The sequence below is a fragment of the Mobula birostris genome, chromosome 11, assembly GCF_030028105.1.
Source record: "Mobula birostris isolate sMobBir1 chromosome 11, sMobBir1.hap1, whole genome shotgun sequence".
In the NCBI taxonomy this organism is placed as follows: domain Eukaryota; kingdom Metazoa; phylum Chordata; class Chondrichthyes; order Myliobatiformes; family Myliobatidae; genus Mobula; species Mobula birostris.
In genome coordinates, this window is record NC_092380.1 from 9,172,384 (window position 1) to 9,244,472 (window position 72,089).

Here is a 72,089-nt window from a genome sequence, read left to right on the forward strand (position 1 = left end):
TTTCTGCTCTCTTTCTGCACAACTTGTAAAGATAATATTTTTTCTTCAAGAGGACCATAACCCTGTGGTAGGGTTTAGGTGCTTGCATGCCTCAATGACCCGGAGAGCGATGTTGGCTGGAGTCAGGGCTTTATGCTTTGGCCCTTGGTAGGGTCACCCATGCCAAACAGGTCAAAGGGTAGAAGCCAGACTAAGAGTGGTCCACTGGTTGCCCAGGTTTGGGAGTTCAGCTCAGGGCTAACAACCCTGACTGGTAAAACAGAACTGCTACAGAGGCAGCAATGAAGAATCCTTCTACATCTGTGTGTGATGGTATGAACATACAGAGGTAGTAGCCCTTCACTACTGCCCTAAACGCCAACGGCGTAACAGGTAGTAAGTAAGCAAGCATATAAATATTTATTTATTATTGTAATTTATAGCATTTTTATACCGCTGCCACAAAACAACAAGTTTCATGACATACGTCAGAGCTATTAAACCTGATTGTGATCCTGACCTGTATGCCACAGGATTTTTTTACATTCATTCAAGAGAGCAGACAAGTCCTTAGTTTAAGGACACATCCCAAACCTCTGACAATGTATGAGTATTGGACTCATCTATGGCTTCATGGATCTGCTCATTTCTCCTGAGTGACAATCAAGCCCATGAGCTTGGACTCAGAGACAATTTACACAAAAAAATCTATAACAGAGTGTTTGAAACCGGGTATGGACGTAATTTTTGCACTTTCACAAAGGCAAAAGGAAGATAAGGTGCTCATAAAAGCTGCCCAGATATTTTTTTGAGAAGGTTGAGCTAGAAGAAAAGCTGTTACCTGACAGCTCCTGTGTCCCAGGTTCAAACTTGTCTTGTGTGGAGTTGGCATATTCTCCCCATGATTATGCGGGGTTTTCCCTGGGCGAAAGCTTTCCTCCTGCGGGTCTTCCTCCTCCCACAACCCGCTGTGGTGCAGGATGGTAGATTAATTTGCCACTGAGTACAAGTGAATGGTGGAGTGTTGTGGGGTGTTGGTGGGAATATGAGATTAAAATGCTGTTCATCTAAATGGATGGTTGATGGCAGACACAGACTCAGTTGGTCAAAAATTAGTATCCATACTGTATAACTCTTTATGACTTTAACTAGTTTGAATCAGAATCAGGTTTATTATCCCTGACATACATCATGCATTATGTTGCAATTTTAGCTGTCTTGCCCAAAAATACTATAAATAACAATAAGAAAGAAGCTGTTTCTAAAACGATGGTAGTAATAAGAAGAGGACATGTCCTGGGTGATGGGAGTCTTTAATGATTGATGCTGCCTTTTTGAGGCATTACCTTTTAAGGATATCCTCAGTGCTGGGGAGGCTAGTGCCGATGATGCACCTGGCTCAGTATACAACCTTCTGCAGCTTTTACTCCATCCTGTGAACTGTCCTGTCCCCTCCAGACCAGACGGTGATGCAACCAGTTAGTTTGTATTAACACCTTGCCCAGCAACCTTGCTCTGTCATCCACGGTGTGCTGCAAATATCAAGCTTTAAGTTGGATCTCCTAAAGCTTCCTTCAAACAATCTTACGTTTCAGGAAGCAGGAATGAAGACTATTCTGTGATTGCATCAAGCCTTGAGGATCCAAGAGCTCTAGGATACACAAGGACCAGGGGCACTAGTCCAATGGATGAATTCATAAATACAAGAGATTCTGCAGATGCTGGAAGTCCTGGGTAACACACACACAAAATGCTGGAGGACCTTTCAGGTAAGGGCGTATCTATGGAAAAGGAAATAGTGGATGTTTCGGGCGAAACCTTTCATCGCGTTAATTCAAATCCAATTGGCAGGCTCACCTGTTGACTTTATAGTTCTAAAACTGAAAGAAAGCATTCTTTCTAAGTTTCAAAATATCAAAGTCGCCAAGGAATGCATAATATACTGTGGATATTTATCTATGTCTCTCTTTTTCTCTCTAAATCTCAAAGCTTCCTTAAAATCTTTTCTGATAATTTCGCTAATTCCTCCAGGTCACCGCCTTTCACGGGAGGAGTCAGAACTAGACCCCACCCGCTATGGGGGAAAGAAGCCAATGGGCGTGTAGGTCTGGCAGCCACTTTAGCCAATGGCAATGAGAGATTGGGCCGTGGGGTTGAGCATTATATTTAAAGGAAGGGAGCCGAGAGCTCCAAAGTTTCTTTTGGTTAAATTTCACGTGTGTTTCGGAGAGCAGAGCAGATTTTTTTTTCTCTCTCTCTTCGCTTGTTGTATGGTTGCGCAAACATCATAGGTCTGCAACTGTGCCGAGAGTTACTGCAGCAGGATCATTTGCTCGGCTTTTTTTTAAATTAAACAAAACCTTAAATAAGAGGTTCGATGTAAATCAGGGGGGAAAAAAACTTTTAAATAATCTAAGTTTTTTTTGTCGAAGACTCTGTGGATACGTTACGATCTAACTTTGACAAATCTTAACTTGCAAAAACAAGTTTGACAACTTCAGGAAAGAAAATCTTCTTTTCCCCCGCCCCCGTTCTCTGTGCCTGCAGACTTTTTTTGTGTGTGTGTGTGAACGTGGAAAAGCGAAAAAATCATTTTTTTTCTCTTGTTCGCCGTTAGTAATCACAAAATTCCGGGGTGTTTTTTTTTGAAAGGGGAAAAATTGGAAAAGAGAATGACGGATGATCGCAGTGTGTCAGACGTGGCCAGCCCGAGAGGGTCTGAGAGTGACTCGGTGCTGTCTCCCAGCTCGTCCTTTGCTGCCGATGGGGAAGAGAAATCTCAGTATCAGGCTGGCACCGAGGAAGGGAGTGGGAAGCGAGAGAGCGAGGAAGACAAGTTCCCCCTTTGCATCAGAGAGGCTGTGAGCCAGGTCTTGGAAGGCTACGACTGGACTCTGGTCCCCATGCCTGTTAGAGTCAACGGATCCTCCAAGAGCAAGCCCCATGTGAAGAGACCCATGAATGCCTTCATGGTATGGGCTCAGGCGGCACGGAGAAAGTTGGCAGACCAGTACCCACATCTGCACAACGCAGAACTCAGCAAAACACTAGGGAAACTGTGGAGGTGAGTCCTTGAGTGTGTATAAAGAAAACCCTCAGTTCCCCCCCCCCCGAGAATCTCAATGTACTTAACACACCTACCCACCTTCTTTAACAAACTCTCAACTAGAAACCATGCGCTGTTACGCACTGTTACAAGAATAAATAAATTTTCCTTCTGCTTAATCCTGAATTTAGCGTAAGATTTTCAGAAAGATGTTGTTAAGGCGAGTAAAATATGTGGGGTAAAGTATGACTGAAGGAGGGTAGAGGGTTAAATATTCTTCCTAGCTTTCTCCATAGATTCAGTCGGTCTCTACTGACTCCCGTCCGTTGATGTAGAAGTGGTAAAGGATGGAAATCTGAACCACAAAGAAATGTCTCCAGCATTTCCTGTTTTTTCCTTGCGTATCTGCGTGTGCTAATTCGTTTTTCGAGAGCTGCAGACCTGCTGTTTTAACGGTTTTGACTAATTGGTCGTCCGAAAAGTTACTTCATAATAAATAAATTGGACAAAATAGTTGCAAGTTAGTTTGAGCCACCGGGTGGTAACGTACTCGGCAGGTAAAACGTTCGGTCGAAAGGTTTGTCTTTTTCAACCCGTGAAAAGTCAACTCCTCCCCCCCCCACCACCCCACATTTTTCGTTGGGAGAACCGCGGTGGAATGGGGCTGAATGTCGGGGGGAAAGATCTGGCGAGATTGCTGGGTTCAACACTTGGATTTCTGTGGATTGGAGAGAAAGCGAGGGAAAGAGCAGGACGCTGAGGGGACGGATAAGGCGAGAAATGGGAGAGGATGTGTGGGAAGGAGAGGATCGGGACAGTGGGGAATCGAAAAGCAGAAGTTCAATAAACGGACAAAACGGATGCAAGCAATGTACGCAAGGCGAAATGGATGGCAGAATAAGGAGTTTAACGACAGGGACGCCGCGAAAGAAGACGAGAACAAGACAGAGGGGGGAAGAGCGGGTAATGAAGAAAAATAAGGCGGGGACAAATTAGTCAAAATGTTCAAATGAGTTGCAATGGGAGTATTAGATGAAGGTAAGAATTGGATGTAGAGAAAGAACCAATAAGGGGAAATCAGACTCCCTAACTACCACACTAGCAGAAGAAGGAAATAGAAGGAACATTGCCGGGCCTGGCGGAAATCACGCCTAGGGTCCATCGTGAATTACTGGTAAATTCACTGGCGATCTTGGAGGTGCAAACGCCAAATCGTCCGAATAATGTTCACCAGCAGCAGATGCTTGCGCACGGAGAAGATCCCAGCTCCGTGGGGCAGATAGAGGTTGTTTAGACACTGGGAACCTGCGGTGGGGTTCGGGCAGGTAGCCACAAACTCGGCTTGCTTGCTCTGGCTCTCTCGACCCAAGTGACATTGAAGGCCCTCGGAGGAGATGGCAGGCCTGTCAATGCGGAGACAGGCTCCCGATCTTCAATCGGAATGTTTCTGTGTGCTTACTGCTTTGTTTTCGCTATTCTAATAGCGAGGTGAACCAAACTTTAGTCATCAATTACTGTTCACTCTTTTCTCCATACACGTGCTGTTGTCTACAAGATGTCAGACAGGGCTTGTGAGCTAGTTCTCTTGGCGGATTTGTTTCAGCTTAAACCGCAAGATCCAGCTAGGCTGACTTTACCAATGTAGTACCGAGGGACTGCTGCATTGTTGGAGGTGGTGGCTTCTAGACCAGTAGTCCAGGTATCGCTTTCAGTAGAAGACTGTATGAATCAGAAGAAAAGGGATCGATACTGTTCTTGTCAATATTTGACCATCAAGCAGTCTTCCGAAAAGCACATTGCTGGCTTCTGTATACAAATTTGCCGTTGTTTCCAACATTACATCAATGCTGACACTTAGAAAGAACTTCGTTAGCTGTAAAGCTCTTTGGAGTTACGAAAACTTGCGTCACAAAATTCATAAGAGAGAAGGCACGCTTGTCCAGTGTGGGTGCTGGCTCCGTACTTGATCTAGAGCTTGTTTTTTTTCTGATCATGAGCAATCTCCAGTCAACAGTTCCAATGCACTCTCATCTGGCCTCCTAAATCCACCTCCATAAACCCTAAATTGCTCAAAATTGCTGCCCTTGCCCTAACTTGCACTGAATGGCGCCCACCTACTGCTTGGCAAGCTAGCCAACGTAAGGTTTTTCACCCTTGTCTTCATGTCTGACACTATCTTGTACCTCCTTCAGTCCTCTGAAATCCCCGCTAGAATTCCAGTCTCTTGATCGTTTTAAAATATAATCGATCTTTCATTGATGGCCACGCCTTCAACTGTCTGACCCCCAAGCTTTAGAAAACTCTCCCTAAATTCCTTGTGACTTCCCTTTAAGGCGGCCATCAACAACTAATTCTTTGATTAGGCTTTTGGTCTTTGCCTTTATCTCCTAATGCGTGTTGATTTTAGTTTTTAACTTTTGATGTCCCCTGGGAATAAATTACAACAGTAGATGCTATAAAAATGAAGGCTGTGTCACACAGTGGCCACTTTCAGTGTCACTGCAAATGTGGGGAGTCTAGGACCAGAGGGTGTAGCCTCAGAATAGAACGACATCCTTTTAGAACAGAGACAGAAGGATTTTTGTTTTAGCCAGAGGATAGTGAATCTGTGGAATTCATTGCTATAGACGGCAGTGGAGGCCATGCCATTGGGTACGTTTAAAGCTGAGGTTGATAAGTCCATGGTTAAGTTGTCAAAGGTTAAGGGGAGAAGGCCGGAGAGTGCAGTTGAGGGGGATGATAAATCGGAATGGTGGAGCTGACCTGCCGAACCGAATGGCCTAATTCTGCTTCTGTGTGTCATGGACACACTAGTGTGGTGGAACAACGCAACGTATTTGCACATCTTGCTATCACTGAATTGCCCGTGAGATGGCAAGTTGGAGGCAGTGATGTGTGAGGGGTGCAGAACTACATCCCTGAGAAAAGGAATGCAGTTAGAATTGACCCACTCTGACCAGCTTTCATTTCTCCTGCCACCTCCTTCCCTATCCTCCCTCTCCAATGAACCTCCTGGGTATAAGCAGGAGGTTGGCCTGCACTGAGGACCCAAGAGCAGGATGACCACCCAGCTTTCTGATCTGAGGGAGAAAACCACGGGAGGGGGATGTTAAAAAAAACTAGGGGATTTTGAGGTGGGATCCGATCTGCTCACCAGTGGAATTAAGCCTACCTTTTGAAAAATAAACTTGAATCTATTTATAATCGGGGAAAGTGTAACTGGCGTCTGGCAGTGAGCTGGAGACAGAAATCCGATCCCTGGCTCGTGCTGACAATTCCTGAAACCTCTCGCGGTTGATGATGTCGTCAGGGATTGAATTGCTGCCTTGTGCTTCTTGGCGGGACGGGGCCAAGTACATGTGGCGAGATGGGTGTGGCCAGGAAAGGTACACAGGAAGGGGGAGGGTGCTGGGGCAAAGAAGGAGTCCAACTGCACTAATGCAGATGTCATATTTCTTCCCCCATCCTCTTTTCAGAGTTTTATTCTGGATTGGAGATGAGGATAAACCAAGCAGAACATAACTGAATGGGGAAGTGAGAGTAATTTTAGCCAGAGGGTGGTGAATCTGTGGTTATTGCCATAGACAGCTATGGAGGTCAAATCATTGGGTATATTTAAAGCCGAGGTTGATAGGTTCTTGATTAATGAGGGCATTAAAGGTTACAGAGAGAAGGCAGGAAAATGGAGTTGAGGGATAATAGATTAGTCATGGTAAAATGGCAGAGCTTGATGGGCCAAATTGCCTAATTCTGCTCCTATGTCTTATGGTTTACCAGACTGTGAAATTAAAAAGGCTGATAAATTCTCTCCAGCATCAATTTTGACAAGGATTCTTCATGTTATCTATAGGCAATGGAAGTTTAGCCATCAATGTAAAAGATTGACGAAGGGTCTCAGCCCGAAGTGTCGACTGTACCTCTTCCTAGAGATGCTACCTGGCCTGCTATGTTCACCAGCAACTTTGATGTGTGTTGCTTGAATGTCCAGCATCTGCAGAATTCCTCATGAATACAAAAGATTTATTCCCTCACCACTCAAATTCCCTCAGTTCCGAATGAATTAGAAGACCTCTGTTACTTTCAGATATGACTATTCCTAAACACTCCTGGCTGTCATCCCACATTCCAATCTCCATAAAATTAAACTCGTCCAAATCTGAGATCTTTGAGCTATTCAAATTCTTGATTCTCCCCAAACATTTCAATTGGTAGTTGTGTTTTCTGGTCTTAGAAGTTTTCCTTCACCTCTAATTTTTCTTCTTAAAAGCCAGCTCTCTGACCAAGCTTTTGTTGACACGCCTGATGTTAAGCAGTTTGGTGTCATTTTGTCTAAGAATGTTCCTGTAACTGTAAATGCATGCCTTTATTGTTGAGGTGTTGATGGGTGTTTGCAATGCACATGTACCCGTGAACCTGAAAAATTTTAATACCGCAGTCAGTGGTAAAACCTCCATGGACTCTCTGCTGGCTGTGTCCATGATATGGGTGGGTTCTGTTCTTTCCAGAGATCAAAAGAGCATCTGACAATTCAAACTTCTGCTATGCCCCACCTCCCCCTCATACCCCATCCGTTATTTATATACACACATTCTTTTTCTCTCTCTCCTTTTTCTCCCTCTGTCCCTCTGGGTTTTCCCCGCTCCCCCTTTTCTTTCTCCCTAGGCCTCCTGTCCCATGATCCTCTCATATCCCTTCTGCCAATCGACTGTCCAGCTCTTGGCTCCATTCCTCCCCCTCCTGTCTACTCCTATCATTTCGGATCTCCCCCTCCCCCTCCCACTCCCACTTTCAAATCTCTTACTAGCTCTTCCTTCAGTTAGCCCTGACAAAGGGTCTCGGCCCAAAACGTCGACTGTACCTCTTCCTAGAGATGCTGCCTGGCCTGCTGCATTCACCAGCAACTTTGATGTGTGTTATCTGACAACTTACCAGCAACTTTGATGTGTGTTATCTCACAACTTTGCAGGTTCAGTTTGGTACTGATTAGAGCAATTGGTCAGGTGGATTTGGTGGTGGGAGGTGAGATAGTTGTGGCACTCCAGAACAATAAATTTGCAGGTGTTGGCATGATGTAACATGGGGCTTTAAAAACACCTCTGCCTTTAATGGCTTCTAACAGTATGGCACAGGAGTGCTGCTTGAACACTGAATGAATCCTCCATTCTTAATCCACATTCCACATTCAAAGGATCCACAGTTTAACAGTTTATAACTTACTTTTCTTTATCTCATGGATGTAAACTACTCTGGCAAGGCCAGCATTCATTGTCCATCTTGGCTGTCCCTTAAGACTGATCAGCTACCTTGAGCTGCTTCAATCATATTGCATGGGTCTCCACAGGGTCCTAAATTGAAGCCAAGTGGTCATGATGTTTTATATTTTAATGAAATAATGTTGCTTTTATTTTAGATGTACTGCACGGTAACAGGTCCTTCCAGCTTAACGAGCCTGTGCTGCCCAATAACACCCGTGTGATCAATAAACCTGTTAACCTGCACGTCTTTGGAATGTGGGAGGAAACAGGACCACCCAGAGGAAACACACGCAGGTCATGGGGAGAGCGTACAAGCTCCTTACAGACAGTGGCAGAATTGAACCTGGGTCGCTGCCACTGTAAAAGCGGTGGGCTAACCGCCGGGTTACTGCGCCGCCCCGAAACTCAGGCCACTTCAGAAAGCAGCAGGTGCAGGGCTAGAGTCACATAAAGGCCCAAAGTGGAAAGCAATGAAGATGTCAGTAAATCAAAGGCAAAAATTTGAGTCACATTTTACTGATCCTTGTACTTACATATTCAAATTTAGTTGCCCCTACTGCTTAATTTTAACTGAGTCTGAGAGGAATCTTGAGATAGCCTGACTTTGACTTTCAGAAGGCAGGAAAGGGTTAAAGGTCAGTGCATAGTTTTTTTGGTCATATTCTCAAAGATTTGGGATATGTCATAAACTGGCTACTTTTTCTGAGATTCTTTTACGGAGAAAAGGAGTGTAGGAGTGATGGGGACAGGAATTCTCGGCTGCCTCTGGCACCAGTTCAGGGTCACAGACCTCCTTGCAGGAACATCATTCAAATGAAACTTCTTTCTTTTCTCCGTCAGACATCGTGAGTGGAATGGGTTAGTTCAAAGCAGAGCCCAGCAAAGTGAAGCAGCACCAGTTGTAATAAAATACACGCCATGCACGGTCGTGGTCTTGCTCACGGCCCTGCGGATACGCCCCTGTACGCCGGCTCTCACTCTCTATCGCATGCCTAATTGCTACATTGCTGTTAGCTTTGACCATATGGAGAGTGATTCCCTTGTGGGACTTCTCTTTAACATCATGGATTGTATTTGAATAGAGTACAGCATAAAGTAAAATGGCCAGGGAAAGGTCTCTGGAGGGGTAAAAAATGCTTTTCTTGCATGTGATTTGTTAACTTGTATGACCCAATTTAACAGCAACCTGTTGGATTACACTGGCTTCTTTGACTTAAAACCTTGAAATCCTTGCAGTCCTCTAAATCCAGCCTCTGATTTAAAACATTCCACCACTGACGACTGTGCCTTTTAGGTGGCTGAGCACTAATTTCTAAAATTCCCCTCAAAACCTCTCCAGCTGTCCCTCTTCCCCTTAGACATCCCAAAAGCAAGCTCTCAATTACATTTGTGTCACCTGTGCTTATGATCCCACTGAGTAACTTTAACTGTAACTTCTGGGACGGCCTTTGGGGCAGTTTACTGTGTTGGAAATAATGTAAGCAAGCTATTTCTATTTTCTATTTATGATTTATAATTTAAATTTTTAATATTTACTAATTTTTACTATTTTTAATATTTAATATTTGTAATCCAGGGAGTGGGAAGCGCAGAATCAAATATCGCTGTGATGATTGTATGTTCTAGTACCAATTGTTTGGTGACAATAAAGTATAAAGTATTAGGGTGAAGGATGTTCCTGACCAAGTGGACAAAAAATCCTAGGTGATCTCTGCAGTTGCTGTGAATTCCTGTTCTCTGGTGCCGTTCGGCATTAATGTAAATGAAGGCTATTTAAAATGACAAAAAAGATCAAAGTAATTTTATTATCAAAGTTCATATATGTTACCTTGTACTACTCTGAGATTCATTTTCTTGCAGGCATTCACAGTAGAACAAAGAAATACAATAGAATCAATGAAAAGCTACACATAAAGACTGGCAAACAACCAATGTGCTAAAGAAAGCAAACTGTGCAAATCCAAAAAGAAAAAACAAATTAATACATAATACTGAGAACATGAGTTGTAGAGTCCTTGAAAATGAGTCTATAGGTTGTGGAATCAAGTCAGTGTTGGGTGAGTGAAGTTATCCACACCAGATCAGGATCCTGATGGTTGAGAGGTAATAACTGTTCCTGAACCTGATGGTGTGAGGCCTAAGGTTCCTGTACCACCTTCTCAATAGCATTAGTGAGCAAAGGAAATGGTCTGGATGGTAGGTGTCCTTGATGATGAATGCTGCTTTCTTGTGGTAGAATGGCAGAGTAGCCACAGGCCTAAGATCATACAAGAATAACAGACGACCAAATGTAATATCTTCATTTACCTTTCACTGATCCTATCCAGTAAAGGGCATTTGGTCAATGGGTTAACATGAGGAATAACTGGGTTAACTGGACTCGCTGATGGTGGTGTCTAAGAAGAGGATGCTGTCCAAGTTGCATGCTATCTTGGACAATGTCTCCCGTCCACTACGTAATGGACTGGTTGGGCACAGGAGTACATTCAGCCAGAGACTCATTTCACCGAGATGCAACACAGAGCGTCATAGGAAGTCATTCCTGCCTGTGGCCATCAAACTTTACAACTCCTCCCCTGGAGGGTCAGACACCCTGAGCCAATAGGCTGGTCCTGGACTTATTTCCTGGCATAATTTACATATTATTATTTAATTATTTATGGTTTTATTACTATTTAATTAGTTATGGTGCAACTGTACGAAAACCAATTTCCCCTGGGATCAATAAAGTATGACTATGACTATGAGTATACTAGTTGACACATGACTATGATTTATCTCCCTTGCATGACCCTTTTTCCCTAGCTCCAAAGCATGAAAATTCTGTGATCTCCAGCACTGAGTGGGATAATTGCTTAGTCACCACCACTCCCCCCCCCCCCCCATATCCAGAGACATTAGTTAAATTCCTCCAATTACTCCTGTCTATAGTCCAAGCTGATTGTTTCAGGGCCTTTACTGATAGAGTTTGGGACTGTTAGATGCAGTATTAAATCAAGACCCCATTGACTCAGCAGCATATTTCTTATAGTAAATCTCCCTTGTGTCCTTGGCCAATATTTATGTAGCTATGATCATTGAAACAGATTGTCAATTTGCAGCTTATGGGATCTTGCTGTGTGCCTCAATCCTATTTCAGACATACTGGAAATGTAATTACACAACCTGACTGAAAGGTACTATAGTAATCTTTATTTTCCAAAGCATTCTAAGCACATTTATAAGTGAAAAGACTGTAAGACATAGTAACAGAATTAGCCTATTTGGCCCATCGTCTGCTCTGCCATTCTATTGTGGAAGTTTTGTTATCCCTCTTAATCCCATTCTCCTGCCTTCTCCCCATAACCTTTGATGCCCTGACTTATCACGAACCTATTAACCTCTGCCTTCAATATACCCTATGACTTGGCCTCCACAGCTATTCATGGCAATTAATTCAGCAGATTCACCACCCTCTGGCTAAAATTCCTCATCTCTGCTTTTAAGAGGCTGTGCTCTCTGGCCCTAGATTCCCCCACTATTGGAAACATTCTCTCCGTGTCCACTCTACCTAGTCCTTCAATATTCAAGAGGTTTCAAAGAGATTCACCCCTCATTCTTCTAAGCTTCAGCAAGTACAAGCCCCAGAGCCAGTTAGTTTTCTATTATATATGCAGCTACACTGCTGATTTTCATATCCTGCTACCCTCCTCTGTTCCGATGGACAGATCCTTCAGCTCACACTCTGCACCTTGTCTAATCCACAGTTCCTTAGAACTTCACAAACTTCTCCGTAACTTCCAATGTCTCTGCATGGTCACACCCATTAACCCTGTCCTTTGCTCACCTGAGTTGTATCCTTTTGTGAATCATCTCTGTATCCTTGCCATATTGATGTGAATGCACATTCAGATTAGCAATAATGTGACCCACACAATATCCATTTGCGGTATCAGTAAAGTTACAGTTTAACTTCCCCTGACCAACCCAAAGGTGGAGATGCAGTCTGGAAAAGCAGGGGGGGAAATAGGAAGGATGCAAACTGGTAGAAGGAGGCAACTTCCCTGAGAGATGGCTGTGATTGCACAGTTATTTCCATAAGAGACTAGTCGATATAAAGATTTCTTGGAGAAGGTAAAGGGAAATGCCACTGTCTACGTATTTCCCCGAGAAAGTGAAAGACACTATGGTAATCCCAAAAGAGCAAGAATGATCAGACATATCTCTGAGGAAGCTGTGGGAGGCACCATTCACTGTATCAGTATGTCTCTGAGGGAATGAGAATTGAGGAGCTCTAGTAATTAAGTCGGCATCTCCCTCGTGGAGAGGATCTGAGAGACTAAATGTGGAGGTCTCTCCTTTCTCTTGGACATACTGAGATAATTCAGTGAGTCCTAATGAAAGGTCTCGGCCCGACTCTTTATTCCTCTCCATCATGCTGCCTAACCTAAGTTCCTCCAGCATTTTACATGCGTTACTCTAGATTTCCAGCATCCGCAGACACTTTTGTGTTAACAATTTAGTGAAATTTCCCGAGTGAACATGGTCCATGACACATTCACCCATTTGGATAACAGAGAACCTCCCTGTGTCACTAACAGCTTATTTTGTCTGCCAGGCAACACTGGGCTGACCTGACCAAACCCTGTTTCAGGAAGTTGGTAACGTCACCACTGTTATAATACTTGACTCCAGTATTAAAGTGAATGAGATCACTTTAAGCAGCTCGCTGGCCGAGCTCCTGGTCTGAATTGGAGCCTACGGTTTTGGGTCCTGGGCCTAGCCTGAGTGTAGGTTTAAAAAGATAACTTCTGATAATAAACAGTGCAAGTTTTTTTTTGTGAACTGTAGTCAGATGCTCAGCAAGATCCCACAACAGCAATACCATGATGACTGGATAACCCCTTTTAGTAACACACAAAATGCTGAAGGAACTCAGCAGGTCAGGCAGCAACTACAGAAAGAAATAGTCTACGTTTCCGGCCAAGACACTTCATCTAACCCCCTTTAGTGCTGTTGGCCAGAGAATAGAAGTTGGCCAGGGTAGTGAGAACTGCCCTGCTGTTTAAAGGGCATTCTAGAATATTTAAAATCAAGCCAAACTAAGGTTTCATTTCGAGTCTCCTCAAGAAGACACCTCTGACAGTGCAGCAATCCCTCAATGCCATAGCAGAATGCTGCCGGCATAATATGCTCAAGTCTCTGGTGTGGGGATTAAACGTGCAACCTTGACCTTGGCGGGGAGGGGGGGAACCTCAGTACCCACTGAACCACAACTTATAGACCCACTGGCCTTGTATCCTAGTTAAAACCATATTCAATAATAACAATGGGATCTAGGAAAATTGTTTCTTGATTTCTGATGGTGATGAAATGAGTGTATCAGTCCCAGTGTTATTTTTTAATTGAGGCAGCTTTCTCACTGATTGTGGAAAGAGAACTGAGGCATGCCGTATGTGGGATCGCAGGAGATTACTGAGCCCATCAGCTCTCTTGATCGAGCGCTCCCCATTTTTTCCTTATTCATCACATCAATCCCATTCATGATTTTGACCCAAGTACCATAATATTATACTTGGAGTCCACTACTGTAATGTGAACAGCATTCTAACGGGCTCCATTGCATCTGGTATGGTGCAGCCACCGAACAGGATTGGAAAGAGCTGCAGAGAGTTGTAAATTCAGCCAGCTCCATCACAGGCACTAACCTCCCCAGCATTGAGGGCAGCTTCAAAAGGCAATGCCTCAAAGGGGCAGCATCCACCATTAGGGACTCCCATGACTTAAGACATGTCCTCCTCCTATCAACACCATTAGGGAGGAGGTACAGGAGCCTGAAGACACACACTTTTTTCCCTCTCTGCCATCAGACAGCTGAACGGACAACAAGCCAGCCCATGAACACCACCTCACTATTTTTGTTCTCTTCTTGCATTATTTATATTTTCATATTTCTTATTGTAATTTATAATTTATGCATTGCCTTGTACTGATGCTACAAAACAACAAATTTCAAGACACATGTCAGTGATACTAAATTTGATTCCGGATCTGTCCTGCTCCCAGTGAGAGATGGAGATCGATGAGAACTTTGTGTTAGCAGAAGGTGATGGTGTTACAAGCTAACTAGCTGAAAATCCAGTGGGAGAAAATGGAACAAAAGACTTGCATTTCTGCATCATGATCAACACATCTCAAATCACTTTACACCCAGTGAAGTCTGATCATTAGTATAACTATGGGCTAGGAATAAATATTGGCCCAAGAGCTGGTTGCGGAAAACTTGCTCCTTGTAAAGTAGCCATGGGATTTTAACAGCCATCTGAGAGGGTAGGCAAGGACTCAGTTTTAATATCTCACTTCCAACCATGCTCCCTCAACACTGCACTGGAATTATCAGCCTAGATTATATGTTTGAGTCTCAGGAGTGGGCTCAACCCCTGAATTTTCAAACTTGACCATTAACAAAAAAGCAATGTACTTGTTGTATTTTATTTTTATTTAGAGATACAGCACAGTAACAGGCATTACTAGTCCAATAAGCCAATGCCATCTAAATACACTTAAGTGACTAATTAACCTACTAACCTGTATTTCCTTGGAATGTGGTAGGAAACCGGAGCACCTGGAGGAAACCCGTGTGGTTACGGGGAGAACATACAAACTCCTTACAGACAGTGGTGGGAATTGAACCCAGGTCACTGGCACTGCAAAGTGTTATGCTAACCACCATGCTCCCATGCCGCCTATAATTTAAGCGTTGATAAGTTCTTGGAGGAGACACTCTCAATGCTAATGGAAAAGAACAGGAACAAATAGGAGAAATAGGACAACCCTATCATGTTGCTAGTACACAATGGGTTGAGTGGCATTCTCCAAAATGTATAAATTAATAAATAATAAATTCATTTTTCTTCAGTTGCATGAACTCAAATTGAAGAATTACAGAACTACTTTTCTTCCCTATTCACCGCAGGTTACTAAATGAGAATGACAAGAGGCCCTTTGTGGAAGAGGCTGAGAGACTGCGATCCCAGCACAAGAAGGACCACCCAGACTACAAGTACCAGCCCCGCCGACGGAAGAACATGAAGCCTGGTCAAGGTGATGCCGATGCACACCCGGAGGACGGCCACATCTCCTCTGTCCAGCCCCACTACAAGGCTGTGCCTCAGGATCGTGGGCGCACAACTGGGAGCTCTCCACTTGCAGAGGGTCATGGTGAGCACACAGGTGATGCATTTTCTGGCCATATCTCAATCTGACTCTTTCTACACTTGCAGCAGTCTTGAATGGGCAAAATTATTACCAGCAGGGAAGGTCTTGAGGGTAGGAACATCATTCCCCTCTTGGAGTTTCCGATCCTTTTCAACAATATGCATCTGACATTTAATTTCCTCTCATTGCTTTCCCAATCATGAAGGTTATCAGGCCATCCAACCTCCTAATATTTATGTCATCATGAATGGTGGTACTTCATTGGCAGCAGAGTTAAGAGAAGACTAATTTATCAACAAAATTATTTCCTTTATAAAATTAGTCAATGTTTGGGTTGTGTTGCTCTCCGAGTTTGGCAATTCATTTGCAAATGTTTTATTACCATACAAGGATACATCATCAGTGTGCTGTTAACTTGGGCTTGTGTCCTCCGAATGCTTGGCCTTCATATTCTTATCAATCAGCCGATTGGTCGTTATAATGGAAACTGAATTGTGATGTAGGGAGGGGATCTCATTGCATGGCAAACTCTATGTATTGTGGTCTGGAGTTTTGCCCACATCAACTCATAAAGGATTGAAGTCTACATATCTGTTTGCAGAATTGTTCACAGAAAACCACAGTTCTAAGAATTCTTTTGCATGCCATGAGTTTGCTTGCACCGTGACTTTCACTGATGACTAGTCGAATTTGTGCCTCTCTCGATCTTCATGGGTGAAGAAATGTTTGCAAATGAATCGGCAGGATCGGGGAATGACTCAACCCAACCATCAACTACCCGAGCTACACATTTTCCAAGTTATTTACAATTTAGTCAATCATACAAGTAGAGCATTCAGCTCATGGTGTTGTTTCTGAATCTCCATTTTCTACTTTATCCTGTACCCAATCACTTTCAACAAATTCCCTCTTTAAATGTGATAAGCTCTGCTGCAGACACTTCAAGTATGTGGATAAAGTTCACTTGCCAACAGCACTTTACATTAGAACATTAATTAATCTCTGTCACCCTTTTTTTATTTTCATCGAGTTTCCTCTCCTTGTTACTTTGCAGTCAGATCTTAAAATCTATTTGCTACTTCATAGACAACACAAAAAATGCTAAAGGAACTCAGCAGATCAGGCAGCCTTTCTGGAAAAGAGTGAACAGCCTCTGTTTTGGGCTGAGACCCTTCATCAGGACTGGAGAGAAAGTTGAGAAGTCAGAGTAAGTAGGTAGGAGGAGGGGAGGAAGAAGTTCAAGGTGGCAGGCAATAGGTGAAACCAGGAGAGGGGGAGGGGGTGAAGTAAAGAGCTGGGAAGTTCATCGGTGAGAGAGGTAAAGGGCTGGAGAAGGGGAAATCTGATAGCAGAGGATAGAAGCCCATGGAAGAAAGGGAATGGGAAGAGCACTAGAGAGAGTTGATCGGCAGGTAAGGAGATAATGTGAGACAAAAAAGCAAAAAATGGGGAATGATTAGGGTGGGGAGTCTCCTTCATCAGACGTTTGAGAAACTGATGTTCATGTCATCAGGTTGGAGGCTACCCAGATAGAATATAAGGTGTTGCTTAGTGTCACCTCATCATGGCACTAGAGGAATCCATTGGCTGACATGTCAGAACGGGAATGGGAAGCAAAGTTGCTACTTCATAGATGTTGCTTGGCCTGCTGAGTTCCTCCAGCATTTTGTGTGTTGCTTTGATTTTCCAGCATCCGAGGATTCTCGTGTTTACATATTTTTATAGTTTGAATCCAACTCGATGGCAATTTTTTATTTACTTATGGAATATAGGTATTGCTAGCTAGGTCATCATTTGTTACCCATTTCTAATTGCCCCTTGAAAAGTATTGCTGAGCCTTGTGCTGCTCCAGTTCAGAGTGCAGCTAGGTAGGGGGTTACCAGGATTTAGACCCAGTAATAATGATGTTCCAAGTCAGGATCAAAGTTCAAAGTAAATTTATTACCAAAGTATGTATATATCACCATATGCTATCTTGAGATTCATTTTCTTGCAGGCATTCACAGTAGAACAAACAAATACAATGGAATCAATGAAAAACTACACAAAGACTGATAAGTAACCAATGTGCAAAAAAGCAAGCTATGCAGCTAGAAATAATAATAATAAATAATACTGAAAACATGAGATACTGAGAATAACATTGAGATATGGGGTGTAACTCGGAGGGAGACCTGCAACTTTGCTGCTCTTGGCAGTACAAGTCAGTGTTTTGGGAGGTGTTGTTGGAGTATCTACCAGAATAGCTGCAGTTCGTTTTGTGGGTAGCCCACATTACATCATGGTGGAAGGTACAAATGATTAGGGAGGTAGGTGGGATAAAAATGAAGACTGAATTGTCTTGAATGGCACTAAGCTTCTTCAGTGTTTTTGGAGCTGCGCAGAACCAAGTGAATGGAGGGTACTGCATGTTCCTGGCTCTACTTTCTAACTTATGAAAAGATTTTGACAAGATGAGAGCCGTTATCACATAGTACCCTTCCTCGGAACTGAAATATAACCCAAATAGTTGAGGCCCCAATAACTGAACCTTGCCATTCTTAGTGAATCTAAACTACATGTTTTAAACTGTTTTGTTATTCCTGAATGAGATCATCATCATCATCATCATGTGCCATGTTGTATGACGTAAGTGATCGTGGTCTTTCCATAACTATGATTGCTCTTGGCAAAATTTTTCCACAGAAGTGGTTTGCCATTGCCTTCTTCTGGGCAGTGTCTTTATAAAGACAGGTGACCCTAGCCATTATCAATATTCTACAGAGATTGTCTGCCTGGCGTCGGTGGTCACATAATCAAGATTTGAGATACCCACCACCTGCTCCCATGACTTCACGTGACCCTGATCAGGGAGGCTAAGCAAGTGCTACACCTTGCCCAATGGTGACCTGCAGCTAGCAAAGGAGTACCTTACACCTCCTTTGCTAGAGACTGATCTCCACCCCACCACCCAGAATGGGTTGGCCATACTGCTGTTGTCAATAGCGACCTTTTGCCAGTGTGTTGGACATTGCTTTAATGCTTGTATCTATCAAAGCGAGACCTTTGCTCCTTAGATCTCTCTGATATATGAAATACCTATTACTAACTTTCTTTCCCAAGGATGCATTAAACTAGAATAGAATAGAATAGTACAGCACAGTACAGGCCCTTCGGCCCACAATGTTGTGCCGACACTCAAACCCTGCCTCCCATATAACCCACCCCCCACTTTAAATTCCTCCATATACCTGTCTAGTAGTCTCTAGGCTGTTAAAAAAATACCTACGCCCTTAAATATGTAGTTGGTGTTCCACATAAAAGGTGACATATGTAGATGGGAATGAACTACATTTGTGACACATTTACCTATTCTTCACACTTATGAAAAAGTTACTGAGCTGCATAACCTTGTTTTCTCATTCAATAAGATCAAGGCAGATCTGTGATTGCACCTCATGTACACACCTTCACCCTGTTTCCTTAATATATTTGGTTAAAAACAATGCCATTTAAAACTAACAATTTATCTAACACTGTGAGGGGGCACAGTAGCATTGTGGTTAGCACAACACTTTACAGTGCCGGTACTCAGGTTCATTTCCCGCCACTGCCTGTAAGGAGTTTGTACATTGTCCTCATCACCACATGGGTTTCCTCTAGGTCCTCCAGTTTCCTCCCAGAGTCCAAAGATGTACCAGTTGGTTGGTTAATTGGTCATTGTAAATTGACCCATGATTAGGCCATGGTTAATTTGATGGTTGTTGTCCACAGATGTACTGGTTGGTAGGTTAATTGGACGTTGTAAATTGTCCGCTAGGATCGGGGATTGCTGGGTGGCACATTCTAGAAGGGCCTATTCCATGCTGTATCTCAATAAATAAATAAATATCCTTCATGGAAGAGGTCCAAATTTGTTTTGATTAAAATTGTTTATTACTTTTTTTACTTCTTTATGTTCTAACTCCAATTGTCAGATTCTATAATCTTCATCGGTATCCTGTAATATCTGCAGGAGTTTGATCAAACCATTCATTAACCTTCCAAATTCCGGATAATACAATTCAAGATTTCTAACTTCTCTTTACAATTTAACATCTGGGATCCAAGTATCCTCCCCCCAGTTCTTCATAAGGACAGACTTCTTGTGCAATGAGAGCTTTGCACAGATGTAGTATGATTTCTTCCACTCTTCCTCAACATCCACCTTGGTTTTCCCTGTTCAACACACAAGATGGTGAAGAAGCTCAGTGGATCTGGTAGCATCTATAGAGGAAAATGGACAGTTGATGTCTTGGGCAGAGATCCTTCATCTTGACATTTGAAGGTTCTGAACCCAAAACATCGACTGTCCATTTCTCATAATATATTGTGCCTGACCCACTGAGTTCTTGTATGTCTGTCCAGACTCCAGTCATATGTATCCACCAGCAAACAGTCTGCTAAAGGAGTACAGCTCAAACAGCATCTGTGGGGGTTGGAAAGGAATTGCCAATGTTTTTTTTAGTTCAAACCCCTCCATCTGTACTTCGTTTTGCCTGTATTTTGTGCCGATGTTTCTCCTGTGAGAGGGTCTGAAGGTTTTTTTTGTTCATTTGCTTCTCTTCTCCAGGGCAGAGCCATGGCCCCCCAACTCCCCCCACCACCCCAAAGACAGAGATGCAGCCCGGAAAAGCGGAGGGGAAACGGGAAGGACGCCCACTGGTAGAAGGAGGGAAGCCGCACATCGATTTCAGCAACATGGACATCGGGGACCTCAGCCACGACGTTATGTCCAACATGGAGACCTTCGATGTCCATGAATTTGACCAGTACCTGCCGCCCAACGGGCATCCCAGCCACGGGCAAGCCCTGGGCGCCGGGGCCTACGGTGGAAACTACGGGCTCGGAGGGGCACTGGCCGGTGGACATTCCGCCTGGATCTCCAAGCAACACGCCAGCGGCTCCGCCCCGTCGGGCCCGGCCGCCGCCTCGGCCGAGTCCAAGACCCAGATCAAGACTGAGCAGTCGCACCCGGGCCACTACTCGGAGCAGCAGCACTCCTCGGCGCAGATCACTTACACCTCCCTCAGCCTCCCGCACTACGGCACGGCCTTCCCCAGCATCACCAGGTCCCAGTTCGACTACCCCGAGCACCAGGCCACCGGGCCTTACTACAGCCCGTCCGCCCAGACCTCCGGACTCTACACCGCCTTCTCTTACATGGGCGCCTCGCAGCGCCCGCTCTACACCTCCATCAGCGACCCGCAGTCGGTGCCCCAGTCCCGCAGCCCCACCCATTGGGAGCAGCCCGTCTACACGACGCTCACCCGCCCGTAATGACTACCCCCAACCCCCCTTTTTACCTCCTACCAATGGCCACCCGCCTTTTTTGTTTTCTTTGCACCTGACTGAAGGAGAAATAAAAATACGAAATACCACAGCTTTTTGAAAAAAAACAAACGATTAAAAACGTACGGTTCCGAAGATTGACCCCCTCCGGCTGACCAGCGGCTCGCAATATTCTCCGCGCGCCCGGACGGAGCCGCAGGGGTTTTCGCGCCTGTGGACAAGAGGGTTGACGCCAGGCCGGCGCCATGTGTGATCGCTGTCAGTTGAGGGGAGACGTTGGCTCATGGCGCCTCTGCCAATAGTCATCCTCTCTCCCGTTTTTTTTTTAAACAACTCCAAACCCTCCCCCTCCCAAAATAACCACCTCTCGGGCCATGATCGAAAGCGTGGAAGTTCCCCCCACACACCAACCGAGTGAGTGAGGTGTTGACCAAACTTGTGGACTTGCTCAAGATGTTGCCCCCACCTCCGCCTGAGTGAGGAACCGCGGGGAAGCCTTAAGCCTGCTTTGCTTCAACTTGCGAGTAAATGTCGTTTTAGTTTGTTTTAACCTGCTTAGCTCTCACACAGGCTGCTGTTTGGTTTAACTGGGGGGGGGGAGGGGGGACTTTTCACCATTGCTAACGTTGTGCAAGTGTGTGTGTGTGTGTGTGAGTGTGTGAATGTGTGATCGCCTTGGCGACCTGGTAGGGTGGAAAACTTGTACATACTCCAAAGACTTTAAGAGTCTTTCGGCCCCTTTTTTATAATTTCCAGAGGTGCGGCAAAAAAAATCCCCAGTGTAAAATGCATTGGGGCAAGATTCCTCCTGTTTTTTTTTTAAAGTCCCACCTGTTGTGGAGTGGGCAGAGTTTTGGCCCTGTCCACTTTCTCTGGACTGATGAGGAGCCGTTTTAATTCACCTCCTTGAAAGTTTACTCCATTGATGGAGTGTTGGCTATTTTAGGCTTGCGGGAGGCTAATCTAGGGTTTGGCAAGCCTTCCTGGTAAATCCAGGGACTAAAGATCCCAGGTGCTTTCAGCAGTTCTGGGAGAAGAATTACAGGGATGCTTAAACAGCAATATGGATATTTCTGTCCGGATGTGTCTTGTTAGTTGTAGTTGGAGAAAGGATGTGGAATGGAGGAGGAAGCCTCTTTGACATTCAAGAATCATTTGATCAGGATGAAGAGTTTTCCATTTGGGCCCAGGAATGTGCCACAAACACTATGGTATTGGACTGTTTGGGTCTCTTGAATCTCTTGTAGACCCAGTTTGCATTGTGATGACACAGGAGAAAGAAATGCAAAAGTTTGGAGTCCTTATCCAGTTGCAAACACTGGATCACAGATCTCCTTCAGCAGATAAGTACAGGGAGTATGTAGGACCATTAAAAGTTGAACAAAGTACTTAATTTATTAAACAGTCTTTTGTATACAGTATATAAAGTTGTAAAAGGTAGTGTGGTAATTTTGGATTAATGATCCAAAGACAGAGTTCAATCCTGCCATGACAGTTTTGGGAAACAGAAATACAATGTTTGTCTCAGTAATAGTGACCATGAACCAAAAACCACTTGTATCTTTTAGGACAGGAAATCTACTGGGCTTCCCTGATTTGGAAGATGGGTGACTCAATTTCTACACCAAATATTTATATGAAATTGTAGTTCTGGGAAAGCCATCATTGGGATGGGAAATAAACATCAGCCTTGGCAGAATTTTCTGCCTCCCATACAATGAGCTTCTCGCTCAAGGTTGCTTGGGCTATAATCTCACTGGTCAGTTTTCCAATTAGCCCTCCCAGAAGAGTTCTCCTCCTTAAATTCCCTTGAGGCTTATTAGAATTGGCCATGTATCCCTATTCCAAATGTCATAATGAGAAACCATCGCCAGCTCCTCAAAATAGGACCCTATCTTTCAAGAAGTGGGAGAAGTAAGATTAAACTTCACCCACTCCATAACTATACAAGTTTGAGACCAGATCACTATGGAGACTGTGTTGTTTGCCTCTATAGCCGAATGGTTGGAACTCTTACTGGATGTAGTAAGGGTGTAACATTAAAGGAACTTTGTTGCTTGTTTTGTTGAATATATTTAATAATCCTAATTTTAATGGCAGGATTCTCATTGCCCCCAATCCCTGTTCTTCAGCAGCCATTTTGAACCTGCAGCAGAGGTGGATATTGTGTTTTGCTGAAGGTCTACTGAGGAATTATTTTGTGAACTCTCCCTCACTGGGGTAGTTACCTGTGACGTTAGGGTTTATCATTGATAACCATCAACCAGACCAGAGCCTTTCCTCATCCTAGTTTTTTGCTCTGGCATTGAGTTGGGGGAATTCAATTAGGCACACATCCAAGCCCCTCAGCCCGATATCCAGAAGATCCTCAATCTACAGGGGAAGCCTATTCAGTGTATAAAGCCCTTTAAAAGAAGCCTTCAATTAGTCCCACAGGTTGGAGTGTGAATTTTTCATGAACATTCAAGTGTCTCCTTTTGCAAGTATCAATTCACTTTTGGAAGGCCTGATTGAAACTGATTTTTCAGACAGCCTATCTCAGGTTACAACTGGTTAGCACAACTCTTGACAGTACAGGTGACCCAGGTTCATTTCTCGTCGCTGCCTGTAAGGAGTTTATACGTTCTCCCCGTGACTGTATGGGTTTCCTCCCACAGTCCAAAGACCTACCAGTTGGTAGGTTAATTGGCCATTGTAAATTGTTCTATGATTAAGCTAGGGTTACATGGGGGGGTGGTGCTGGGGCCATGGCTCGAAGAGCCTATTTTGCACTGTATCTCAATGAATAATAAATAAATAAATAAACTTGTTGAACTGGAAGTGGAGAGAGGAAATTACCTTTAGTGATTCTACCAATCATCTTGAACTTGTGCCCTCTCATTCATGACATTCCTGCCAGTGGAGGAAACTCAATTCTGAGTGCCTCTTTCAAATCTCCTCTTAACCTTCTCTGCTCTGAGGTGAACAACCTTATTTTTCTCCTGGCTTCCCTCATAATCAAAGGCATGGAGTCATAACACAGCACAGAAACAGGCCCTTTGACCAATCTAATCCACGCTGAACTATTATTGTCCGTAGTCCTATCAACCTGGACCCGGACCATAGTCCTCCTTACCCCTCCTATCCATGTACTTATCCAAATTTCTCTTAAATGTTGAGATCGAACCCACATCCACCACTTCCGCTGGCAGCTTGTTCCACACTCTCACCACCCAGTGGTGAAGAGGAGCACCCCATCAGGCTCCCCTTAAAACATTTCACCTTTCATCTTTAACCCATGAAGTCTAGTTCTAGTCTCGCCTGACCTCAGTGGAAAAAGCCTGCTTGCATTTACCCCATCTATACCCATCATAATTTTGCATACCTCTGTCAAATCTCTCCAGACTCTCCCAGGGAATGAAATCCTAACCTATTCAGCCTTTTCCCTAGAAGTTCTGGCAACATCCTTGTAAATTTTCTCTGCACTCTTTCAATCTTACTGATATTTTTCCTGTAGGTAGGTGACCAGAATTGCACACAATACTCCAAAGTAGACCTTACCATGGCTTGTCCAACTTCAACATAACATTCTAACTCATGTACTCATGCTTTGATTTGTGAAATCTGCCATTGTGCAGAGGAGTTTTGTAATGGGTCTGGATCCCCTCACCTACAGAACTATATTTCGCACGGCTGCCCTGCTACTGCCGAACATAGAACACCTCAGCACAGTAGAGGCCCTTTGGCCCAAGCTTGTGCTGAGACTTTAACCTACCCTAAGATCAATCTAACAACTGTTTTCAGCCTCATCTTGTGTGAAAAGAATGCTGCTTTGGATGAGCTACCAAACAAGATCTGGCATGTTCAGGAAAAAAGAGGACAGGAGAAATGTCAGAATAGCTGTATATATTTCTTTATCCAAACTGGGGGGGGGGGGGGTGGATCTCGATGCAGGCAAGCCAAAATCTCTCAGCGATACCTTTTTAAACAGGCCTTGAGATCTTGTGTTGGTGTCTGCGTGTGTGTGTGTGTGTGTGTGTGTGTGTGTGTGTTGATTCTTTCAGACCTGAACTTCATTTTGAAAAGCCTGATTTTTTTTTAAAAGAGATTGGTTTTTGCCTTGCTCTTATCTGTCCCCTTTATTTTGATTTGCTTTTCCAAAAGATACCTACCGAAAGGGGGCTTCCTCCTGCATGGGATCCTGGTTCTGAGAGGGTAGGGGGATCTGCGAGCGGATCCTCAATAGTGGGGGGACGGGGGGAGGAGAGGAGGTCCATTTTGTCACAGGATTTCTAATGTTATTTATTACTGTTTCCACACCAATGGCGTCAGACTCGGGGGGGGGGGGGGGGGGGTTGGAGAAAGCTCCCCGTCAGGAGGTCCTTTCTGTTGGCTTGGCTGGAGGGATGATTTGTTAATATTTGTGGGTGGGCCGAATGGTTTGGGCAATCCTTAAGCCTGTCCTCCCACACAGTGCCCTCCATGGGAAGAGGTGACATGCAGTCTTCCCCTCAGAGTTCTCGTCTTCCGTATTCCTGGAATAACTGGAATTAAGATGCCATCCTTCCGTTTTCTCCAATGGTGCATGATCTGGGTGGGATGGTGAAGAGATTGGTGGGCCTGAGAGCTGAGAAAGTCCCAATCAGTTTGGCTGAAGGAGAGGCAAGTACTCTCCAAGTCCCTGGCATGTCCCAGGACACAACTCCTTGGAGAACAACAGTCAGTTCAAATTCATCCTCACTTCATGGTAATGATGTAAACTGGAGTATTTATACCCTGTTGGGCAGGTTTGAAATTGTATTATAGAATATTTACAATGTGTGAGTACCATAGCTTGTTTTTGTTATTACTAGGTTTATTATGTTGTAACTGCTTTCAAAAAATAAATGTGTAAAGATTGACAAGCCATTGGTTGTGCTACTTGGCCAAAACTTACTACCTGTTACGCCGCTAGCATTTCAAAAATAAATGATGGTCCTGCATCTCTCCTGTATAGAAGGATTCCTCATTGCTGTTTCCATAACAGTTTTGTTTCACCAGGCAGGGCTGTTAGCCCTGAGCTGAACCCCTGAATCTGGACCACTCTTAGTTTGGCCTCTACCCTTTGAACTATGTGGCATGGGTGACCCTACCAAAAGCCAAAGCATAAGGCCCTGAATCAAAACAGCTCTCTAGGTCATTGAGGGGCGCAAGCCTTGAAACCCTCCGACAAGCTTGTGGTCCTCTTGGAGGTTGGACTAGACACCACAGTCCTAAGTCATCTCTGACCTTCATACAGGCATCATTTGACACCAATTTTTGCAGGATAATTAGGAGCAGGATTGGAATTCAGCTCTGAACCTGCTCTATGATAAGATCATGAGTCGTTTCAAACATGCCTTTACTTTCGTCCTTCACATTCTCTGGTTACCTTATAGTCTGAAAACTCATCAGTAACGTTATCCAATGAAGGAAAAGGAGGATTACAGTGATAGCGTTGAGCAAAGAAAGTCCATGGAAAATCCAGTAGACTATAAACATCAGGGTGGTCTACTGGGCAAAATTGTTTGTAGCTTATATAGTCTTAGAACATAGAAATAGCCCACCATGTCCAACATAGCAAGTATACCTATCTATATAGAACTGGAAAAAGCATTTTGGTTCATGATGCCTGAGCCGAACATGATTCCAAATTAACCTAATCTTTGGCCTGTACGTGAGGCATTTCCCTCCATATTCATGTGCCTCTTGAGCATCGCTGTTATATCTGTTCCACCATCACCCTGGCAATGGGTTCCAGGCACCTACTACTTGCTGTGTAATAACAAAAATTTGTCTTGCACATTCCCTTTAAACTTCAGCCCCTCACCTTAAAGCTATGCCCTCTAGTATTCGATATTTCTGCACCTGTCCCATTTTCCCACATATCCTGTGTCTCAGGGTCAAATTCTTCCCTGATCTTCTGATTACCTTTGGTGTCCAAATATCTTTTAATCCTGGTATTGAATGTGCTAATCACTGAACATCCAAATGCTTCTGGGTAGAGAATTCTAAGGGCTTACAATTATTTGGAGGAAAGGGTTTTCTCCTCACCTCTACCCCTTAGATGAGACCATGGCATTAGTTTTAGGTCTTCCAGCCTGAGGAGACAATCCCTTTCAAAATGTGGTATATTTCATTTAGCATCCCTTCTTGTTCTTTCCAACTCCAATCAGTACTGGGCAGCCTTGCTCAATTTTTCCCTGAAAGATCGCTCCTCCCCACAAACATCCCACCTCTCCAGAAATCAAGTGATTTCGCACTGCACCACTTGCACAGTCAATGAGACCTACTTCAGAAACAATGACTGAAGCTCCATGAGGTACTCCAGGTGTAATATCATCAAACCCTGCTCAGCTGAGGCAAAAATCTTTCTTGTGCTTCAAGCTCCTTGCAGTGAAGGCCATTGTGACACCTACTTTCCTAAATGCTTCAAAGTCTCAAACTTAAAGGAGGCCTTTCCACTCAGTTGGCCATAAGTTTTTTTTTCTCTCTTTCAGCACTTACACTCCGACAATACCTGCCCAGCCTTTAACCCAGAGTCTTGTCAATCCCCTCTCCCCTCCACATCAATTTATTCAGTTTCCTGTTAGAGCTTTCATTGCTCCAGATCACAAGGTTCAAAGTTCAGTGTTCAAGGTACATTTATTATCAAAGTATGCATGCAGTATAAAACCTCGAAATTTGACTGATGCAGGGCTTTGCTGCAAAACAACAACTGGTTATTCCTTTCCATAGATGCTGCCTGACCTGCTGAGTTCCTACAATACTTTGTCCACTTTAATAGGCAGAATGTCCTTCTGTACAACCTTCTACAGCCCTTTGCCTCCTGCACCTATCACCTCCAGCTTCTCACTTCATCCTCCCTCCACCCACCTTCCCTCTCACCTTGTCTCTTCTATCACCTGCCAGCTTATGCTCCTTCCCCTCCCACCCCACCTGCTTATTCTGACTTCTGCCCCCTTCGTTTTCCATCCCGATGAAGTGCCTCAGCCCAAAACATTGACCATTTATTGCTCTCCATAGTTGCTCTCTAACTTGCTGAGTTCCTCCAGCATTTTGTGTATGTTGCTCAAAATAACATAGTTAATTGGGCCATCGGTTAATCAGGGCAGCCACTTATTTGGGACAACCCTTAAAAGAACAAAATCTAATCAAAAAAATTGCCAGGATTCCCTTCATTTATCTGGGACACTAATGCTTAATTGGGCAGGAGAACGTTGACGAAGTTTCTAACTAGCATAAGTTGTGCACACTTTTGTAACCATTAGACACTACACCATGCCTAGAGCAAGCAACTTTGAAATAGCATCAGTTTTTGTATTCAAAAAGCAGTGATTTTTTTTTTCATTGATAGTCGGCGAGAAATAGCAGTAAGACAATTCCAAACTGTTTTGCTCACTGCAGTTTAAAGCCTTCAAACTTGGAGATGCCAGAAACATCCGGGAGTGAAAATGAAATGATTTCACTACTTCAACAAGTTAGGAACTATGAAGAATTTGAAGGTATCGATCATCATCTTGAATGTTACAATGAGAATGAAGATTTGAAGGATACAAATCATCGATAGCATCGTATGAAGGCAGTCTATTATCTGCACTCGGTATCTGCACTGATTTGGTTCATTGCGTACACTGCATGAAAACCTCTGTCGATAACTATTAGAAACTAGTACATGCTCTTATAGTACTGAGTTCTATTGGTAGTGTTCTAATTTGTTCCGTATTTTATTTAAAAACATAATTTGTTACTCAGTTGGTCTTTTTTATACCTTTTTAACTATTTCCATGAAACTTCGGCAAATTGGGCAGCCACTTAATTGGGCCAAAATGTACTGGTTCAGATGTGTCCCAATTAACTGGAATCCACTCTATTATCATTTCCATCACTCTAAAACTTTGCTGTCTGGCTAACAACCCTTCCATGGCTGGAATCAATCTCTCCCCATTTACTCTTATGAGAACCCTTTGTAATTTTGAACAGCTCTGATATCAGCTCTGGACGACAGCCCCAGCTTCTCCAGTCACTGCAGGGCTGAATGCCTTGGGACTGTTCTGTAAATTTCCAAGGCCTTTTACATCCATCTGAGGAAAAGAAAACACTTGGGGCCCAGAATTGTGGCAACGCTCTAGCTAAGCCCTGACCACTGATTTATAAGTGTTGCACGTAAATTCCTTCCTCTAGTACAATGTTCTATTGGTTTCTCCTAACCCTTCCCAAAGCCTCGCGTTTATTTAGTCTGCAGCAGTCTGAAACAGGTCTAAGATGGGAGGGAAATCAATGTTGATCAAGACTATATTTTTGACTCAATGTTTATAATTAGCAATAAATTTCTTTACTTTTCACCTTCATCTTTTGGAGCCAAATTGTGTTTTGAAATCATTTTAATCCCATATTATTTCTCAATGTAACCAATGCAAAATAGGATAATCAAAAGATGGTATAAATACCTTTTTCAAATTATATTTTGTTGGCTCTTTTGGAACCTCAGGATGTTCTCAAGCACTTTAAAGCTATTGAAACTGTTTTTAAAGTAGAGTCTGACAGGAGAAGGCACAAAGGCAGGTCACCGGTGCCTCAGAACCTTTCGGGTAGATGGGGCTCATCAGCAACAGTTGGTAGCTCATTTAGAAGAAGGAAAATTCTGATCTCAAACCTCCACTGCCTTGTGGCTATACCCACTCATGGGGAAGGCTTTGGGAGTAAACCCTGAGGAAAAATCCAATGGTGGAGTCCTAAGGCAGTTTTGTGTTGAGTTCAACACTGACTGGCAACTCCTGTGACACATGGTGCCAAACTGCATCGGTGTCTGCTGTTCCTTTGGATTCATCAGCTGCATGGAGAGGGGGGAGTCTGCTATGAGCCCAAAACTTGCACTACATGTCATACTTCCCTGGTTTGCCTGTCACATAGAGAGCTGAGATGCAATATCCATGGGCGACCCTTACCAATGGAGGCCTCAAGATGAATTTGTAAATTGCTTTGACTGAAACAGAGCAGATGCTTTAAAAATGAAAATGAAAACTACTGGAAATACACAGCAGATCTTTGGAGAGAGAAACAGAGGTAGAACTTCAGGTAAAATTTGTTGAGTGTTTCCACCATTTTGTTTTTTTTAGTTCAGATTTTCTCCATCTGCAGTCTTTCAATTTTCAGGTGTTTTAGAAATGCAAGGCTGCCTTTCTGCAAAAATGCCAGCTTGGCAACTCAAATTTAAATTATCTTCACCAGTTTAAAAAAAAAACATGCTCCTGAGCACTTAAATCCAGTCCAGCAAGAGAAGGAGTCTACAGGAGCGGCAGGGAAACACATATTTGCATATTCCTTTGGGAATAAGGCCGGCAGGATGCACTGTGAAGACTCCAAACAAACAAAATATGGAGTATTTGAAGGCATCTGGCAAAGATACTGATGGGGTGGGAGAGATGAAAAGATTTCTTTTTTGTCCCAGTGAGTTGCTGAAATCTGGAACTTGCTGCCTTAACAGGGGATGTAGAGGTAGATTTAACAGGAACTTTCGAAAAGGATTGGATAAGTACTTGGATGGGAAATTAGAAGAGTTGCACAGAAAGAACAGAGGGGTTGGAAGTGTGTGGTAACACTATTAAAGTGTTGGCATAGATACAGTGGACGAAATGTCTGCATTCTGTGCTGTGAGACTCTATGCTCAGCAAATTGAGGTAAAAGTAATGGAATGCTTTCCATTGTCTGGTGATAAACAGGTATAAATACCTTATTACATAGATGAGAGAACTCGTGTTGTTCTATAGAATGTTCACCAACCAGGAAGTCCTTGACAGAGCCAACAGCACAAGCATTGAGGCAAGGATCCTCCAGGCCCAGCTACACTGGACTGCCCATGTAATCTGTATGAGTGAAACACGAATCCCCAGGCAGCTGCTCTACGGTGAGCTTGAGCATGGCAGTCGCAATCAAGGCCGCCCCAAAAAAAGATTCAAAGACAATCGGAAATCGTACATCAAATGGGCAGACCTCCAGCCTCGACAACCCGGGGAGCCCGACAGGGCTGCATGGCCCGCCCTGACCAGAAAAGCTGTATCTGACTTTGAGGATGACCGAAATCAGCGCCTTGCAGCGGCACGAGACCGACGCCACAAAGCTGTGTATGCACCTGTTCTAACAACCGCCATTCCATGTCCAACCTGCAACCGCGTGTGTGCTTGTTCCTTCGGCCTCCAAAGCCACATGCGTATCCACAGGTGACTGCACAATGTTCAGTCTTCCTCGGACCCTGAGGGACAACCACCTCTTCCATTAGATGTGGGTTAATATATCCTGAAACAGAGAGCGAAGCAAAGGCTGGAGGATTTTTGGGAAGCCCTTGCTTCCTGACAGAGATGTTTTCAGGAGCAACAAACCACCTTTGCAGCCAGAAAGAACACCATAGGTTTATTGTGTCTTGTTAGAACACAGCACATCTAAAATGGATTTTTCTGCTCGGGCAAGACCATAAGACCTAGGAGCAGAATTCAGGTCATCAAGTCTGCTCTGCCATTCCATCATGGCTGATTTATTATCCCTCTAAGCCCCATTCACCTCCTTCTCCTCGTAACTTTTGACACCCTTACTAATCAAGAACCTATTAGCTTCTGTTTTAAATATACCTAGTGACTTGGCTGTCTGTGACAGATTCACCATCCTCTGGCTAATGAAATTCCTCCTCATCTCTGTTGTGAAGATACGTCACTCTATTCTGAGGCTGTGCCTTCTGGTCCTAGTCTCCCCTACTACAGGAAACATCCTCTCTACCTCCACTCTACCTGAGCCTTTCAATATTTGGTAAGTTTCAATAAGATCCCCCCTCATTCTTCTAAACTCCAGAGAGTACAGGTCCGGAGGCATCAAATGCTCCTCACACATTAACCCTTTCATACCCGGAATTATTGTTGTGAACCGCCTCTGGACTCTCTCCAATGCCAGCACATGCTTTCTTAGATAAGGGTCCTAAAACCACTTGCAATACTTGTACTTTCAACTTCTTAATTCAGATAAAACTTCTAGTCACATAGGTGGGTAATGTACCATTCTTGAGTTTAAATATCTATCTGACCTACTTTAATCCCAGTCCCATTTTGCGTCACGACAGCTTCATTTTCTGCAGGTCCTAGAGTCCAGTCTCCTTTCTCTTGAGTGCTGCAAATGTCTGCCTAAAATTTGACTCTATTGAAATAATTTGAAAAAATTTGGAAGCAGAATACATTCAGTTGCTTCATGTGGCAGCAACTCAGTGCATAAAAGCAGGCAAACATGGTCAAGAGGTTTAGTTGTTGTTCAGACCAAACGTCAAAATGGGGAACAAATGTGAGCTAAATGATTTTGCTGGTGGAATGTTTTTTGGTTTTAGTATTTCAGAATTTGTTGATTTCCTGGGATTTTCATGCACAATTGTCTCTAGAGTTTACAGAGAATGGTGCGAGAAACAAAAAGCATCCAGTGAGCAGCAGTTCTGGGGGTGAAAATGCCTTGTTAATGAGAGGTCAGAGGAGAATGGCCAGAGTGGTTCAAGCTGACAGGAAGGCAACAGCAACTCAAATAACCACACATTACAACAGTGACGTGCAGAAGAGCATCTCTGAATGCACAACATGTTGAACCTTGAGGTGGATGGGCTACAGTAGTGGAAGACCACAAACATACACTTGGGGGCACTTTATTAAATACAGGAGGTACAGTACCTAATAAAGTAGAAATTTTATGTATTTCCTTACAATACAGAAGAAAGCCATTCGGCTCATTGAGTCTGTCTCCGAGTATCCCCATCGATCCCATTCCCCCACTTACTTCCTTGTAATCTGTTCTCTCCCACATGCCCATCAGATCGCTGCTGACTTATCTACTCATTAGGAATGCTTATCAGTAACCAATAAACCAAGCAACACACCTACAGGATGTGGGAGGAAACCAAAGTGTCCAGGGGAAAACCCCACAGTCACAGGAAGAATGTGCAAACCCACAGAGAGAGTACTGAAGAGCATCTCTGATGCACAGTACGTCGGACGTTGAAGTGGATGAGCTCCAGCAGCAGAAGACAACAACCATAAACTCAGCAGCTACCTTATCAGGTACTTCCTGTACCTAAGTGGCCACTGAGTGTTTTTCACATGGACATTGCTATATCACAAGCAATTTCAACCTAAATCTCCAACTGGTACCAGATTCTTGCAAGATGAGCTGACTCCTGTCGAGATTAGTGACTGTCACTGCAGTCCAGAGCCAAGTTCAGTCGAACGGTGTTACAATTGAGTGCAAGATACCTGAGTTCTAACTGAAGCAGCAAAATTGATGGCCTATCAGTAGGCATTGGTCCAATAGGCGATACTTGTGTTTGTTACCTGCCTAACATAATTTGACAATCCTTAATAGGTGCCACCTGGGAAGCATTGCCAAGGTTTATTCCACTGAGCCCAGACTCCTGCTGGATCCTGATGAATTCCCAACGTTACCTGCTCTTTAAGGTTAATTGTCCCGATTTCTGTGACACTAATGCTACAGCTATTCATGCTCCTGTCTCTGCTAGATTGCACCTCCAATTTCTGTGTTTGGTTGTTCACGTGTCACTCTTACCTGTCACACACTCACTCCACCTCGAAGTCTTCGATACTAGATCGCCCTGTGGTATAGATCAAAACCAATCCTCTGGACCCACAACTCTAAAAGAACCATTCTGACAAGTCAGATTCCAAGGACCTAGAGGGGTATGAAGAGGTTTGAGGGGGTAAATGCAGATGCAGACAATTCAGATCTGATCCATCCAGCCAGGTTACTGAAACAGACATAGTCCAACATAGCCCAGGAGTGGTCTTGACTGGGCGGAGGTTGTGTGATTTCTCAACCTTTCCCTGAGCTGACACCACACAGTGAAGCTCTGTTCTGTAATGTAAATACCTGGGAGGGAGGGTGCTGGCTGGTGTTTAGACCAAGGACTTGGACGCTCTTTCCTAAGCTGCCGTTGCGGTCTATAACATCACCCAGATAGAATTGTAGGCCTGTTACTCCCTTGGATGGTGTCTGTTATTTTAATGAAGTTGTAGCGTTTATTTTTCATAGGCGCACACGTAGACAGCGCCAGGGCCGAGAGGGAGTCCGCAAAGGGGTGGAGGGCAGCAGGGGATTGAGACTAGAAGAGGTGGGGAGCCCTCGAATCAGCCCGGCAGCAGGCAAAAACTTCCTTGGAAAAATATATTTTATGGCAGGTAGCCAAGGAATTAGTGCCATGCAAGGTAGTCAGTGGAAATCTCTGTCTCAGGTTTTCGGTTAGGGCACCACACACAGACATGCACTCTCTCACACAGCCTCACATAAATACACAATGACACACACACACACACACACACACACACACACACACACACACACACACACACACACACACACACATACCTCCATCTACAGTCTCCCAAGCATGTATTTATGCTTCCTGATATGGCCTCTCACACACTCGCACCACCTTGTACGTTGTCTCACAAACTCAGATGAAGGGTCTCATTCCGAAACGCTGGCTCTTCAATCCTCGCCATAGATGTGGCCTGCCCTGCTGAGCTCCTCCAGCATTTTGTGTGTTTTACTCTGGATTTCCAGCATCTGCAGAATCTCTTGCCTTTATCTCATACAGGCTGAGACACAAGTACTTACCTCTTCATACAGGCTCACGCTGATAACTCATACTGTCACAGTACACACACCTCATACAATCAAGTGTATTTACACATTCACACTTTCTCTTGACTCACACACAAACACGTCTGTGTACGCATAAATATGGAATCTCACATACACACTCACACCTCCTCGTACGGATATATATATATATACTTTATACTTCATACTTTATTGTCGCCAAACAATTGATAATAGAACATACAATCATCACAGCGATATTTGATTCTGCCCTTCCTGCTCCCTGGATTACAAATCGATAGTAAATATTAAAAATTTAAATTATAAATCATAAATAGAAAATAGAAAAATGGAAAGTAAGGTAGTGCAAAAAAACCGAAGGCAGGTCCAGATATTTGGAGGGTACGGCCCAGATCCGGGTCAGGATCCGTTCAGCAGTCTTATCACAGTTGGAAAGAAACTGTTCCCAAATCTGGCCGCACGAGTCTTCAAGCTCCTGAGCCTTCATCCGGAGGGAAGGGGGATGAAAAGTGTGTTATATCCTTATGTCCCACACCACCAGGTTAAAGAACAGTTATTATCCTTTAACCGTCAGGCTCCTGAATCAGTGTGGATAATTTCACTCACCTCAATGCTGATCTGACTCCACACCTTATGGACTCACTTTCAAGGACTCTACAATATCAGAGAATGTGTGCAGTATACAACCTGAAATTCTTACTCTCCACAGACATCCACAAAACAGAAGAAAAACCCCAAAGAATGAATGACAGGAAAAAAAGTTAGAATCCCAAACTCCCCCCTTGCCCCCTCTCACGCACAAGCAGCAGCGAAAGCATCAACCCTCCACCCCCTCCCCCACCTATCTCAGCAAAAAGCAACAGACTCCTCCATCAACACACACAAAAAATGCTGGGGAAAGCAGCAGGCTAGGCAGCATCTACAGGAAGAGATACAGTCGACGTTTCAGGCCGGGACCCTTCGACTGTATCTCTTCCTGTAGATGCTGCCAGACCTGCTGCGTTCACCAGCATTTTTTGTGTGTGTTGCTTGAAATTCCAGCATCTGCAGATTTCCTTGTGTTTGAGCCTCCTCTGTCACCCACCATGCAAGGAATAGCAAAGTCCCCAGAGACCATAATCTAGAGGCCATCAAAAAAACCTGTTCACCCATCAGTTCGACATGCCACAGTGTCTGTCTGTCTGTCTGTCTCTCTCTCTCTCTCCCTCCCTCTCACTCTTGCACTCTCACTCTCTCTCACTCTTACTCACTCTCACTCACTCTCATTCTTACTCTCACCTAACAAGGGAGAGAGAGGAATCGCTCCTGCCACAGCGAGAGGAAGACAACTCATATTCTTGGTATTATTTCTTACTTTTTTCATTTATTATTGGCATAATTCATCCTCATTTGCACATTGCATGTTTTTCAGTCTTTGTTATATGTAATATTTTTTCATAAACTCTATTATATTTCTTTATTTTCCTGGAAGAAAATGAATGTCAAGGTAGTATATGGTGACATATACATAGAACATAGAATAGTACAGCACAGTACAGGCCCTTCAGCCCACAATGTTGTGCCGACCTTCAAACCCTGCCTCCCATATAAGCCCCCAACTTAAATTCCTCCATATACCTGTCCAGTAGTCTCTTAAACTTCACTGGTGTATCTGCCTCCACCACTGACTCAGGCAGTGCATTCCACGCACCAACCACTCTCTGAGTAAAAAACCTTCCTCCAATATCCCCCTTGAACTTCCCACCCCTTACCTTAAAGTCATGTCCTCTTGTATTGAACAGTAGTGCCCTGGGGAAGAGGCGCTGGCTATCCACTCTATCTATTCCTCTTATTATCTTGTACACTTCTATCATGTCTGCCCTCATCCTCCTTCTCTCCAAAGAGTAAAGCCCTAGCTCCCTTAATCTCTGATCATAAAGCATGCTCTCTAAACCAGGCAGCATCCTGGTAAATCTCCTCTGTACCCTTTCCAGTGCCTCCACATCCTTCCTATAGTGAGGCGACCAGACCTACTACTATATACATACTATGATAATAAATTTACTTCGAACAAACCTCCTCAAGATTACAAACACACACACACACACACACATCTTCATTTATGTAAATACCAAAGCCATATTCTTCGATTCCTATAATATATTTATTTTAGTTTATGAACTATATGAACTGCACCCTCTCGTTTATCCTGATTCCTGGGATGTGGTTGTATTCACACTCTCTCGGTCTCTGAGAAGAGAGCGAAATAGACTTGTATTTCTTTATAACCTCAGGTTCTCCCAAAACACTTCAGAAGAGCTTTTGAAATATAATCGCTGTATTACAAAATGATCTGACTTAGCAATGTCGTCTAAAGGATAAATATTGGCCCCAGGTCCTCAGGGAGGATTATTCTCTGAAATTATAGTTCCTTGGATACTTTTTAACATATGACTGAAAGAGCAGGTGAAGTCTCAGTTTAACATCTCATCCAATAGGGTATCTCAGATGGGGCAGGATTTTTATTAACACTGCCAACCAAGAGTACAAAACTCCACAGTAGAGCTGAACTCAGAGCCTGTAGCTTCAGGGGTAGGGATACCACTCATTCTTGACCATTTTCCAGATCCTTCTTCTGGTCGCCCCACTATAGGAAGGCTTTGCAGAGGTTTACCAGGATGCTGCCTGGTTTAGAGAGGGCATGTGCTCTCTCGAGTGGCTAGGTTGTTTTCTCTAGAGCACCAGAGGCTGATAGAGGTTTACAAGATTATGAGAGGCATAGATAGAGTGGACAGAGAATATCTGTTTCCCAGGGATGAAATGTCTAATGCCACAGGGCAGGGAGGGGGTAGGTTCCACGGGGATGTGAGGGATAAGCTTTTTACTCAGAGAGTCATGTCGTCTGGAATGTGCTGCCTGGTGTGCTGGTAGAGGCAAATACAACAGAGGCTGTTAAGAGATGTTTATAGGCACATGGATGTGAAGAGGATGGAGGCATATGGACATTGTGTTGGTAGGAGGGATTAGTGTTTGGGTGTTTTTCAATTTGCTTTTGATAAATTGCCACAAAGCTAAAATAGATCACTGGAGAATGACCAAAGCCTGAATTTGACTTAACCCTTCCACTTTCCTGTCCTGAGGTTCTTCAACCCCCATTTTAAAAAAGAAGACAGAAACTGGAGGCTGCCAATTCTCTAGGATGCCTAAATGTCAACGTTAAATGAAGATCAAGGACTTGTTCTCATTTCCCCTGAATATGTTTGCATTGACATGGTGTTACCTGGGAAGAAAGTAGCTCCCATGCAATGTTCCCTCTAATTTGGAATGGCCAGAGTGCGCAAAAAATCTTGTGCTGTGCAAGCTTTTACCCAGTGACAACATGTTCGCACTGAATTTTATACGTAGAGGTATTCATTCTAACAGCTAGCAAAACACTGTCAATAAGAACCTGGATCTTGTCAGGGTTTGATCGTTTTTGCTCTCGTTCATCTGCACTCATAAAAACATAAGTAGTAAGCCTGTAGCAGGTAATGAAGTATTTTCTCACCGGAGCTTCTGCACACCATTCACTTGTGATTTGCTTGCTAAATCAGACTTTAAAAAGTCAAGTTTCCAAATATCACTCCGCTTCTTCCACTTGCAAGTTCTCCGGCAACTTTTGCATCGCAGGTAACACCATTTTCTGTATTGTACATAAATATTTCTTGTAGCTGCACATTCCTGACCTCATGAGCTTTTGGTGTAGCAGTTTCTTCAGTTTCATTAAGCCATTCCGCTTTTAAATGAACTCGCAGTTCTTTTACACTTCACACCCTTTGCCTCTTTGGAATTTGACATAGTGAATCAATAATTTCTTCAATAAAAACAGAATAAATAAGCCAGCTCTAAAACCTGCAGACAAATCACAACAAACTCCACATTGTCAACACTGTCTGCATCAGAAACTGAAAAGAAAATGTGATTGTGTACGATCGTGAAATATACTTAACATGCCGCGAGGTAGAAGGTGACAACTTTTTGTGCGCAGTTTAAATTCCTTTGTGAGTTAGTAGCAAAAGATGTGTGTACACGCACACGTGCACAGCTGAGAGCGAATATTGCTCCCATGCATCTTCTGCTCCTGTTCTTCAGAAGTCATGAGTTTAAGAGATTTCTGTAAGTTATCCTTGAGAAGCTAACAGAGCATCATATATGCCCACTTCATTGGACCATAGAATTGACTCAGCACAAAGGAAGGCCATTCAATTAACTAAATCCATGCCAGCCCCTAGAAGAACAATCACATCAATCTAATGTCCCCGCTCTTTCCTCATTGCCCTGCTAATTATTCACTTCACTGCCTGTCCAATCCTTTCTCAAAAGCACTAATTATGCTTCTGTGATTTCTAGAAGATGATCATATGTAAAAAGACATCCCCCCCCCCCATCTACAAGAGAAAATCGGCAGAAGCTGGAAATCCAAGCAACACACACGAAGTGCTGGAGGAACTCAGCAGGCCAGGAAGCATCTGTGGAAAAAAGTACAGTCGATTTTTCGGGCCGAGACCCTTCAGCAGTTATTTTTTTCTCCAGTCATGCCAAAGGTTCTCAGCTCAAAATGTGGACTACTTTTTTCCATAGATGCTGCCTGGCCTGCTGAGTTCCTCCACCATTTTGTGTGTCTCCCACTGTATTCTTGTTTTTTCCCTCTTCATTAAAAATCAATATTTATTTTTATTTATTGAGATACAGCGTGGCCCTCCTGGCCCTGGGAACTGTGCCACCCAGCAACCCCCAGATTTAATCCAAGCCTGATCACCAGACCATTCACAATGACCATTTAACCTACCAACAGGTACGTCTTTGGACTGTGGGGGGAAACCGGAGCACCCGGAGGAAACCCATGTGGTCACAGGCAGAACGTACAAACGAGATCTGCTTATTCTTGAGTCATTCACTAATAAGGCAAGTTTCTCTCTGTTCACTCTGTCTAAATCACCCATGATATTGTACAGTCCAATCAAATTACCAACTTCTTTGTTCAAAAGAGGGTGACTGCTTCTCCAGTGTAACCTTGTAGCCTGACTCCTCGATTCTGAGAACTATGCTTGTAGATTTCTTTGCTAGTTGCTTCACAACCTTTCTAAAGTGTGGAGTTCAGGATGGGTACAGTATACCAGTTGTGCCCTTGTCATCACTGTAGCCCCCGTGCTATTACTCCATGAATCCCAGGATCCCATATATTTCAGTTCAGAGGACAGTACTGAGATGGTGTTGGATATAGAGTCACACTTAGAAGCCAAGCAGGTACAACAGAAATCTTTCTTGCAAACAATATTAGTGAACTAAATGAGCTTCTAGGAAAATCCTTTCACATCTCTTTATTTCCATATTCTTTACCTTAAATTAAAACTCTCTACCTGTCCTCCATCAGATTTGAAACCTCATTCCTTGGATTACTAGTCTGAGAACATGACCACAACACTCCCAGATCATGGTATCTTGGAAAACAAAGATTGGGTGGGTTGTAGAGTGAAACACAACAAGTTCATTAAGCTAACCATTTCTATTTCGAGTTACAAAATTAAAATCCCAAAGACCACCTCAGTGAAGATCTCGACAGATTGCTGTTTTGAATTGCTGCTGTCCCCACCGTACATTTCCTCTCAGGAGTGAAGCCTTTCAGTGGTAGAGGGGGTGGGTGTCGGGGGGAGGCCGGTGTGTAGGTTGGAGTGAGAGGTTGAACTGCTCGACTCTCAGCTAAACGTGAGTCTGCAATTTGCAGACTTGCTCTTGAGACCATGGGGAACAAAGAGGCCATTTAGAGAGCAGCAGTGTGGTTAGGACTGACTGCAAGCTTAAGCCCTGCACCTATACAATGGGTTCCCTTATAGCAGGCAGCAAATCCCACACCACTAATACGATTACAGGATTTCAAAATAACCAGGTTAGATACAGTGTCGCTTGGGCACACAGATTAACCCTTTCGTTCAAAAGTGCCCCCCCCCCAAAAAAAAACCAGAATCACTCCCTGACCCTGTTCCTGTTTCTTATGCTCTTTTGACCCTAGGGTTCTGCATGGTCCTTGGTGGGTTTACAGTTCCCTGTAAGTATCTCCTCTCCTTTTCCAGCGGAGCTGACTCCCACTGGAGTGATTCCCTGGGTCACCAGAAAACACTAGCAGAGTATCCAATTGTGGAAGACCTTATGGAGGTTCACTTGACAAGGTCATCAGATAATGATCAGATTGAAGCCCCCCCCCCCCCCACCTGGCATGTTGAGATCAGTTAGAATAGGCCTGCTGCCAGAATGAAGATTAATTCTGTATGACAGGACTGTGCCCACATATAAAGCAGTAGGGCTGCTCTGAGTGGGGAACATGGAGTTATCACTCTCACTCAGATGTGGGGAATTGAATAAATTTAAGACCATCATAGAACAGCATAGCACAGGAACAGGCCCTTGGGCCCAAGATGTTGTGCCAAACCAGCTGAAGAGCAAATCAAAAACACTTAAACATCGATCCCTCCTATATATCCCATGTCCATATCCCTCCATCCTCCTTACATCCATCTAAAATCTCTTAAAAGCCTCTCATGTATTTGTCCCTACCACCATATCAGGCAGCACATTCAAGGCATCCACCACTCTGAGTAAAAATCATCCCCTTTGAACCTACCCCCTCTCATCTTCAATGCATGCCCTCTGGTATTAGACGTTTCTACCCTGTGAAAGAGCTATTCCATATAACCATATAACAATTACAGAACAGAAACAGGCCATCTCGGCCCTTCCAGTCCGTGCCAAACTCTTACTCTCTTATTCCCTGTCTACTCTATCTGTGTCTCTCATATTCTTATAAACCTCTATCAGACCTCTCCTCAGCCTCCGCTGCTCCAGAGAAAACAACCCAAGTTTATCCAGCCTCTCATGATAGCTCATGCCCTCTAAACCAGGCAGCATCCTGGTGAATCAAATTGTGTGAGACTGAAACTAGAGGTCATGCGTTAAGGGTGAAAGGTGAAATATTTAAGGGGAACATGAGAGGGAACGACTTCACTCAGAGGGTGGTGAGAGTGTGGAACGAGATGCCAGCACAAGTGGTGGATCTGTGTTCGATTACAACATTTAAGAGAAGTCCAGATAAATACTTAAAATGAGTGGGGTAGGGAGGACAAAGGTCCAAATGAGACTGGGCAGATAAGTCAAAGGCTCTGTTTCTGTCTGTAGCGCTCTATGACTCTATGATTATGAATTAAGGAGTAACTCGTCTATGGAGAGTGAGGAGTGGGGTGGGAAGCAATCTGAGGTAAATAGCAGAGAGATGAGTTTAAGGGATAACATACACAAGGGAGAGATGGATAAAAAGATGTATTGAATGGGGAGATCGGAGAGGCATGGAACAATCAACTAACACAGTTTGAAAGGTCTGAAAATCTGCTGTAGTTATTAATATTTTTGCATGCACCATGGTGTTTAGGGCAGCATCGAAGGGCCTCCATCTCTGCCTGTATAGGAGGATACTTCATTGCTGTTTCTGCAACAATTGTTTTTTGACCAGTCAGGGTCGTTGGCCCTGAGCTGAATCCCTGAACCTGGAGGACTGGCGGACCACTCTTCGTCTGGCCTCTACTTTGACCTGTTTGGCAGGGGTGACCCTCCCAAGAGCCAAGGAGCAATGCCCTGGCTCCAGCCAACGTGGCTCTCCAGGTTATTGAGACACGCAAGCTTCCAAACCCTACGACAAGATTGTGGTCCCCTCTTAGAGGTGCATAAAAGTGGAGGTAAGATACAACCTGCTTGATTGGTACCTCACCCACTCCACCCTCCACAAACCTTCATTTCCTCCACAATAGTTGCACTGTGGCTGCTGTGTGTACTATCTACAAGATGTACTGCAGTTACTCACCAAGATACCTTCAACAGTACCTCCCAAATCTGCGATTCCCTGCACCAAGAAAGACAAAGGAGGCTAGCCCATGGGAACACCACCATGTCCGAGTAGCAGTTCCAACATTATCACTGTCTAAATCCCAAAACACCCGACTTAACAGCACCATGAGAGCACCTTCACCTGAGTCAAGGAGGTGAGCCTCTATCACCTGCTGTAGGGTGGGTAATCAGGGGCAACAATACTGTTCTTGCCAGCAATGTCCACAATCCATAATTTATCAGTGGGAAGATCAATCCTAAAATCAGATCCAGCCATCTGGGAGTGAAATCAGGAAGCAGTTCATCTTACAAAGCATATTGGGAAATTGGTGTCATGGTAACATTAACTAAAACATCAAAGGTTAAAGAGATGGCATGTCATACAGTCAATAACTTCTCCAAGGATCATCACCTTGTCGTGGTGGAGAGGTTTCCGAGAGCGATGGCATCTGGACTTTAGCCATCTGGCGCTTTGCTCCTTGTAGGGGCACCCACGACGGTAATGTCAAGGGGGAAGTTCCAGACAAAGAGCGATCCAACCAGGACCTCAACGGTGGAGTTGGCGAAACATAATCACAATGCAGTGAAGATGGAGGAAGGCTGCAGAAATGCTGGGACCCCAGTTGTGTTTCACTGTGTCCTGACCTTGTCAAGGACCACTCTGTCAAGCACCTTGTGGTGGCTGCCCATGCAACAGACTCCCTGTATTAAAGAAAGTCATGCTCAGATGTTCTCCATTAACAGAATCCACCTAACATCCTGGTTACGTGGATCCCGGATCAGCTTCTGCAGCCGTTTGAAGACCCACCAATAGACAAGCGCTTAGAAGAACATCAACTAGAGTGATCGCACTACTACTACAGTCAATACCAAAAGGGTCCATGCATAGGAGAGTGGAAACTGGATAAATTACTGCCCATTTCCGTCTGCAATCCTACGAAAGATATTTATTCCAGAATAGATGGTCAATGATCATTTGCTGATGATATCCAAGTTCAAAGTACATTTATTATCTTTACACAGCCTTGAGATTTGACTCCTTGCAGGCAGCCACAAAACAAAGAAACCCAATGGAAACAAATCATTGCGCAGAGAATAAAAGTGAGCAAGTAGCATTTAGAAGGGAAGTTTATGAAAGTGAGCCACAGACGCGAAGCCAGGCATCACTGCAGCCGATTCCGAAGCCCGTTAGTTGCAGGCCACAGCCTCAGTTCAATGCAGAGATGAGTAAGCTTTGTGGAGCAGCAAGCTGAACTGGCCTGTCCCTCACCTCCGGCCCTGACAACCTCTGTGCCCATCTTGAAAATGAACCAGGCACTCGGTTCACTATCAACAGTGACATTTATCCACTGACAAGCATCGAGGTTTCACCATGTATGACGCCTACACTCACTGGCCACTTCATTACTGTATGCATCTCCTGAACTTAATAAAGTGGCCACTGAGCGTGTCTTCATGGTCTTCTGCTGCTGTAGCCCATCCACTTCACGGTTCGATATGTTGTGCATTCAGACATCTCTCCTGCACACCACTGTTGTAATGCGTGGTTATTTGAGTTGCTGTCGCCTTCCTGTCAATTTGAACCAGTCTGGCCATTCTCCTCTGACCTCTCCCATTAACAAGGCATTTTCGCCCCCAGAACTGCCGCTCACTGGATGTTTCTGTTTTTTTAAAATTTCATCCTCTGTAAACCCTAGAGACTAGTGTGCGTAAAAATCCCAGGAGATCAATAGTTTCTGAGATACTCGAACCACCCTGAGAGACGCCAAAAATCATTCCGCGGTCAAAGTCACTTGGATCACATTTCATCCCCATTCTGATGTTTGGTCTGAGCAACAACTGAACCTCATGAGTACGTCTACATGTTTTGTGCATTTTGTTGCTGCCACATGATTGGCTGATTGGATATTTGCATTAACGAGTAGGTGTACCTAATAAAGTGACCACTGAGTGTAACTTTCTCACTTTTTGGAACTCATAGGTACAACCTACAATTATCATAGTGCAGTCAATAGACAATAGACAATAGGTGCAGGAGTAGGCCATTCGGCCCTTCGAGCCAGCACCGCCATTCTCTGTGATCATGGCTGATCATCCACAATCAGTATCCAGTTCCTGCCTTATCCCCATAACCTTTGATTCAGCTTTCTTTAAGAGCTCTATCCATCTCTTTCTTGAAAGCATCCAGAGACTTGGCCTCCACAGCCTTCTGGGGCAGAGCATTCCATACATCCACCACTCTCGGGGTGAAAAAGTTTTTCCTCAACTCCGTTCTAAATGGTCTACCCCTAATTCTTAAACTGTGGCCTCTGGTTCTGGACTCACCAATCAGCGGGAACATGCTTCCTGCCTGCAGCGTGTCCAATCCCTTAATAATCTTATATGTTTCAATCAGATCCCCTCTCAGCCTTCTAAATTCCAGAGTATACAAGGCCAGTCGCTCCAATCTTTTGACATATGACAGTCCCACCATCCCAGGAATTAACCTTGTGAACCTACGCTGCACTCCCTCAATAGCAAGAATGTCCTTCCTCAAATTTGGAGACCAAAACTGCACACAGTACTCCAGGTGTGGTCTCACCAGGGCCCTGTACAGCTGCAGAAGGACCTCTTTGCTCTTATACTCAATTCCCCTTGTTATGAAGGCCAGCATGCCATTAGCTTTTTTCACTGTCTGCTGTACTTGCATGCTTGCTTTCAGTGACTGATATACAAGAACACCTAGATCTCGTTGTGCTTCCCCTTTTCCTAACTTGACTCCATTTAGATAATAATCTGCCTTCCTGTTCTTACCACCAAAGTGGATAACCTCACATTTATCCACATTAAACTGCATCTGCCATGCATCTGCCCACTCACCCAGCCTGTCCAAGTCACCCTGCATTCTCATAACATCCTCCTCACATTTCACACTGCCTCCCAGCTTTGTGTCATTGGAAAATTTGCTGATGTTACTTTTAGTTCCCTCATCTAAATCATTAACATATATTGTAAACAGCTGCGGTCCCAGCACTGAACCCTGCGGTACGCCACTGGTCACCGCCTGCCATTCCGAAAGGGACCCGTTAATCGCTACTCTTTGTTTTCTGTCAGCCAGCCAATTTTCAATCCATGTCAGTACTCTGCCCCCAATACCATGTGCTCTAATTTTGCCCACTAATCTCCTATGTGGGACTTTATCAAAGGCTTTCTGAAAGTCCAGGTACACTACATCCACTGGCTCTCCCTTGTCCATTTTCATAGTTACATCAGTTACAGTCTGAGTATAACCTGGAGCATATCACTCTCTTGCTATTATCATTGTGCAAATGGAAACACTGCTGATATTGGGAGACCCAAGTGAGAAGCTTCCCAACTCGCCGTGTGCTGTTCAACACTAGAATTTAGAAGGCTAAGAGGGGATCTGATTGAAACATATAAGATTATTAAGGGATTGGGCACACTGGAGGCAGGAAGCATGTTCCTGCTGATGGGTGAGTCCAGAACCAGAGGCCACAGTTTAAGAATAAGGGGTAGGCCATTTAGAACGGAGTTGAGGAAAAACTTTTTCACCCAGAGAGTGGTGGATATGTGGAATGCTCTGCCCCAGAAGGCTGTGGAGGCCGAGCCTCTGGATGTTTTCAAGAAAGAGATGGATAGAGCTCTTAAAGATAGCGGAATCAAAGGTTATGGGGATAAGGCAGGAACTGGATACAGATTGTGGATGATCAGCCATGACCACAGTGAATGGCGGTGCTGGCTCAAAGGGCCGAATGACCTACTCCTGCACCTGTTGTCTATTGTCTATTAACACCTTCCAAAGTCCACAGAGTGTCCTAAAACTAACTGGGAGTGCTTTCTCCAGCATTTGGCTGCTGACATTTTCATACAGTGGGTGGCAGGGCTGAGAGCATTTCATTATCAAACTGCAGAAGTGAGGTATCACAGGGCCTGTGGAAGAACCAGCAGCTGCCAGCCTGCTGTCAATATCGTTTATTCAATATCTTTTATAACAACAAAAATACAAACAGGAAAAGTTTTTGTCAGAATGCTGGTGCCTTTCCCATTTTGTCCCAGTGTCGTTAGCGTGGCAAAATAACCCACTTGGTGAAGGTGTTGGGCAGTAGTACACCCTAACATATTGTATTGGCAGTCTTTCGAACGAGGGGTCACAGTTTAAGGATAAAGGGGAAGCCTTTTAGGACCGAGATGAGGAAAAACTTCTTCACACAGAGAGTGGTGAATCTGTGGAATTCTCTGCCACAGGAAACAATTGAGGCCAGTTCATTGGCTATATTTAAGAGGGAGTTAGATATGGCCCTTGTGGCGAAAGGGATCAGGGGTTATGGAGGGAAGGCTGGTACAGGGTTCTGAGTTGGATGATCAGCCATGATCATACTGAATGGCGGTGCAGGCTCGAAGGGCTGAATGGCCTACTCCTGCACCTATTTTCTATGTTTCTATGTTTCTACTCTGTTTGGGATCTCTCTCTCCCCTCCCTCTTCTATCAATCTCTCCTACTTCCCCATCACTGTCCCCTCTTTCTCTCTCTCACTCTCTCTCCCCCCCATCTATCTCCCCCTCCTCTCTCTTTCTATCTTCCAATCTCCCCTGCCTCCCCAACCTCTCTCCTCCTCTCTCCCTCATACACACTCACCTTTTCTTCACTCTTTCTCCTTCCCCTCTCCCTTTCTCTTGCTTTCTGTTTTCTTCTTTTTCTCTTTTTTTCTCACTCTTTCTCTCTCTTTCCTCCTTTCTCCCTTTCTCTCTCGCTTTCATCCCAGAGAGTTGTAGATGTCTGCTTGTCATGGGGATTGTGCATTTAGGTGTTGGATACTCATCCTTTATTGGGAATGGACCTGCCAAGAAACACACAGGTCATATCTGAGCACAGTTCCTGGATGCAAGTCAGTCCAATACTGTTTTGGCCGTTTCCCTGACTGTGTTTGGTAAGGTGATTTGATTTGATATTAGTATGAAGCTGAAGGTACTGTCAAGACCACAAGAAAATGGTGATCCCCATTCTCAGGACGACAGCATTACTTCTCATTGAATGAGCGTGTAGAATTGGTTATAAAGAAGCAAGTTTTAACGCCTCGTTCTTGATTTGCAAACCTGTAGAAATAATGTGGCCACGGAGTGCGTCAAGAATACCTGGCAAAATCCTTGACTAACTCCTGCTATTCAGGTTCTGTCTCTGGAATGGACCAGACATTCAATTGAAAATTCTATCCTCCATGTAATGCACATAGATTATCTTCGTTTCTCATCCGCTCCATTTAATATCTTACCATCTACATGAACGTAGTTCTTCAACCAAAATCATACTTTTCACAGGGGCTGTTGTGTTGTAGCGTGTGGCCACCTAAAGGGTGATGAGAGCCGATTCAAAAGGGAACTTAAAAAGAGAATTTAACGTCTATTTGGAAAGGGAACATGCTTCCATAGATCTGGGGAAAAGAAGTAAGTGGTGTCATAATTGTAAAGCTACTCTCAAAGGCTAGCACATACATATTGGGCCGAATGGCCTCCTTCCATGCTGTGTGGCGATTGATGAGAAACTTTTTAAGCTCCAAACACGGCATCGCCTCAGCAATCCATTCCTGGCCGGCTTCCTCTCCTCTTTTGTTTATCACTTCTTCCCCCCCCCCCCCCCTGCCTGTCACAGGCAGCGCATTGTGCTCAGGAGGCCTTAAACCGGTTACCATGGCAACGCCCAATTTCCTCTCGGAGAGAGAGAGGGAGAGAGGGAGCGAGAAGTTGGCTCCAGGGCCTTCTCAGGGATATCAGCGCACAGTCACCATAAAACCAGCCATTGTTCCACCTTACACTGATACCAGAGGCAGCCTTTATCAAATGAAAATATCACTTACAGCCCACGTCCGCGAGGGAGAGTTCAGTGAGAGGGCTGCTGTCACACGGACCAAGGGCTGCCTCTTCTTCAGGGCTCATATGTGCTGATTTGTGCGTATGTTTTGATTTAACTGTTTGAGGAATAAAAGGGTGAAGAACAAGAGACTTGTAGTTCTGACGAGCTGTTTCTGGGACGACACCTGAACTGTTATCGTCACTGCCAGTTGGAAATGGCGGAAGAGTTTGGGGTTCCTTTGGTAAAAGAAACCCATGAGTTGACCCAGTAGAGGTCTTTAAAAGGATAAAAAAAAAAGGTGTGTTATAATGAGTTCAAAGTTCAAAGTATTAAATCTGCCGTCACCAGATATGACCCTGAGGTTCTTTTTCTTGCAGGCATTCACAGTAGAACAAAGCAATATGAGCGAATCATTGAAAAACACAAAGACTGACAAGCAACTAATGTGCAAAAGAAGACAAACTGAGAAAATACAAAATAAAAATATGAATAAATAGATAAATAAATAAACATATACGTACATACAGAGGACATGAGTTATATAGTCCTTGGAAGTGAATCCACAGGTTGTGCTGAGTGATCCGTTTGGTGTTGAGGTGGGTGAAGACGACAATACAATTACCAAAGTCAAAGTAAACTTTATTATTAAAGTACATATATGTCACCATATATGATCCTGAGATTCATTTTCTTGTGGGCATACTCATCAAATCTAAAGAATAGTCAGTATAACAGGATCAGTGAAAGATCAGCCAGAGTGCAGAAGACAACAAACTGTGCTAATGTAAATAAATAGCAATAAATAGTGAGAACATGAGATAAAGTGAGATCATTAGTTGCAGGAACATTTCAATACCATACAGTAAGTGACCGTACAATTGGTGTGGAGACATTTCCATTGGTATGAAGAACAAGGCTCAGGGCCATCGCCATAACGACTCCATTTTCAGGGTAATGGGTAATAACTTCATCCTGAAAATGGAGAAGCTGCCCCCAGAGGCACTGGCAGAGGTGGACAGGAGAGAGGGGTTTAAGAAGAAAAATAAGAAGGCAATAGCTAATCTCCCCCTCTTGCCTGATCTGTCACTCAATAACCTGTCTGGTGATATTTTTATAACAATATCCAAAAACCCTTGATCCCCTTCGCCTGAGTTAAGGGAAGTGGTTGAACAGCCTAGGACTTTAATCCCTGGTGTGTAGGAGACCGAGAAGCAATCTTACAGAGCAAGGTGTTCCTGACCTTTTTTATGGCATGGCCCCCTACCAAGGCTCCCCAGGTTGGAAACCCCTGTTATAGAGGCTTGTAAAATCACGAAAGGTAGATAACGTAGCATATTACAGCACAGTACAGATTCTGGTAGATCTTCCCTCCACCTTCCCTATAGCTCCCACATCCTTCCTATGATGAGGTGACCGGAACTGAACACAATAGTCAAGGATCAGCTTTATTTGCCCTATGTGTTTACATGCAATAGAAATTCGCTGTGGTGTGTTGGTCTAAAATTTACAGAGCTGCAACACTATCCTGTGGCTCTTGAACTCAAATCCCCGACAAATGAAAGGCGACATATCTCATGCCTTCTCAACACCCCTAACAACATGCACAGCAACGTTGAGGGATCTGTGAACGTGGGGCCGCAAGATCCCTCTGTTCCTCCACACTGCTAAAATCCTGCCAGGGTGAACTCAGTCAGTCCTTATCCCTGGGTTGGGGAATCAAGAACAAGAAGATTTTGGTGTAAGGTGCGAGGGGAAGAGATAAAAATAGGAACCTGAGGGACAACTTTATTAAATAAAATGTGCGGAATGAGTGAATTAATAGTGCTTTATTAATAACGACCACCATCAGAGGCAAGGCTAGGCGAGCGGAGGTGAAGATAAGGCATGGCAGAGGTTGGATCGAGGAAGGTCCAGGCTGAATTGGAATGGTCGGATACGGGCTGAATTGTGGCAACAGGATCCAAGCGCCAGAGCAGTTCAAGATTGAGGAATGGCCAGATGTTTGGGTGACTAAAGCGCCAGGCCGGATTGAAAAGGTCAGGGTGACAGGACCGGAGACGAGGGATGGGCCGGTTCTGCTCGCAACCCCGCGACACTTACTCAGCTCTGCACTGAACTCAGGCTGGGGCCTGCTTCAGCCGCAGTGATGCCTGGATTTGCATCTGTGGCCCCGTGACGTTTACTCAGCTCTGCACTGAACTCAGGCTGGGGCCTGCTTCAGCCGCAGTGATGCCTGGATTTGCATCTGTGGCCCCGTGACGTTTACTCAGCTCTGCACTGAACTGAGGCTGGGGCCTGCTTCAGCCGCAGTGATGCCTGGATTTGCATCTGTGGCCCTGTGATGTTTACTCAGCTCTGCACTGAACTAAGGCTGGGGCCTGCTGTGATTGCAGTGATGCCTGGATTTGCATCTGTGGCCCCGTGACGTTTACTCAGCTCTGCACTGAACTGAGGCTGGGGCCTGCTTCAGCCGCAGTGATTCCTGGCTTTCTGTCTTTCATAAAGCTTCAGTTCTGAATGCTATTTGCTTACTTTCATCGCTTGCATGATTTTTTTTTCTGTCTGCGCATTGGGTGTTTGACGGTCTTTTTTTTCAAATAGGTTCTTTTGGGGTTTCTTGGTTTTGTGGCTGCCTGCAGGGAAACGAATATCAAGATTGTATAATGTATACATAGTTTTTAATAAATATACTTTGAACTTTGAGCTGCCAGAGGAAGTGGTTGAGGCAGGTACAATAAGAACTTTCAAAATTCATTTGGACGTGTACATGGATAGGAAAGGCTTAGAAGGGTATTAGATTAGATTAGATTATGAGGACACACAGTCCACTTTTATTGTCATTTAGTAATGCATGCATTAAGAAATGATACAATGTTCCTCCGGTGTGATATCACAGAAACACAAGACAGACCAAGACTGAAAAACTGACAAAAACCACATAATTATAACATATAGTTACAACAGTGCAAGCAATACAGTAACTTGATGAAGAACAGGCCATGGGCATGGTAAAAAATATTTCAAAGTCTCTCGAAAGTTCCATGATCTCACGCAGATGGGAGAAGGAAGAAAACTCTCCCTGCCATGTGTGTGAGTTTGATGGTGCAGTTCTACCTCAGTACCGTCTCTCCGACTGTGAGGCACTCCCTCAGTACTGTCCCTCTGACAGTGTGACACTCCCTCAGTACTGTCCCTCTGACAGTGAGGCACTTCCTCAGTACTGTCCCTCTAACAGTGAGACACTCCCTCAGTACTGTCCCTCTGACAGTGAGGCACTCCCTCAGTACTGTCCCTCAGACAATGTGGCACTCCCTCAGTACTGTCCCTCTAACAGTGAGACACTCCCTCAGTACTGTCCCTCTGACAGTGAGGCACTCCCTCAGTACTGTCCCTCAGACAATGTGGCACTCCCTCAGTACTGTCCCTCTAACAGTGAGACACTCCCTCAGTACTGTCCCTCTGACAGTGTGACACTCCCTCAGTACTGTCCCTCTGACAGTGTGGCACTCCCTCAGTACTGTCCCTCTGACAGTGTGACACTCCCTCAGTACTGTCCCTCTGAAAGTGAGGCACTACCTCAGTACTGTCCCTCTGACAGTGAGACACTCTCTCAGTGCTGTCCCTCTGACAGTGTGGCACTCCCTCAGTACTGTCCCTCTGACAGTGTGACACTCCCTCAGTACTGTCCCTCTGAAAGTGAGACACTCCCTCAGTACTGTCCCTCTGACAGTGTGACACTCCCTCAGTACTGTCCGTCCGACAGTGTGACACTCCCTCAGTACTGTCCCTCTGACAGTGTGACACTCCCTCAGTACTGTCCCTCTGACAGTGTGACACTCCCTCAGTACTGTCCGTCCGACAGTGTGACACTCCCTCAGTACTGTCCCTCTGACAGTGTGACACTCCCTCAGTACTGTCCCTCTGATGGTGTGGAACAGGACAATTCACAATGACTGATTAACTTACTAACTGATACATCTTTGAGATTGTATAAATCAAAATCACTTATTTACACTCGGTGGCCACTTAAGTAGGTACACCTGTGCACTTATCTAATCAAATTTCTAATCAGACAATCACGTGGCAGCAACTCAATACATAAAAGCATGCAGACATGGTCATGAGATTCAGTTCAGACCAAACATCAGAACGGGGAAGAAATGCAATCTAAGTGACTTTGACTGTGGAATATTGGTGCCAGATGGGGTGGTCTGAGTATCTCAAAAACTGCTGATCTCCCGGGATTTTTACACACAACAGTCTCTAGAGCAGGGGTTACCAATCTGGGGACCATGGAACCCTCGGTTAATGGTATTGGTCCATGGCATTAAAAAGGTTGGGAACCCCTGCTCTAGAGTTTACAGAGAATGGTGCACAAATCAAAAAACATCCAGTGAGCAAAAATGCCTTGTAAATGAGAGAGGTCAGAGGAGCATGGCCAGACTAGTTCAAGCTGTAACCCAAATAACCACATGTTACAACAGTGGTGTGCAGAAAAGCATCATGTCAAACTTTGAAATGGATGGGCTACAGCAGCAGAAGATCATGAACGTCCACTCAGTGGCCACTTTATTAGGTACAGGGGGTACTGAATAAAGTGGGCACTGACTATATTATAGAATAGATACCATACAGCTGAAAAATAAGTTTAGACAGGCAAGGGATATCAGTTAACGAGGAACTCATTTTATTGTAGAAGGATAGAGGAAGGTGTGATGGAGGAAGGGCGATGAAACCTCAAGATTGAGAGAAGGTAAGTAGCAGGCGATTGTAACCCTCAAGCAGTGAAGTAGTAATAGGAGAATACTCTTGGGCTCCACAATAATTCTGAGAGGTTGAATAAACGCATTTTAGGTAGCAGGTAAAGTGACTGGGAATAACTGCATGAGAGAAAGGGGGAGGAAACCCAGAATGAGCAATTCTAAATTTTAAAAGACATCAAAACTTCAAAACATTTGTATTACAATGTAAACAGAATAGAGAGAATGGGGTTGACTGAATATTTCTACTGAAGAGCTGGCAGAGTACAGGGGTCAAAAAGATTCCTCCGCTGCTTTTAGATCCTCTGATTGTTGCTTATGAATATCAACTATTAAGCGGTCTGAGGGGAATGAGTTTACATAGGCTGGGATGCAAAAGGAACTGGGAAGCCAAGACAGAGAGGGAATAATTTGGCTGCGCTGATAGAGGCTGTGGAAATCAGGAGAGTACGGGATTTGTCGGGTGGGATATTTAAAGGGTGCAGCAATTAAACAGAGAGCGGGATTAGACTGGTGGGATATTTAAAGGGGTGCAGTGATTAGAGAGAGACTGGGATTAGATTGTAGGATATTTAAAGGGTGTAGAGATTAAACAGAGAGTGGGATTAGATTGGTTGGATACTTAAAGGGGTGCAGTGATTAAAGAGAGACCGGGATTAGATTGTAGCCTATTTAAAGGGTGTAGAGATTAAACAGAGAGTGGGATCAGATTGGTGGGGTATTTAAAGTATGCGTTGATCAAACAGAGAGCGGGATTAGATTGTAGCCTATTTAAAGGGTGTAGAGATTAAACAGAGAGTGGGATCAGATTGGTGGGGTATTTAAAGTATGCGTTGATCAAACGGAGAGCGGGATTAGATTGTAGGATATTTAAAGTAAGCGTTGATTAAACGGAGAGTGAGATTAGATTGTGGGATATTTAAAGGGTACAGCGATTAAACAGAACGAAGAATTAGGTTGTAGGATATTTAAAGGATGCAGCCATTAAACAGAGAGCGGGATTAGATTGTAGGATATTTAAAGCACGCGTCGGTTAAACAGAGAGTGGGATTAGATTGTACGATATTTAAAGGGGTGCAGTGATTAAACAGAGAGCGGGATTAGATTGTACGATATTTAAAGGGGTGCAGTGATTAAACAGAGAGGGGGATTAGATTATAGGATATTTAAAGGAAGCAGTTAATAGGAGGAGAATGCAATTAGACCCAGACTCTAGTGTGGAAAATTATATTGGCACAGACTCAATGGCCTGAGTTTTAGACCGGCCTGCAATTTGTTAAAATTACTTTGAAATGAATGGTCCTTTTATTAAAATTACTTTTATTGAGAATGTATTTGCACAAATAACTGTAGGGTTCACACTAATGATGTGCATGCAGGGAACGGAGAACAGTGGGTGTAAGGATGCACTAATGGTGCATCGTACGTTCTGGCACACAGTTCTGATGAAATTTGCAGCTAGTAAAGCAGCACTGGTGCACAGTAATCATAGAAACAGTGCAGTGGTGCTCAGTAATGCAACAGGATAATCTCCTTGTACTTTCTGTTCCTGCGACACCTTCACTTGTCCACACAGTGAAACATCTCTGATGCCCTGGTTCACATGGTTCATATTTTCTTCTCTGTTATGCTTTTCTGATCTCTGTGTAAGCTGCTTGTTTGGGTTACTGTTGAAGATAAGAGAGAGGAGAAATGCGTGCCATCCGATTGGGATGAATGGATTCAGGGGAGGTTCCTCTGTTAAGGGACACTAAGGTTGGGCTTGGGGCTTTTGAGAGGGGAGAAGAGGTCGGAGGAGACGACCCGGAACGGAGCCAGGATTCGATGAAGCCCGGGGAGATCGAAGGAGGATCAGCGAAGGGGAAACTGTGAGCTCCAACTTGTGCACATTAAACTGTTTCATTTAAAATGGGCCCTTTTCTGTTTTGGCTTTTTCTTTACTAACCCTTTAGTCAAATTAAGAATTATAAAGCTAAATCTTTTAATTGTATGCAGTGTACTGTCTGTTATTCTGCGGTACATATTTGTGACAGGGTAACAAATCACGCAGCAGCCACACAAACAGGGGGATTTGGGGGGCATGCACTTCAATCTCCCCCATTTGGCAGAGCTGGAGGGTGCCTTCTCTCGACTTACACAGCCAACGGAACCACAGTGTTACATATACGCCCGTGGTTTTGTCTCTAAGGCTGCCTACAATCACTGAGCATTTACTTTCTGTTGAAATTTATATTAAAAGTACGCTATGTTTATCTACTGGTGGCAGAATATGAAAGTTTGCACCTATTAACTTCTGGTGTGTCAGCGACTACTCTGATCCCTTGGGCAGCATTCTATCCATTATCTCGACAGAAGGAAAATTAAGGAGGGCTCCTAAAATAAATTAATAAGTCCAGGAAAATACATTAATGATCCGATGACCCCATTTCTGCAAGAACCGTTCGTCAACAACAACTATTTGCATTTAAGCAACACACATCAAAGTTGCTGGAGAACACAGCAGGCCAGGCAGCATCTCTAGGAAGAGGTACAGTCGACGTTTCGGTCTCGGCCTGAAACGTTGACTGTTCCTCTTCCTAGAGATGCTGCCTGGCCTGCTGCGTTCACCAGTAACTTTGATGTGTGTTGCTTGAATTTCCAGCATCTGCAGAATTCCTGTTATTTGCATTTATATCATCGTTATGCTTCCTTAAGGTTGCTATCGCCGGGGGTGGTGGTGGGGATAAGCTCCCTCTACCTATTAAATGCTCCCAGTCACATGCGTCTCAAATAGCCTCTGACAACCAAGTCCAACTCCTGGCCTTCACGTGTGGCTTAGCTACCAATCCCGGCGGAACCGTTTCTACTGACAGGAGAAGGGGCAAAGGGTGGGTTACTGGTGCCATAAAACCAGTCGCTTTGGGCAGATGGGGCTCGTCAGCCGAGGTCGGCAGCTCACCGAGGAGGAGGACACCTCCGCTGCCTTGCGGTTATACCCACTCATGGGGAAGTCTTCTGGAGTAAACCCCAAGGGAAAAGTCCGGAGCTGGGGTCCCTGAAGCAGGTTCTACTTTGAGTTCAACACTGACTAGCAACTCCTGCGACGCTGCTGGTACCAAACTGTATCGGTCTCTGCATTCCTTTAGGTTTATCAGATGCCTGGAGAGAGAGGACTTACTGCATGGTCTCCATATTGTACTGCTCAGGCTTACATATCTAGACAGCTAGGACACAACATCCATGGTTGACCTTAACTGACAGAGGCCTCACTCATAGTTATAATGCAGCAAAGATTGGAACCTTCACCTCACAACGCTGTGCTAACCCTTTAACCTACTCCAGGAACAATCTAACCCTTCCCACCCACATAACCCTCCATTATTCTCTCATCTGTGCACCTACCTAGGAGTCTTTTAAATGCCCCGATGTATCTGCCTTTACCACTACCCCAGCAGCTCATTCCACGCACTTAGCAGTCTCTACCTAATAAAACCTAGCTCTGACATTCCCCCTAGACTTTCCTCCAATCACCTTAAAATTAGGTGCATAGATGAGAGAAAAGTCCTGAAGAAGGGTCTCGGCTCATTTGTTGGTTTCCACGGAAACTGCCTGACCTGCTGAATTCCTTCAGCATCTTGTGTGTGTTACCTTAAGATAAGACCCACATATTAGCCATTCCTGCCCTGGGTAAAAGTCTCTGGCCATCCATGCCATCTATGCCCCTTATCATCTTGTACACCCTCAACAAGCCACTTCTCACCCACCTTCGCCCCAGAGAGAAACCCAAGCTTGCTCAACCTACCCTCATAAGAAATGCTTTCTTATCCTGGCAGTGTTCTGGTAAATCTCTTCTACATCTTCCACAGCTGACTGAGCACAATATTCCAAGTGTGGTCTAACCAGAGTTTTACGGAAGTGTGACATTACTTCGTGGTTTTGAAATCAATACCTAACTACCGAAGGCTAACACACCATAACGCCATCTTAACAGCCCTATCAACTTGTGCAGTAACCTTCAGGGACACAATGGATCCCTCAGTTCCTCCACATTGTTAATAATCCTTCCTTTAACCCTGTACTCTGCCTTCAAGTACAACCTTTCAAAGTGTGCAGCTTCACAATTTTCTGGATTGAATTTCTCAGCCCAGCTCTGCATCCTGTCAATATCCCACTATAAGCTACGACAACCTTCTACACTTTCCACAGCACCACCAACCTTCAAGTAATCTGCAAACCTACGAGCCCATCCTCCCACTTCCTCATCCAAATCATTTGTGAATATCCCATCGTAAATCCTGTCTCTAATTGTCCAAAGTATTTCCCAAGAACTCTATCAAAGAAAATTTGCCAAGATGCAACAGAAGACTGCGGCTGAGGAGCAGATGATTGGTAAGAGAGGTAAGTGTAAAGGACTGTATCGATGGAGGATGAAGAGCTAGAGTTGGAGAGTTTTAGGGAGGGAATTCCAGAGCTTGAGTTGTGACAGCCAAAGGCACGCCCACCAGAGGGGAGGGCGGACTAAATCTGGAGATGTGTAGGTCATGAAAATTGAAGGTTCATTGAGTGCTTCTGTGCCGGGGGAGGTCATGGAGGTAGGAACAATTCGAAAGCAAGGATGTAAACCTTAGAATTGAGGGATTGCTTAAATGAACTCCACCATGGATAGCCCCAAGCCCGGCTGTGAAAGGAGGATCCTGCATGGGGCTAGCAACTCCATCCCGTAAAAGCACAGTGCTACGGAAATGCCAACAAAAGCCTCAGGGGCCTCATCCCTGGGAGAGGAAGGAGAGGATGGGCTACACCTGGGGTAGACAAGATGGGCAAGCTGCTATTGGCAGCCTATGTCCCAGTACGGCTGATGGGCTTAACTAAGTAAGTATAGCTTCAGTAGGAGCCAGCAAACGGCCACAAGATTGGTGTGGGAAAAAGACTTCAAAAGTTTAAAGTTCGCAGTAACTTTAATATCAAAGCAACACACATCAAAGTTGCTGGTGAATGCAGCAGGCCAGGCAGCATCTCTAGGAAGAGGTACAGTCGACGTTTCAGGCGGAGACCCTTCGTCAGGACTAACTGAAAGAAGAGCTAGTAAGAGATTTGAAAGTGGGAGGGGGAGGGGTAGATCCAAAATGATAGGAGAAGACAGGAGGGGGAGGGATGGAGCCAAGAGCTGGACAGGTGATTGGCAAAGGGGATACGAGAGGATCATGGGACAGGAGGACCAGGGAGAAGGAAAAGGGGGAGGGGGGAAGCCCAGAGGATGGGCAAGGGGTATAGTCAGAGGGACAGAGGGAGAAAAAGGAGAGAGAGAGAAAAAGAATGTGTGTATATAAATAAATAACAGATGGGGTACGAGGGGGAGGTGGGGCATTAGCGGAAGTTTGAGAAGTCAATGTTCATGCTATCAGGTTGGAGGCTACCCAGACGGAATATAAAGTGTTGTTCCTCCACCCTGAGTGTGGCTTCATCTTTACAGTAGAGGAGGCCGTGGATAGACATATCAGAATGGGAATGGGACGTGGAATTAAAATGTGTGGCCACTGGGAGATCCTGTTTTCTCTGGTGGACATACAAAGTACGTATATGTCACCATATGCTATCCCGAGAATAATTTTCTTGTTTGAATACACAATAGAACAAAGAAATACAGTAGGAGCAATGAAGAACTACACACAAGGATTGACAAGCAAACACTGTGCAAAAGAAGACAATCTGTGCAAATACAAACATTAGAACACGAGTTGTGGAGTCCTTGAAAGTGAGCAGCACCAGTTCAGAGCTGAGGTGAATGAAGTTATCAAAGTTGGTTCAGAGACCTGATGGTTGAGGGGTAAGAACTGTGGTGTGTGACGTGAGCCTCTGGTGTCTCCTGCCCATTGGCAGCGGCGAGAAGAGATCACGGTGTAGATGGTGAGGGCTTTTGATGAAGATTGTGACAATACTCCTTGCAGTTGTCCTCAATGGCAGGGAGGGCTTTTTCCTGTGATGGACTGGGCCGTACCCATCATTTTTTGTAGGCTTTTGCGTTCTTTGTCATCGGTGTTCCCATACCAGGCAGTAGATACTTAGGGAACGGGCCAAGACTGGAATTTAAATAGTTTAACGCACACAAAATGCCAGAGGAGCTTGGCAGGTCAGCGGTCCTGATAAAGGGTCTCAGCCCAAACCGCCAGCTCTTTATTCCTCTCCATAGGTGCTGCCTGACTTGCACAGTTCCTCCAGCATTTTGTGTGTGTTACTCTGGATTTCCAGCACTTGCTGAATCTCTTGTGTTTACTGAAATATTTTACAAAGACATGGTCAAAGGTTTTGCCAGCAGAGATGACTGTGCAGGAGTGGGTAGAAGAGCTGAATTTATCACCTGCCCTTTTGGCCGAGATGTTTATCCTGTGTTCCTAGTGACATCCAATCACCTGTCTGGAAGTTTTTTTCCCTATTCTTTAAATAAAATATTTGATAAAAATATTAATCCTCACACCATTCTCTCATTGCTGTTATACAGAGGAGCTTCACTCAATTGGTTTTGGGGCTGTGTGAGCTTGGAGAACTTGGGCTATTCTCCTCAGAGCAGAGAAAGTTACAAGGCATTCAAAATCACAGTGAGTTTGGAGGTTTAAGTAGGATTTTCCAGCAGTAGCAACTTCAGTAACCACGAGTCACAAACTGAAAATGGTCAACAAGAGAAATGGATGAGGTGCTGGGTGTGGCGGGGGGGGGGGAGGGAAGGCTTAGCTTTTGGAAATCCACATGAACCCACATAAACTAGTTTTTCTTTATAAACTCTTCTTTCTTCCAGGCTGAATCAAGTAAAACCAACCTATTTATTCACGGCTCAGCCCACCCAAGACAGCCCCATTTTTCAGCATTTGCCCCATAACCTTCTAAACCTTTCCTATCCATGCACTTGTCCAACAGTCTTTTAAAAATTATTGCACCTGCCTCACCCATACCTTTTGTTTCACATGCATACCAGCTTTGTGTAAAAAAAAAGTTGCCTCTCAAGTGAGCAACTTTAAATTATTTCAGAGGATCTGTCCTGGGCCCAGTTGGTAAGTGCAATTATGAAGAAAGCATGGGAGCACCTCTACTTCCTTAGAAGTTTGCAAAGGTTCAGCATGACATCTAAAACTTGGGCTAACTTCTATAGATGTGTAGTGGAGAGTATATTGACTTGCTGCCTCACAGTCTGGTATGGAAACACCAACGCCTTTGAAAGGAGAATCTTACAAAAAGTAGTGGATACAGCCCAGTCATCACGGACAAGGCCCTCCCCACCATTGAGCACATCCAAATGAAACACTGTAGCAGGAAAGCAGCATCCATCGTCAGATACACCCACCACCCAGGATATATTGTCTTCTCGCTGCTCCCTTCAGGAAGAAGGTACAAGAGCCGCGGACTCATACCACCAGGTTCAGGAACAGTTATTACCCCTCAACCATCAAGCTTTTGAACCAAAAGGGATAATTTCACTCGCCCCATCACTGAACAGTTCCCACAAACAATGGACCCACCTTCAAGGACTTTTCATCTCATGTTCTCGATATTTATTGCTTATTTGTTTATATTATTGCTTCCTCTTTTTGCATTTTCACAATTTGTTGTCTTCTACATCTGGTTGGGCAGTCGTTCATTGATTCTGATATAATTATTACTCTATAGATTTGTTGAGTATGCCCACAAGAAAATAAATCTCAGGGTTGTATATAGTGACATGTATGTACTTTGATAATACTATTTACTTTGAATTTTTAAATTCCTATTAAATATTTCCCGTCTCATCTTAAATCTATGCCCTCGAGATCTTGATTCCCTATCCCAGGGAAAAAGACTGAATGCAGTCACCCTATCTATGTCCCTTATGATTGTATACGCCTCCATAAGATCACCAGTCATTCTGAAGTTCTAACATGTTCAACCTCTTCCTATACCTCAGGTCCTTGAGACCTGGCAAAATGCTTGGAAAGTTTGTCTGCACTCCTTCCAGTTCAGTAAGACACTTCTACAACGGGGTGACCAAAACTGAATACAATACTCCAAGTGTGGCCTCAGCAGTGTCCTGTGCAACCACACGATAAGCTCCCAACTTTTATACTCAGTACCCTGACCTTTTAAGGTCAGTGTGCCAAAACGCTTCTTCTCCACTCTGTTTATTTGTGACTCCACTTTCAAGGAATCATGTACTTGAATTCCAAGGTCCCTCCATTCCTCAACACTGCCGGGTCCTGGCATACACACTGAAAGTCCTACCTACATTTGACTTTCCAAAATACAACACCTCGCACTTATCTGAATTAAACTCCATTTGCCACTTCTTAGCCCACTTTCTCATCTGATTAAGATCCTGTCACGGTGGGGGGAGGGGCATTGGGAGCAAGGGTGGACCCAAATGCAAGACACATCTTGTGAGGTTAAATAAATTGAGTTTACTGTTTGAGACCAGGAGAGCAAAGCAGAAGCAGGAATAGTGAACTGGACAAGGACTCAGGACTACGACTAGGCTGGGACTAGGGGTCTGGGCTAGGACTCGGAACTGGATCCCAGAACTAGCGGCAATATGAAGAGGCTACGGTTTGGACTCCGAGCCAGGGACTGGGCAAGGACCCAGTACCTGCGCCTTGCCCCAGGCTCGGACCCCAGAACCAGGCATAGACATGACATGGGCTAGGGAGAGGAGGAACATGGAAAAACAGAGCCTCGGTCTCGTGAGAGCAGGTACATGGAACCATGGACACATACACAGAACACAGAGTCAGGACCCCTCCTTGGGTACAGGACATAGGGCCGGGGCTCACGTCCCCCCGCGGGGCAACGGCAAGACAGCCTGACTTACCCCACGGATGCGAGGACAAGATGAGACAAGACGTGACCCCCCGTGGGGCAACGGCAAGATGGCCAGACTTACCCCACGGAGGCGAGGACAAGACAAGACAAGACCAACACGAAAGAACACCAGACAGTACCTATCTAGCTCCGGTGATAGAACTAGACCGAGGTGTAGGCGAGGGCTGCAGACGAGGGCTAGAGGTGAGAGGGGCAGAGAAGGGATTCAGACAGGGGGATAGGACAGGAATCACAGACCACCAGGGCCAGGACTAGACTCGGAACTTGGATGCCACCAAGTAGTGGCGAGCTCTCGACTCGGCCCGGGAGCAGTAGACAGCGGTTCTTGATTCCCTCCGGCGGGTTAACTGACGGACCCACCTCAGTGAGGAAACTTTGCAGGCTCGCTTTCAAGGTTGCTCCGGTGAGGAAAGGCGAATTACCGGCACTCGCTTTGGACGGAGACTAGGCTCACTCCGGCCAGATGACATCGGCACGCCGTACCTTGGTGACTTTACAGATGCTCTCGCGCCGAACAGATGAAAGCCGGAGACTATAAACTACCGGTTCAGTCGAGAGTAAATTGCCTCCAATCACCAAGGCCGAGGGACAGGGGAAAACAGGGAACCAAAGGGAAACAAGGAGTCAACGGTCCGGATCATAACATAAACAAAGTAAATTTATAGGGACCCGAATCCGGACCATGACAGATCCCCCTGTAATTTTTGATAACCTTTTTCAAAGTCCACTGTATCAAGTATTTTAATGACAAAATGCAAGCTTACTAGCTATGCCCAAGTATGTGTATCCATCGTGTTGGTATAGATTACTTACTTACTTCCTGTTATGCCACTGGCATTTAGGGCAGCATTGAAGGTCCTCCATCTCTGGCAGTGTTCAGGGCTTCCTTCATCATGTCAGTAGCTACCTCTCTGTTTTCACTGCTGTCAGCCATGCAAATCCCAGCTGGGAGACTCAGGAATACCATCACACTCAGATGTAGAAAGCTTCTTCGTTGATGTTTCCATAACAATTTTGTTTTACCAGTCAGGGTTGTTAACCCTGAGCTGAACCCCTGAACCTGGTGGACCGGTGGACCACTCTTAGTCTGGCCTCTACCCTTTGACCTGTTCGCCATGGGTGACCCTATCAAGAGCCAAAGCACAAAGCCCTGACTCCAGCCAACATAGCTCTCCAGGTCATTGAGGCATGCAAGCCTCCAAACCCTACAAAAAGGTTGTGTTCCTCTTGGATGTTGGCATAGATGGCAGACAACAATAGGCCTAGCACTGAACCCTGAGGCTCACTGCTAGTCACAGGCCTCAAGTCCTATAAAGTAGATAAAATTTGGCACCAACATCAGGAAAAATCATGGTAAATTATATACCTAATAAATCCGACTAAAAACATCACTAAAAATACTTTTTCTGGGGTAAAGTGAGTCAAATTATCGCCGAAAACAGTGAAGCGGCGAACAACGGCGGGGCGACTTTGGGGGATGAATCGTAGCAGATGGAGTTCCGATGCCTGTAAAGTCAGCCCAAGAGTGAGGCTGGATCGGTTTGGGCGCCATCGGAGAAGTCGGGGCCCAGGCAGAGGAGATTCGATTTCGATGCCTATACAACCTGCCTGGGTGCAAGGATGGATTGTTCTGGGTGCCTAGCTGATTTGAAGATCTTAGATTAGATTATGAGGACACTCAGTCCTCGTTTATTGTCATTTAGAAATGCATGCATTAAAAAATGATACAATGTTCCTCCAGAATGATATCACAAGAAACACAGGACAAACCAAGCCTAAAACTAACAAAACCACATAATTATAACATATAGTTACAACAGTGCAAAGCAATACCATGATTTGATAAAGAGCAGACCATAGGCACGGTAAAAAAAAGTCTCAAAGTCCCGATAGCCTCATCATCTCACACAGACAGTAGGAGGGAGAAACTCTCCCTGCCATGAACTCCAAACGCCGCAAACTTGCCGATGCAGCATCCTGGAAGCACCCGACCTCAGTCCAATTCTGAGTCCGTCCGAAAACTTCGAGCATTCGACCAGCCCTCCGATACAGCCTCTCCGAGAACCATCCTCTGCCGAGCGCTTCAATCTCACCCCGGTCGCCGAGCAGCAAGCAAAGCCGAGGACTCGGGGCCTTCTCCTCCAGAGATTCTGGATTGCACAGTAGCAGCAGCAGCGAAGCAGGCATTTCAGAAGTTTCACCAGATGTTCCTCCGTGCTCTCACGTCTGTCTCCATCAAATCACAGCACCCTACTTGACAAATACGGCACCCCAGCTTGAAAGCGGTTTCAGGCTGGGCGACAAAATCTGGGCCCAGAGAAAGTCGTTGGGCAGTGAAATCTGGGCCTGAAGCGAGTCGCTGGGCAGCAAAATCTTGGCCCGGAGTGAGTCGCTCGGCAGCGTGGTCTAGGCCAGGGGCCCTTCACAGCAGCGGGTCCTGGGTCCTAGTGCAAGGCACCTTATACTGTTTAGAGAATTTAAGTGCCGGCCCAGCTCGGAGGGGAGAGCCAATTTTGCTGGCTCTCTGCGATCTTCAATCTTCTTTTGGTCAATATAAACGCCGGCCCAGATAGACTGAAAAGACAGAGTGTTGGTCAGGAAGAGAGCCGATTTCGCTCGTTCTCCGCTATGGCCCTCTCCATGGTTCTGAGGCCAAGAAGACTGCCCCGGCTGCTGTACTCTACGGCTCCTAATTTGATAAACTGATAATTGAGGCTTTGGGCCTACTCCTGGCTGTTCCAGGTTTCAGATCTGAGGACCCCATTTTGGTTCGGAATGCTGCTTGCATGCTTTGTGTTTTTTTTCTTCCTTTTGCACATCGAGTGTTGGTCTTTTATTTTTTATTTTTATTCTTTTTTTCCCTTTAAATTGAGTTCTTTCAGATTTCTTGCTTTGTGGCCACCTGTAAGCAAGCAAATCTTAAGGTTGGATACTTTATACATTTTTGATAATAATTGTACTTGAATCTTGAATATATAATTTAATATCAATCGGATTTATTTTACTTCAGTTTTTTATTTTTATGTTTGAATTGTATGCGAAGCAACAGATTGCAAATATTTTAGCACTGATCTAAAAGTGCACAACTGGGCAGAGTACAGCGGACGAGATAAATACCAGTGCATCTATTTCTGGTGGTGTTAACTGAGGAAGGAACGTTGGCCTGGACTCTGGGAGAACTTCCTGTTCTACAGACTTCACCACAGAACCCACAGTGCAGCCCAGAGCAAGTCGACTTGATCAAAAATCTCAGCTAATGGCGCTTCCAACCATGGCGCACCTAACGCTGAGTGACTTCACTGATCATTCCTCAATGGAAACTAAGCATCAAGTCTCTGTCTCTTTTGAATGAAGACCATAAAGAAATGCCTTCTCATTTGCTGAGATATCTCATAATGGAGATACTAATTAGATTGACATTAGAGGCCATTCAGCCCCTCTCATAACTCCTCAATCAATAATTATATGCCACCTTTTATAACTTCAAATTTTCCTGTGCAAATTCCTCTATGGCTAACGAGGTGCTTCTGAAACCTAGTCACTGCTGTACTGGGGAGAAAGGAGATCCGCTGAAATCCATCACCGTTTGACCTAAAGCAGTGACCACACTCTGGAGAAAGGCACCTCTCCTGTTAGGTTAATTTTGTCAACCTGACATCCATTTTGGACCACGCACAATCTTCTCAAACCCAGCCTTTCCCAACAACAGTTCCCTTTTCCAGATCCTAGCGGATTTGAGGCCTGCGTCTATTTTTGGTTCGGACTCCAAATGCTTACAGAATCTTTGCATTTTTAGAGACTTGACAACAACTTAAAATGGCTTCATTGTCTCTAAGCACCGCTGTAATGTGATATCTGTTCCACCGGAGGGAGCTGATACACACTAGACCCGACACCAGCTTCTCCCCCATTGCTGCTCTCGGACACAAACTTCCCCCAACGCTCATGGACATGGCTGGACTTTAAACACCTTTTCACTTTTTCTTTACTACTCTTTCACATATTCCTGAATTGCTGGTAAAAAGGTGATGGTGAGCTGCCTTCTCTACACCCATGACTGTGTGGCTAGGCACAGCTGAAATGCCATCCATAAATTTGCTGTAGTTGGCAGAATTTCTGCTGGTCATGAGAGGGTGACAGGAGTGAGAGGTATCAGATAGTCGAGTGTTGTCGCAGTAACAACTTTGCACTCAGCCTCAGTAAGACCAAAGAGCTGATTGTGGACTTCAGAAAGGGTAAGATGAGGGAACACACACCAGTCCTCACCGAGGGATCAGCAGTGGAAAGTGTGAGCAATTTCAAAGTTCCTGGGTGTCAACATCTCTGAGGATCTAACCTGGGCCCAGCGTATTGATGCAGTTACAAAGAAGGCAGGACAGCAGCTCTACAGTATTTAATTATGAGTTTGAGAAGCTTTGTTATGTCACCAAAGACACTCGCAAATTTTTAGAGTTACTGTGGAGAGCATTCTAACTGGCTGCATCACCGTCTGCTATGGTGGGTGGCTACTACACAGAACCAAAATAGCTGCAGCGACTTTTAAACTTAATCAACTCCATTATGGTCTCTAGCCTCCGTAGTATCCAGTGTATTTTCAAGGAGTGATGCCTCAAAAAGGCAGCATCCATCATTAAGGACTCCCATCACCCAGGATATAGAACATAGAACATAGAATAGTACAGCACAGTACGGGCCCTTCGGCCCACAAAGTTGTGCCGATCCTGCCTCCCATATAACGCCCCCACCTTAAATTCCTCCATATACCTGTCTATTATGCCCTCTTCTCATTGCTACCATCAGGGAGGAGGTACAGGAGCCTGAAGGCACACACTCAGTGATTCAGGAACAGCTTCTCCGCTGCCATCTGATTTCTGAATGGACATCGAACCCATGAACACTACCTCACTACTTTTTTATTTCTATTTTTGCACTTCTTGTTTCATTTTACTATTTAAAATATCTATATTTACTGTAATTCACAGTTTTTCTCTATTATTATGTATTGCATTGTACAGCTGCCACAAAGACAACAAGCTTCATGACATTATGCCGGTGATATTAAACCTGATTCTCATTCTGATCCATTTTCTGACTGTTTTGGCCTAGCGACGATAAGGCAGCAAATGCACTTCCAGTCAGGACTAACTGCAACTTACTAAGGAAGCTGGGAGCAATAATGTTGCCAAAGCTTCCAAAAGAGTTTTAACATTGACAATTCTTCCTCCTCCCCCCTCCACAGATGTTGCTTAGATTAGATAGATTAGCTTTATTTGTACATCAAAACATGCAGTGAACTGCATCAAATCAAATCAAATCAGCGAGGATGATATTGGGCAGCCCGCAAGTGTCTCCACACTTCTAGTGCCAACCTACCATGCCCACAACTCTCTAACCATACATCTTTAGAATGTGAGGGGAAACTGAAGCACCCACATGGCCACAGGGAGAACATACAAACTCCTTACAGGCAGCGGTGGGAATTGAACCCCAGTCGGTGATCGATGTGCTGTAAAGCAACGTGCGAACCGCTACACCACCGTTCCACTCAGTGTTTCCGGCAGTCCCATTTTGTCTCAAATTTTCGGCATCTGCAGGTTTTTGCTTCAGTTCAACTAATTTTTGCAGAGCCTTTCTTAAAGTTGGAGAAGGCCAGATAAAAAGGGTGATAAGGGTGGTGACACTTTGATCAAAGAGATCACTTCTGAGTCGTGTCGTTGAAAGGAGAGGGGGTGGAAAGGTGAAGAGCAGAGTCTGTGTACCTGGTGAAGGAGGCTTGGTCAACAGTGTAAACTGGAGATGAGCAGGAAACCAGAGGTGAAGGAATATGGAGGTCTAAGGGTTGCTGGGCCTGCGGAGGTGCAAGTAGGCAGGGTGAAGCCCAGAGCCATGCTTTCTCTAGATTTCCAGCTTCATAAGGGTGGCAAAGTTGTGTAGTGATTAGCATAAACCTTTACAAAGGCAGCAATTCTGCCTCAATCTGTACGTTCTCCCCATGACGGTATGGGTTTCCTCCAAGTGCTCTGGTTTCCTCCCACATTCCAAAGACGTACCGGTTACCTGGTTAATTAGTCACATGGGTGTAATTGGGTTGGAAGGGCCTTTATCTTTATATACAGTGCCTATAAAAAGTATTCACCCCCACCCCCCCCACCCAGGAAGTTTTCATGTTTTATTGTGTTATGTTATTGAAATTCTGCTGTATGTTCTGTACTACAGTGGAGAATTTGACAAATGCGCCAATGGTGCAGGATTTCTGGTCAACAAGAGCATCAAGAACTCTGTACTTGGGTGCCACCCAGTATCCAGCAGGCTGATTTCCACCCGCCTTAGAGCAGCACCTTTCAACATCACATAAATACAGGCCTACACACCAACTACTGACCACGAAAATGACCACATGGAGGAATTCTACAACCAGCTCCAGGCCATTATTGACAAGGTGGACAAATAGGACATTCTAATCGTCCAGGGGGACAGGAATGCCAAGGTGGGTGCAGACGCACTGAAAGACTAGAAGGAATTCTGCGGCCCCTCCTGTAACGCTGTAACCAATGAGCGAGGATTACGCCTACTTGAGTTCACCAACCTCAGCAACATGGTGCTTGTGAACACTTTTAGAGAACACAAGGCATCATGATGCTGGATCTGGCATGTGGCCAATAGAAATTGTCATAGCCAGATTGATTACGTATTGGTGCAGAACTGGTTTCAGTCTGGAATCAAGAGAGTCACACCAAGGACGTTCCCAGCTGATGATATTGGAAGTGACCACGACCTGGCGATAATGAACTTTGGAATCAGGCTGAAGAAAGTCAGGAAGCCCAAGGACATCAGAATGAATTTCAACTTGGACAGACTAAAGGACTCCTCCATTGCAGAACCCTTCAGTTGGTGGAAAATTTGCAACACTGCTGACACTTGACAAAGATGCTGAAACATTGGCAGCTAAGTTCAATGAAGTGATGCCAGAAACAGCCAAGGAGATACTTGGAAAACACTGCTGGAAAATCCAACCCTGAGTAACAGAGGAGGTCCTGGAACAGGGTGACACTAGAAGAAACCTGAAACAAATCAAGTACACATAAACGGGAGCCGTAGCGTGCAGAGAGATCTGCAAGAAGATCAGGAAAAACATGATCAAGGCCAAGGAAGAATGGATTGAGAGACAGTGTACAGACACAGAAGATAGAATAGCCTTACTAAACAGAGACAGTCACGAGTCAGCACCATCCAAGACAAAGAAGGAAACTGTCTCACAGAAGATGAAGACATTCTCAATAGACAGACTGAGTATTGTTCAGACCTTTACAACCATCAGACCAAAGGAGACCCCAGCGACCTCGCAAGTCAGGATTCATCAAGCTATGATGACTTTCCGATTTCTGCGGGAAGACGTAGAAGCAGCCATAAGATCACTGAAGAATAGGAAAGCAGCAGGAATAGACAACATCTCCGCAGAGCTGATAAAACATGGAGAGACAGTGATAGACATCCTCACCAATAACTGCAACAAAATCTGGCAGACTGGGGAATGGCCAACGTCCTGGACAAAATCACTCGTCATCACCCTCCCCAAGAAGGGCAACTTACAGCAGTGCTAGAATTGTAGAACCATAAATCTTATCAGCCATGCAAGCAAAGTGATGTTGAAAGTCATCTTGAACAGACTGAGACCACTGGCAGGAAAAATAATCGCCGAAGAGCCGGCTGAATTCAGAAGTGGAGGAAGTACAACAGAATAGATATTCAACCTCCGAGTGTGACCAACATCAACAGGACATTTCCCATGTGTTCATAGACTTCAAAAAGGCATTTGATAGGGTGTGGCATAACGCACTCTGGGCCACAATGAAGAGATACAACTTGGGCCAGAAGCTAATTCAAACTGTCAAGCAGCTCTACACCAAAGCTAGCAGAACGGTACTTGTTCCAGGCACATTTGGAGTCCGACAATGCTGCCTTAGTTCACTCACGCTGTTCAACATTTCCCTGGAACTAATAATGACAGATGCCCTGGAAGACCATATCGGCACAGTCAGCATCAGAGGACAGATCATAAGCAACCTCAGGCTCGCTGATGGGCTGGCAGGAAGTGAGGATGGACTAGCCTGCTTTGTGAACCGTCCGGATGATATAGCTACCAGGTTTGGCATGGAGGTCAATGGAGAGATAACCAAGCTGATGAGAAACAGCGAGGAGCCAATCACAACAAAAACCAGTCAGTGGACAAGAACTCAAGACTGTCAAAGGGTTCAAATATCTTGGCACCACCATCAACCCCAAGAAGGGTCAACGCCTGAAGTCCTTGCAAGGGCCGCCCAAACAACAGCAACGCTGGCTAAACTAAAACCAATCTGGGGAGACAATAACATCGCTCTCAGATCCAAGTTGAAACTCCTGCATGCACCTGTGCTCGCCATCTTCTTGTATACATGCGAATCATGGACATTGACAGTAGAACTGCAAAAGAAGATCCAGGCAGCAGGTCCTGCTGAAGGGTTTCGGCCCAAAGCATTGACTGTACTTTTTTCCATGGATGCTGCCTGGCCTGCTGAGTTCCTCCAGCTTTTTGTGTGTGTTGTCCAGGCAGTAGAAAAGAGATGCTTCAGAAGGCTCCCCGGCATCTCCCATACAGACCATGCCTCAAATAACAAAGTACCAAGAACCATCACCCGCACATGAGGCACTGTGAAGATCTACTGGCCACAGTAAAGAGGAGGAAACTGAGATGGTATGGCAACGTAACAAGATCAAGTTGACTCTTGAAGACCTTTCTTTAGGGAATGGTGCAGGGGCAAAGGAAAGGGGGCAGACAGCATTGCAGAGTGAACTGGAGAGAGCTTTGCTGCAGCCCAGGCACTTGTCCACAACCATGAGAGATGGGGGCAACTGGTGCAACGCTCATCTGTACAGCACCCCTACGACCCAGGCGGGTCGCGAGATCCTTAACCGCACCTGCAAGCACCAGAAGGACATTCCTTTAGAACAGATGTGGAATTCATTACCACAGATGGCTGTGGAGGCCAAGTCATTGGGTATATTTAAAGCAGAGGTTGAAAGGTTTTCCATTAGTAAGGGTGACAAAGGTCACAGGGAGAAGATTCAAGGTTTGAGATTACTAAGGAGAATGAAATAATTCTAACTCCAGATCTGATGTAATACCAAAAAAGCCCAATAAGATAAGGCACACAATAATAATTTAAGATGATAAATATCAAATAAATTATATACGTAGATCGATTCTAAGTCCATAAAGTGATGCTAGGCACAGGAGTGTCTGTACATAAGGTGCCTCTGACAGGAAATGATTAAGTAGTGGTGGTGGAGGGGTGGGTTAGTGGGTGGAGGTATTGATCAGCCTTACTGCTTGGGGAAAGTAATGGTGATTATGATTATGAGGACACGTAGTCCTCTTTTATTGTCATTTAGTAACGCATGCATTAAGAGATTATACATTATTTCCTCCGGTGTGATATCACAAAACACAGGACAGACCAAGACTGAAAAAACTGACAAAACCACATAATTATAACATATAGTTACAAACAGTGCAACAATACCATAACTTGATGAAGAAGTCCGTGAGCACAGTGAAGTTCAAAGTTTCTCAAAAGTCCCACATTGAGTCTGGAGGCTCTGGCATGGATGCTATGTAGTTTCCTCCCTGAAGGGAGTGGGACAAACAGTCCATGGGCAGGGTGGGTGGGATCCTTCATGATGTTACTGGCACCTCTCAGTATATATGTAAGGAAGCAGGGTGATGGGTTGAGAGTGATAGTAAATCAGCCCTGGTGGAATGCTGGAACAGACTCGATGGGCCAAAGGGCCTAATTCTGCTTCTATGTCTTACGGAGCATAGTTGTGTTCGGTGCTGATTCACAGCTCCAGTGGCTCCTGGCACTGTCCTGACCCTGTGCGCTCCGAGTGGTGAATCCGCTTGCTCTTTCTGCAAGTTTCCTCCAACCGTTCCGTTCTCCTCCCACGTCCCAAAGACATGTGGGACGGTGATTTAATTCTCCTCTGCAACTGGCAGGTAAGTGGGGTGTGGGAGTGGGGTGTGGGAGTCGGGGTGGAGTTGATGGGCGTGTGTGTGTGAGTCACAGGGAACTAAATGGAGGAATGGCGTTATTCTGAGAGTCAGCGTGCAGGAAAATATGAGTTCACAAGGCCTGGAGCAGAAAACAAGCCACGCAGGAAAGCTGATATTAAAATGGACACCACTGACAATTAGGGAAGTTTTGCTAATCCTACATCATAACTTACTTGGAATGGTGCAGACAGTTCTGGTCACCACCTCACAGCGAGGATGAAGAATCACACCATTTAAA

The 72,089-nt window shown here is 44.7% G+C and overlaps 1 protein-coding gene across 2 annotated transcripts; it reads left to right on the top strand.

Moving 5' to 3' along the window:
• The first annotated feature begins 2,194 nt into the window (after positions 1-2,194).
• Positions 2,195-24,982, top strand: sox10 (SRY-box transcription factor 10). Of its 2 annotated transcripts, none has more exons than XM_072271593.1 (3): positions 2,195-3,043; positions 15,236-15,492; positions 20,069-24,982. In XM_072271593.1, the coding sequence occupies exons 1-3, from the start codon at positions 2,652-2,654 to the stop codon at positions 20,773-20,775; spliced, it is 1,356 nt and encodes a 451-aa protein (XP_072127694.1). In that variant the 5' UTR covers positions 2,195-2,651; the 3' UTR covers positions 20,776-24,982. The 2 variants fall into 2 exon arrangements, with proteins under 2 accessions (XP_072127694.1, XP_072127695.1); XM_072271594.1 differs by having other exon boundaries at positions 15,236-15,480.
• The last annotated feature ends 47,107 nt before the right edge of the window (positions 24,983-72,089 follow it).

Coding starts and splice junctions, on each gene's coding strand:
- sox10 (XM_072271593.1), top strand. CDS start 2,652: ATGACGGATGATCGCAGTGTGTCAGACGTGGCCAGCCCGAGAGGGTCT. Junction 3,044..15,235: donor ACACTAGGGAAACTGTGGAG/GTGAGTCCTTGA, acceptor TATTCACCGCAG/GTTACTAAATGAGAATGACA. Junction 15,493..20,068: donor GGGTCATGGTGAGCACACAG/GTGATGCATTTT, acceptor TCTCTTCTCCAG/GGCAGAGCCATGGCCCCCCA.